Source organism: Schistocerca americana, chromosome 11 (genome assembly GCF_021461395.2).
Source record: "Schistocerca americana isolate TAMUIC-IGC-003095 chromosome 11, iqSchAmer2.1, whole genome shotgun sequence".
Classification (NCBI taxonomy): Eukaryota; Metazoa; Arthropoda; class Insecta; order Orthoptera; family Acrididae; genus Schistocerca; species Schistocerca americana.
This window is the reverse complement of record NC_060129.1, coordinates 138,684,810-138,756,898: the sequence shown is the minus strand read 5'-3', so window position 1 is coordinate 138,756,898 and position 72,089 is coordinate 138,684,810. Positions and strand designations below refer to the sequence as shown.

Below are 72,089 nucleotides of genomic sequence, written 5' to 3'. Positions count from 1 at the left end.
CAAGAACACTTTGTATACCTTAAAACCTTGTTAAAAGGAATGGGAAACCCCATGACAATTTTTTGACGATTTTTGAGCTACATGACAAAACAGCATCTGGTATCTTGAAAGAACTTTTAAAGTAGTTGGAATCCCTTTTTGAAAGACCATATAATCGATTTGACTTGCAATGAGCTTGTATCATGTTAGGAAAAAAGTCTGGCTTCGCAAAGCAGGTGTTGGAAATGTTTCCAAACTTATTCACCTGGCATTGTTTGAATCGTCGTATAGAACTCGCCGTGGACGACACGATAGAAGAAGTGGCGGGAATTAATCACTTTAAAATATTCATCGATAAAGTAAGAAATATGTTCAGCTGCTCTCCGAAAAACAGCAGGGAGCTGGCAGTTGTTGCTAAAGGTTTTGAGCAAGAAATTTTGAAAATCGATCGTGTGCTTGAGACTCGTTGGGTGGCCTCCCGCTTATTGCCATGGCTCTGTACAATCATTTTTTAGAAGCATCAGAGGACACGCGACGGGACTCAAAACAACGGCCTACTTACAAAGGGCTTTGTAACACATTGTCATCGACGTCTTTAGTCTCCAACCTAGCTGTAATGTATAATGTCTTTGAAGAGTTCGCCGATCTATCCCTACAGCTGCAAAGATCAAGTGCAAACCTTGATCAAGCTCACTACGACATTACACTTTTCATAAAAGTGTTTGAAAGTCGGGTTGATGCAATGGGATAACATGCAAATGTAGCTAACATTGTAATGGAAAATATGAACTTTCAGTGTGTCGAACTTCCTGAAAGAACAAATATTTCTAAGATTTCTGATAAACAGTTTTGTCGCAGCTTGGCAAATAATTTGTCATACAGGCTGTTATCAACAGTGAATGCATCTGAAAGCTACGATGTTGTTATGAATGACATGAAGGCCATTCATTCCAAATTATGGCCTCATAACATATCGATCACTTACGGAGAAAATGAGATTTAGCGAATGTGTGAAATATTTAAGATCAATAGCCCTCGTGAAATAATGAAGGACTTCAGGGAGTACAAACAGCGCATGAAACTAGTACTAAGCGGAGAAACGCCAACTATTCTTGTACAGCCACCAATGTTCAAAACATTCTTATCAGTAATGAACAGCATTGCAGTGTCGAGTGCGGAGTGTTAGCGTGGCTTTTCTGCAGTGAACTTAATTATGACACCACTGAGATCTTCACTCTACATCAGCACTGTTTGTAGTTCATCACGCATCAGACTTCTGCGACCACCTGCAGCTAGATACGAACGTGGGCGTCATGTAAAGTCTTGGCTGGCGAAGGGATATCATTCTGCACTGGCTACACAGTCAAAGGCACGAAGTGATGAAGTGTATAATGAACACAATATTGTACTGTGGAAATGTTTTCCTTAATCCATCTCAAACTGTTTATGATTGATTGCGTTTGAAATAATTTCGCAATACTTACTTTTTCTTCCTTTGTTTGAGCCACTGAGTATGAACTTAGTTAAAATTATGAGCTCAGTTAAAACTGAATACTTTCTAACAAGGTACTTTTTAACAATAAATATACAACGTATATTCTGCGTAAATTGACTGGTCATATGCCACTGACTTTTGTCAGAGTAACAGATGGTTGTCTTAAAGGGAAGTATTTAAAGAACGTTGGATACCCTTAGGTCAAAGATATATACCGCGTGTTGACAGGACTTGTTATTTTATGAGTGAAGGGAAACTAAAATCGTATTTCTGACTACAAAATCGTAATCTCAAAATTGTTCTACTCCACTACGGTTCAGCACTGAAATCCCAACTCCCGTACTTCCAACTGTCAACGGCTCTGCAACTCTTTCTGGTCAGCTGAAAAAGTTGCTGTAGTTATTTTAAGCAGGGGGGAGTACAGCAATACGTCACGACATTCAAGTGTGTGTGTCCTTGATGCTGTTATGTCGATAATTTGTTCCTTCGTGTTGTCAGTCTTGATTTAGAACTCGAGCGGGTCATCATTCAAATGTCTCTCGCGCTAAGAAGTGTTGTTTTGCATGCGAATGCTCAATACCATTAATTTTGGAATGAGCAGTTTATATTATAAGTTCGTTTCCATGGGTTTCTAAGGGTAAGAGTTCACGCAGTTACCTTTTAAGATGATGGAACACTGTTTCAAACAGCCTATATAATCCTCAAGAACAGAGACTGGCGGAGGAAAGTGTGAGCTCTCCACCAATCTTATCCACTTCCTGTCTTATTCCTGTGGTGCGGCTATCGAGGGACAGATGTCTGTCTGCACCCCTCGGCCTGACCTCTATAAAGGTATTTCAGTACTGGCGCCGTAAGGAGATGAGAATCTCTCCTTTGAACAGACTGATATTTGCGTCTTCTTTCTTAAGAAAAAGATGCAGCGTCCATCTCCGTGGTAAAGAATGCTGTATAATACAATAATGAATAATGTCACCGTCTTATCCGAAAGTTGAAGGTTGTGGTGTACCCAGGTATCATTTCCAGCCTGAGCAGTTTAGAAATCAACGACAGTGCGTCCCTTTCCAGAAGATGTATTGTGGAACTTCTGCACATACATCAGCCAAGAATCACAGATGGAAACAGAGAAAGTGTTGAAAAAGAGTGAAAAATTTATATCGGGTTTAGGGGAAATATTAGAATACGGATGCGCGGTCATATTTCTTTTCGTACATATCACCTTTCGGCGTGGGCGTGTTCATATTGTATCTTTGCTCCATAGAACGTTCCGATACTTATTAGATGACACGTACGTCATGGCTGAACCAAAGCAAGATCTGTCACACCTCCGACATCACTGTTTTGACTCTCCTGGTCGTATGAGGGGCAAACGACGGAGTCAGTGAAGTAGTTCCACACCCTACAGTGTAAACTGGTTTCCTAGATTCAGACAAGTGGGTTTCGCGAGCACGGCCTCCACTTTTTTCGAAACCTGCCGACTTAGCATCTCCATTCCGCCAGCGTAAGAGGTCTGCCGGACCGTTACACTGCCAGCAGAGCGCCTAAGAATTCGTCCCAAGGCTTCTGTCGCGGCAGCTCGACGTGGATGGAGACGCCGAGGCAGTGCTGAACAGAGCGTAGCGCCGGAGGTCAGCGCAGGGTCGCAGGCCAACATGTACACTGCAGGCTTCTGGAAGCCACCCGACGAACCCAAGTCTTCCTTCCCCATCCCTCGTTAGTTAATTGTACACTTGCTTCCATTTTATATCGCTTTGTGGTTTTTTCGCCTCCACATTCCAAGTATTCACTCAATGCTGTTGGCTTTAAACTTTGGAGACTGGCGTTCTAATCGCATAAGAAACGACTTTTTGCTGTTGTTTACAGGTATTGTTACCGTATTTGCCTACATCTAAGTGGTACTGCATGTCAGTAAACGAAGTGAAAAAAGCTCCATTGCTGTTCACACTTCGATATAGTCTTCTAGCAATGACACATTCCTCGTCTAGGAAACCGCTTTTTGTATCTTACAAATATTTTATGTACTGCCTTTTATAGATCAGGCTCGGAATGTGCCTGTTGTTTACATTGAGCTTTCGCGGTGTAACGTACTAGATCACTCAAACGTTTCTCGAGCTAGTGACAAATCTCCCAAGACACTGAACGTGATCGTCGACAGCGAGCTATGGTCTCGAATACCTTTAGCGCATTTGGGAGAGACAATCTTCCTACGCACCTGCGCCGTATAACCGAGTGAGAAACGTGTGTGACGTGCAGGTATTGGACCGCATATGAAGGGCGCAGCGGGAAGACACTCTGGACTCACATTCGGGAGGACAGTGGTTCGACTCCCTGTCGGGTTCCCATGTTCAGGCTTCCCTCGGTTTCTCGCAGATCGCGTCAAGTTGACGACTCCTGCTCGTATACTGCCACGAATTCTGACACGCCCATCCGGAAATATGGCACCAATTATCGTGAATGCCATTACAGCTCCTTTTAAAAGAGTACGTGCTATTTCCTTCCCCACACTCTTCTGACCGTAGCCCGTGTTCCGTCTCTGACGACCCTACCGTAGACGGCAGTTCCCCACGCCGTGCGAAGCGACCTTCACGCGCCTCAGAACGTGCACGACGACACGTCGCCGGACTGGCGTTCACAGGTGTCGGGAATTCCGATAAGGTGGCCTCGCATTTTAGCTTATCGCTTGTTGTCAGCTCACTCACATTTCTAGATAAACGCGTTTTAACGCGACAGTACAGACTGATATCAATCAGAGAAAATGGGTCACCCCTTTCCCTGAATAATTTAGAATTTTTTCACAGCAAATGCCGTGGTGTACGAGACTGGAGCAGTGACAAGTATCGCGGCTGAGAACCCGGCTGACATTCGCTCGAGTCTAGGGGACCACGCCTTCTGAGGCGACGCGTGACAACACCTGTCCTGACAGGGGTGCGGCGCGCACGCCTGCCTGCGCTCCTGAGGAGGGGGGGAGGGGCGGCCGCTGCCACACGCAGTGAACGCCGAGGTGACGACACGTCTCTGGACCACGTCGTACTGGGATGTGTTGGACGTGCTGCACACCGAAATAAACCGTGCTGCAACGTGGCGAACAATAATAGTAACAAGTCACAGCAGTCACGAAATTAACGGCGGGATAGCGCTAGGTGACGATCAGTTTGGCTTTAGGAAAAGTAAAGGGACGAGAGAGGCAATTCTGACGTTACGGCTAATAATGAAAGCAAGGCTAAAGAAAAATCAAGACACTTTCATAGGATTTGTCGACCTGGAAAAAGCGTTCGACAATATAAAATGGTGCAAGCTGTTCGAGATTCTGAAAAATGTAGGGGTAAGCTATAGGGAGAGACGGGTCATATACAATATGTACAACAACCAAGAGGGAATAATAAGAGTGGACGATCAAGAACGAAGTGCTCGTATTAAGAAGGGTGTAAGACAAGGCTGTAGCCTTTCGCCCCTACTCTTCAATCTGTACATCGAGGAAGCAATGATGGAAATAAAAGAAAGGTTCGGGAGTGGAATTAAAATACAAGGGGAAAGGATATCAATGATACGATTCGCTGATGACATTGCTATCCTCAGTGAAAGTGAAGAAGAATTAAACGATCTGCTGAAAGTAATGAACAGTCTAATGAGTACACAGTATGGTTCGAGAGTAAATCGGAGAAAGACGAAGGTAATGAGAAGTAGTAGAAATGAGAACAACGAGAAACTTAACATCAGGATTGATGGTCACGAAGTCAATGAAGTTAAGGAATTCTGCTACCTAGGCAGTAAAATAACCAATGACGGACGGAGCAAGGAGGACATCAAAAGCAGACTCGCTATGGCAAAAAAGGCATTTCTGGCCAAGAGAAGTCTACTAATATCAAGTACCGGCCTTAATTTGAGGAAGAAATTTCTGAGGATGTACGTCTGGAGTACAGCATTGTATGGTAGTGAAACATGGACTGTGGGAAAACCGGAACAGAAGAGAATAGAAGCATTTGAGATGTAGTGCTATAGACGAATGTTGAAAATTAGGTGGACTGATAAGGTAAGGAATGAGGAGCTTCTACGCAGAATCGGAGAGGAAAGGAATATGTGGAAAACACTGATAAGGAGAAGGGACAGGATGATAGGACATCTGCTAAGACATGAGGGAATGACTTCCATGGTATTAGAGAGAGCTGTAGAGGGCAAAAACTGTAGAGGAAGACAGAGATTGGAATACGTCAAGCAAATAATTGAGGACGTAGGTTGCAAGTGCTACTCTGAGATGAAGAGGTTAGCACAGGAGAGGAATTCGTGGCGGGCCGCATCAAACCAGTCAGTAGACTGGCACATCAGCTGAAACAAGCCCAAATGAATCTGTGACGCACCAAATACCGACGCTTGCAAATTTGTACATGCATAATATGGTTGGTTCAAATGGCTCTGACCACTATGAGACTTTTCAGGTCATCAGTCCCATAGAACTAACATAAAGACATCACACACATCCACGCCCGAGGCAGGAACCGTAGCGGTCGCGCGGTTCCGGACTGTTGCGCCTAGAACCGCTCGGCCACCCCGGCCGGCAAATGCATAATATAATTCTTTACTTTCGTGTAGCTGTACGTTTTTTTGGCCGTGAGACTTGCGGCTGGTTCGATGTGCGTCTCCACGAAATGCTCTCCTGTGGGAACTTCTTTATCTCGGAGTACCACTTGCGATCAACATCCTCAGTTATTCGTTGGGTATATTCCAATCTCGGTCTTCCTCTACAGTTTTTACCCTCTACAGCTCCTGCAAGTGTCACGGCCTTTATTCGTCGATGTGTTAAGAAATGTCCCCTCATCCTGTCCACTCATTTTGCCAATATTTGCGACCTGTTGCATTTCTCAGCATTCCTACTCAGAACCTCCATTTATCTTACAAGTCCACTCGATTTTCAGAACTTGTTTACGGCACCCCACCAGAAACGCGTACATTCTCTTTTTTCCCATTTATTCCACACTGCATGATTCACTTCCTCAGAAATCTCCTCTTCAAATGAAGGTCAGTGTTGGATAGCAGTAGACTTCTTTCTTCGTGTGAGTCTGCTTCCGCCGTCTGTCAGTTTGCTTCTAATGTAGCGAAACTGATTTACTTTGTCTACTTTGTTGCCTGTACCATCTCACTCCTCCCAGTTTTCATATTAACTTTATCGCCAATCTCACAACTGATACACCTTATTTCTTTCGTATTTTATCTGTTTTCCTTTCAACCCACACTGTGTGGTTAGCAGAGCGTTCATTCCATTTAACATGTCTTGCAACTGAAACTTCCTGGCAGATTAAAACTGTGTGCCCGACCGAGACTCGAACTCGGGACCTTTGCCTTTCGCGAGCAAGTACTCTACCATCTGAGCTACCGAAGCACGACCCACGCCCGGTCCTCACAGCTTTACTTCTGCCAGTATCTCGTCTCCTACCTTCCAAACTTTACAGAAGCTCTGCTGCGAACTTTGCAGAACTAGCACTCCTGAAAGAAAGGATACTGCGGAGACATGGCTTAGCCACAACCTGGGGGATGTTTCCAGAATGAGATGTCTTGCGATTCTTTCTATCGCTGAGGATAGCAATGTCACTTGCGACTCTTGTTATAGACATCATTTCATCCCGAATTTTAATCACAGTCCTGAATCTCGTTCATTGCTGTCATTAAGTGATGTGTACCCTGAACAATAAGACTACACAATACATCCCTGTCCTATCACCTTTGCCGGCCGCGGTGGCCGTGCGGTTCTGGCGCTGCAGTCCGGAACCGCGGGGCTGCTACGATCGCAGGTTCGAATCCTGCCTCGGGCATGGGTGTGTGTGATGTCCTTAGGGTAGTTAGGTTTAAGTAGTTGTATGTTCTAGGGGACTTATGACCTAAGATGTTGAGTCCCATAGTGCTCAGAGCCATTTTTCTTATCACCTTTATAATTGGAGCACTTGGTGTATGGTCTCATTCTCTCCCTCTTGGTCCTCACACATACTGTATACTACCCACCTCTTCTCATAGTTTAGACGCAGTATTCAGTAGTCCGGGCCCGCCTCCTGTTGCTGCTGTTTGCCTCTGCGCTTATTCCCTCTCACTGTGCTGCCATCGTCTCAGACACAACACTTACAAGTGTCTCGTCCACGAGTCGTTCCCCACGTACCGTTTTGAGGTGGTGCTGGCCTCAGGACAGGACTGCTGATTCTGTGCTGTGTGATCGGTGTAAACAGTGAAATTAGATTCTGTTATCCCACCCGGCAAATGTCAGACGTGACGCTGTGCTGTGGCAGTAGCCGACAGGCAGTCGTCACGTATGCAGAGCGACATCTTTTAACACCGCATTGCATCAGCTTTGAGCAGGTTGTTCTGGCTACTTTGGAACATTAGATCACTCGCAGCAAGGACAACAGATCGTGGTAGACCTCGCACAGGTCACGTGTCACATATAGTGGGGGAGGGGGTCGTGGGGGTGGTGAAGGTTGCGACGACCAGAAGATGGTCCTGCAAAAAGTGTGTGAATAACTGGAGTTGTTGAGGGAGCTATGCACGCACTTGGATGGTCAGTTCTGTGTAGAGAGTTACTTGATCCGTATCACTTACAGCATGTGCGAGCTCTCGACTCATGAGACCGGTGTGCTAGATTGGAGTTCTCCCACTCGATGCTAAGACCGTGCACTGAAGATCGAAAGTTCACAACTTGCATTTTATTTCTGCATGAGGAGAGGTTTACGTACAGGTGAGACAATAAATAACCACAATAGCCGAGTTTGGGCAGGTGTAAATCCTCGAGTGCCAGTGGGAGCAGAGCAGCAAGTGCACTCTATTACAAAGACGCCCCGGGCCAGACACGTCGCTGCACAAGTTAACAGGTGCTGCTTGTAAGCAGTTTCTGCGCCCCCGTTTTTCAAGCCTCGCACGGCAGAAGACAATACGGGCAGGTGGAGGGGGGAGAGGCCCAGCAGCGTCGCCTCCCTCTCCAGCAGAGCTCTGGCCGCGTGGGCGTTCCAGCTGTGGCTCTGCTGCACGCCGAACTGGAAGCTGAGTCCCCAGCACGTGAACAGACCTGACAGCAGCCTGGCTGTAGCCCGCCCACTTAGGCTTACTTAAGTTTCGCTGTGATTATGTACACATAATAATTCGGTGTGGCAACAGTTGCAAGTTATTTGGAACAAAACGATATCAGAAAGTACGCAACTAATGGCCAAAATGGTAATTTATTGTACTGTCTTTGTCGAGACTTAGGTAAAATAACTGTAACTACTGAGTTCAGCTTTGATTGGTTACCTGTGATAATGGTTCATAACTATTCATTAGCTGAAAGGAAGGTTCACTATTATTCTTATTCCAATGGAAAATCAAATAATAAATCAAAACAGTCGCCAAACCTAGTGCACATAATCTGTTTCCGAATTAATCAACTATAATTACAATTATGTACACAAAACAGTCTGCCCTACTCATTCTGAAGGTGTCAGTCCCTACACATATAGAGAAAATCTTTGTCCTTGTGAAATAGTAAAATTCAGTTAGGTGAAAACTTTGAAGCATTTACTTCAAAAATGGCTCTGAGCACTATGGGACTCAACTTCTGAGGCCATCAGTCCCCTAGAACTACTTAAACCTAACTAACCTAAGGACAACACACACATCCATGCCCGAGGCAGGATTCGAACCTGCGACCGCAGCGATCTCGTGGTTCCAGACTGTAGCGCCTAGAAAAATGGTTCAAATGGCTCTGAGCACTATGGGACTTAACATCTATGGTCATCAGTCCCCTAGAACTTAGAACTACTTAAACCTAACTAACCTAAAGACAGCACACAACACCCAGCCATCACGAGGCAGAGAAAATCCCTGACCCCGCCGGGAATCGAACCCGGGAACCCGGGCGTGGGAAGCGAGAACGCTACTGCACGACCACGAGATGCGGGCTGTAGCGCCTAGAACCGCGCGGCAACTCCGGCCGGCTGCATTTACTTCGTCTCGTTTTATGTAGAGATTGGTAGATCGATAATCGAATGAGTAACTGACGTATACAACATGATAATGAACTGTGTAACCTCGTTTCCACTGTAACTGCCAAATACTCTAATACAGTTTTCAGATACCTGAATATCATTAAGAACATTGTTTTAATGTAATAATATGGCGTATAAATAGACAATGAAACACTTTTTCGATGCTGCAGTGCAGTAGCCAAGAGGTATACATAAACAAGGCCAAAAATTCATTAATATTCTTAAATAAAAGAATAAATTAATGAATTTTGCCAGATTACGTTCTTTTAAACGGTTCTTGTTAACATTAAACTTAAATTTCAATTATTAGTCCTTTTCATGATCTTTGAAGAGAAACCTCTGATTACTTAGAAACAATCTCAACTTTAAATCATAGAAAGCTCTCAGACCTAGAACTACACTACTGGCCATTAAAATTGCTACACCAAGAAGAAATGCAGATGATAAACGGGTATTCATTGGACAAATATAATAGAACCCACATGTGATTGCCTTTTCACGCAACTTGGGTGCATAGATCCTGAGAAATCAGTACGCAGAACAACCACCTCTGGCCGTAATAACGGCCTTGATACGCCTGGGCATTGAGTCAAACAGAGCTTGGATGGCGTGTACAGGTACAGCTGCCCATGCAGCTTCAACACGATACCACAGTTCATTGAAAGTAGTGACTGGCGTATTGTGATGAGTCAGTTGCTCGGCCACCATTGACCAGACGTTTTCAATTGGTGAGAGATCTGGAGAATGTGCTGGCCAGGTTAGCAGTCGAACATTTTCTGTATCCAGAAAAGCCCGTACAGAACCTGCAACATTCGGTCGTGCATTATCCTGCTGAAATGTAGGGTGTCGCAGGGATCGAAAGAAGATTAGAGCCACGGGTCGTAACACATCTGAAATGTAACGTCCACTGTTCAAAGTGCCGTCAATGCCAACTAGAGGTGACCGAGACGTGTAACCAATGGCACTCCATACCATCACGCCGGGTGATACGTCAGTATGGCGATGACGAATACACGCTTCCAATGTGCGTTCACCGCGATGTCGCCAAACACGGATGCGACCATCGTGATGCTGAAAAGAGAACCTCGATTCATCTGAAAAAATAACGTTTTGACATTCGAGTACCCACGTTCGTCGTTTACACCATCGCAGACGCTCCTGTCTGTGATGCAGCGTCAAGGGTAACTGCAGCCGTGGTCTCCGAGCTGATAGTCCATGCTGCTGGAAACGTCGTCGAACTGTTCGTGTTTTTGCAAACGTCTCCATCAGTTGACTCAGGGATCGAGATGTGGCTGCACGATCCGTTACAGCCATGTGTGTAAGATGCCTGTCATCTCGACTGCTAGTGATACGAGGCCGTTGGGATCCAGCACGGCGTTCCGTATTACCCTCCTGAACCCACCGATTCCATATTCTGCTAACAGTCAATGGATCTCGACCAACGTGAGCAGCAATGTCGCGATATGATAAACCGCAATCGCGATAGGCTACAATCCAATCTTCATCAAAGTCGGAAACGTGATGGTATGCATTTCTCCTCCTTACACGAAGCATCGCAACAACGTTTCACCAGGCAACGCCGGTCAACTGCTGTTTGTGTATGAGAAATCGGTTGGAAACTTTCCTCATGTCAGCACCTTGTAGGTGTCGCCGCCGGTGCCAACCTTGTGTGAATGCTCTGAAAAGCCAATCATTTGCATATCACAGCATCTTCTTCCTGTCGGTTAAATTTCGCGTCTGTAGCACGTGATCTTCGTGGTGTAGCAATTTTAATGGTCAGTAGTGTATAAGGATGATATTAATAGCTCATCAACCACAAAAATCATCATTAGACTCGGAATGCAGAACGATATACTGAAAGGGTACAGTACCACCCGACACTGAAAATAGGTACGAAATTCTTGTCAGAACAACACATTTTTGTGTAAAAGTAACTCAATTTCAATTAATACAGCGAAGCCGGATACCAGTGTGGGAAAGAATGACAATTTATTTATTTAATTGATCACATGTGCACTCCCTCAAAATAAATCCCTACATCCAGTTTGGTGAGATCTGTGAAAGGAATGAATGTATGGTCGTCTGCTAACCACAGATAGTGAATCGGAATATATGATCATCTTTGAGTCGATCCTTTGGCTACCTTTGGTGAGACCAAAGAGATGGAAGTTACCAGAGCTTTGAGCGTCTGAAATGTGGCTGACCAATAAGGTAGCAAGGTGCTTCTCCCACTTCGAGAGAGGTGCGAGAGAATCAGAATACGGCCATGTTTCAGCACTCTGCCGCTGAACCTTCTGCTGTAAAGACCTGTTTTTTTGTTGTGCTCCGGAATGAAAGAGTGGAGGCATGGTATGGATGTGGAATGTTTAAGAGTAGTTAGAATTAATAATTTCTCTTTCACAGGACCTTTTGTGGGGAAAATTACAAAGTGAGGCAGGTAATTTTAAGGGGATTGTAGTAAACCAACGGTCACAAAGAGCCCACGTGTAGATATAAGTTGAGATACTTCCGTGAGCTTAAGCTGAAATATTTAAGAATTAATAGCGTGTGTACAATAAGCTGAAATATTTAAGAATTAATAGCGTGTGTACAATAAGCTGAAATATTTAAGAAATAGCGGGTGTATCATAAGTTGAAGTATTTAAGAAATATCATTCCGTGTGACGCTGAATTTAAACTCTGAGAGAGAATCAAGGTGAGTCGGCCGTTTTTCCAGCAACGCCACATGGCTTGCATTGCACAGGAAGACGTGCGTTTATCTCCAGAGTTCACAGTAGGAAAGTAGAATTACAAAGTGGGGCAGTGTCGTGTGAAACTGGGATAAATATTGATTGAAGTGGGAAAGCGGAAAGTGATGAAGTTGTAACCGTTCTTTGTGTAATATTTCATATTGTTGTGTTGTGTATGTCTTGTAATTTGGGTATGTGTGTTTTGCATGGGAGTAGCAAGGTAGATTCGAAAGATTTGTGGGTATGCCTGTTCCTTCTGTATCGCTCGATCTGGAGGAAAGTGAGGATTATTGTGAGAGGCGAAGTGTGAGGTATAATAAAAGATCCACCATCCGATCCAGGGAGTGCACTGTTGCGGTAAATAGATTACGAGACCATAGTATAGAGATTCACTAACGTAAAGCCATGCCCACTGGGCGGAATTTCTCATGTGATTTTGTTGTAGGTTGTAGAATTTGTGTGTTTAGGAATAAATCAAATAGTGAAAAGAAAGAGATTGGTGGCCTTTTTCATTAAATTGTATGTTATCGTAATGTCCCGAATTTATATAAAAGCCGTTAAATCAAAGACAAAAGGTAAATGTGGTATTGCCAGTGCGTAGTGTACAGTCAGAGTTCTATAAATCACTGATAGTCAGATGCGTGTTTCCGTTGCGTATTATTCATACAGGAGGATAATTTGTAACTAAATAGTAAGATACGAGAATTCATGTTGCTCGATAAATTAAGGAAGATTCCACTCGCTTGGCAAACCACACATCTTGCAGGCCTGACTGCTTGATGCCACAGTATGAGAAAGGCAAGTGGGTGCCTCTCATAATTTCGACCCTGCCAGGATTCCGTTTTTTGCCACGATAATTTTGTTACCTGGATATTTAATTTGTTGCCAGGATTCCATTTTTTGCCACGATAATTTTGTTACCAGGATATTTAATTTGTTGCCAGGATTCCGTTTTTTGCCACGATAATTTTGTTACCAGGATATTTAATTTGTTGCCAGGATTCCTTTGCCAGGATCGTTTTTGTTAGGATATTTTGTTGTTAGGGTTTGCTGTTAAGATTTTTTTTATGGAATGTATTGTGATAGCGCTAAGAAGTAAAATTTTTTCTGTTTGGAAATTCTTTCTGGATTGGTGAGGATCTTTTATTTTATTTTATGTAATTAATTGCTATATCGCACAAGGCTGGAAGATCGTTTCATAATTTTTTTTTTTGCGTAATGTCCGTAGTAACTAGGTCGCAGTCAAAAAGTGTAGCCACCATGGAGAATAGCGATTCTGGGGTGGACGTAGCAGTGCAGCAGGAAGTAACTGTTGACCATGGGTTAATGAGCGAGAAAGACAAACACTCCGAAGGGGCTGTATTGTTCAGTGGACCGCTGCAAGGGGATCCTATATGCGGCGGGCTTTGTCCACAAACGCGGGCTTTTCCCGACGACGCGGGCGAGCCGAGACTAGGCCAGGTGTGCGGTGAAAGTGCAGCTACCCTTAGCGAAGCTACGGTTTCTCAGGCGAACGAGGTGAGCGCGTCGAAAGTAGGAAATAACGATGTGATACTGCAGTTTTTACAAGCGATGAGTAGGGAGACTAACGAAAGATTAGAAGCAATCAATAGAGATAATAAGGAGAGAGATAGGGAGGCTAAGGAGAGAGATAGGGAGACTAAGGAGAGATTGGAAGCAAATAAGGAAAGATTGGAGGCAATTGATAAGGGAAATAAAGAGGCAATGAGGAAGCTACACACAGTTATCGATGAGCGTCTGTCCGCAGTTAATAATCGGTTAGATGAGGGGGAGAAGAATCTGGATGCGGTGCAGCAAGAATGTGATGCTGTGAAAGAAAAGGCCAATAATTTGGAGGTACGAATAAGTGCAATAGAAAGCGATATTACAGAACATAGGGGCGTGTGGCCGGATGAGCGAATCAAAGAGATAGTGGAGGACTTACTTGCAGATAAACAAGGGGCATTAGACAGCGTGGAAGCTCAAGTCACACGGCAGGAAATGGCGCTAAATAAACACAGGGATGAAGTTGCGGAGGTAGTGGTCAGAATGAATACGATTAGCGCAGATGTAGAAAAGATCAGTATAAGAGGCGAAACAGGCTCTGACAGTACGCAGCGAGAGGTTTATGCCGACCAGGAGGAGATACAATCACTATTACAGTTTAAAGAGGCACAATTAGAAACAAATAGGAAACATAGGGAAGAACTAGCACAGTTGCAATTAGCGTGCAGAAGCGAAGGTGAAACACCACCAGGTAGACTGCGGAGGGAGAGTGAGATAAATTCAAAAATCGAAAATAGGCAGAAAGAGGATGACGAACTCAGAGAGTTAGAAGAACGGTTGTGTCGGATAAAACAGGTAGCAAACCCAACTGGGTATAGCCCAAGGTCGGAAAACATAAATGCGGAAGAAGAATGTAGGAGACACTTCGTGTCGGTACAAACGTACACTTGTTTTCCGGATCCTGATAATTACCAACATCCATGCCTGTGGCTGTCTCAATTTCAAGATTCATTACCTTCATCGTGGGGACCGCTCCTAAAAATGAAGTTTGTGTGTAACCATTTGAGGGACGAGGCTAGAGCGAAAATGCAGGAAGTTATTAAAGACTGTAGTAGCTACAAGATGTTTTGTGACAAATTTTTAAATGAATTCTGGTCGAAAAGTAAGCAGGACCAGGTTAAGCAAAGCATATTGATGATGCCAAATTGTAACGAAGGTGGTATAAGAGATCCAGTGTCGTGTTATCAGGAAATGCTGAGACGAAACAGGTATTTGGATGTGCCATACGAAACTGGGGAGCTCATTAGGATCTGTATAACGAAGTTGCCAGTGAGATTGCGCAGAGATATAGTGATAGCAGGCAGAGGCTTGAACGATTCTGCGTCATTTCAGCACTTATTACAGGAACTGGGTAACGAGAGCAACATTGTGAACGGCGACATGACTCTTAGGTCAGGCAGAGTTGAGGATAGGAACGGTAGAAACTATCAGAATGACAGGAGAGCATGGAATCAGAGGAATGACGGAAATGGAAGATGGCGAGGAAATAGGGGGCAGAATTCATGGGGATATCGACCAGCAAACCGGGAAGATAGAAGATGGGACAGAGATGGAAGAAGGGAAAATGAAAATGATGGGCGAAGAGAGGATAGGCAATTATTGGGTTCACGACAGGACAATCATTGTCACAATGACGGAGGGACAAGAAGGTGACTACTTGATAGACGGGTACAAACCAGGACTATTAATGATGTAAATATTAGGTATATCGATTACGGAAAACTAAGGGAGAATCTGTTAGAGGAGGTAGGAGATGTGGGGAGTGAAGTCCACCCAATAATTAGCGTAGAAATAAATAATATAATCGTACCTTGTGTCATCGACACAGGCAGTGTAATGAGTGTTTTGAGGGAAGATGTGTTCAAGTGTTGTAGCCTTACGAAACCATGGCCAACGTTGCCATTGCAAAGGACAACAGTGAGAGGGGCAATTACAGGAAAGGGAATTGAGGTGAAGTTACAAGCGCAGGTAGACTTCGTGTGCCAGGCGAAGAGGTTTAGTACAGTGTTCATGATTGTGTCATCTCTAACTGTTGAAGGGATATTAGGGGTTAATTTTTTGAACCAATATAAAGCAGTCGTTAACATGAGAAATGGTTCGATGGAGTTGAAACGAGATTCGGAGGAAATTACATTAAGATTCGACGATTGCTTACATGGTAAAGATAACGCACACTTAGCATTATGTCTGGCGGTAAAGTCCGGTAAACAGGCACAGAATACGGGGTTCGAACAAGAGAAGAAGGAAATTCATAAATGTTTGGAGGAGGAGATCAGGGAGAAAATCTGGCATTTACGAGGGACCACGGTCTACGGGGAATTGCAGAAAATTTTATACGAGAATAGAAAGGTATTTAAACATGCTGCGGGCACAATAAGAAATTTTGTGTATAGATTCAAGGTCAAGCCACATAAACAGTTTAGGGCCCAAGTGTACCCGATACCTGTTGTGTACAAAGAAAGAGTGGAAGCTGAGATCGAAAGCATGCTACAACAAGGGATTATCGAACCAGCATCCAGTCCGTACAACAGTCCTTTAGTTTGTGTTGAAAAAAAGGATGGGTCAATTAGATTAGTTTTGGACGCAAGAAGGATTAATAAGATAATAGAGCCAGAGACAGATCGGCCGCTGACACTTGACGAATTGCTACAAAAGTTCCACGGGATCAGAGTTCTCAGCTCAGTTGATTTGAGAATGAGTTTCTGGCAGGTGGAGTTAGACAGGGGGTGTAGAAAATACACTGCTTTCTTGTGCTACGGGAAATCGTATCAGTTCCGGAAAATACCAGTTCGGGGCAAGATGCGGGAATTTTTAAGTGAGTGCCCAAATAACGCCCTTTCAGGGTCTGTTCCTGCACCGTCACCGCGATACGACGTTCCAGCGGGACAACGCTACGCTACTTGCTGGCGTCCAAACGAGTCCCACCCTCCCTCTTTCTCCTGTGATTTCTTCTCAACATCGAACAAACACAAATGAACGAAATTAGCGACTAGCACAAAGGACGTCAATTACGAATGGATAAGAAATAGGAAAATCGTATAAACAATTTATTTGAAATTTTCGATGTATGTGTATTCTTTCAGACAGTTATTAAGTGAACTGGCGAGTCAGATAGTCAGTCTCATGCGACTCTGAGCGAGCTGTGTTGGCGGCAAAGCCGACGTGTCGCCCGCCGGCAGTAACGACACTGACGCAGACGGCACCCCCCCCCCTCCCCCCGTTCGCCGACTGACCACTGTTCAGCACGCTGTCGTAAGTTTCATCTGTAGCCTGGAGTAACCGTCTAGGTAAACCTGAGATGGAGGGACGATATAAAACAACCTGCGGGGAAAACAGCTATCACGGTGAGTCGAAAAAATGGAAGCAAACTTAATTAACCCGTGAAAGAAATGGCTTACAAAAGATTCGTTAGGAAAAAAATTTCCGCGAACAGATCCAAAACGAGTTCGAAACTATGAAGAAAATCGTATAGACTCCTACAGTCTACACACGCCAGCTGCGAAGGTGGGTACAACGAGAAAACTGTCGGCCGTGTTTTTGGGAGACTGTGAGTGGGATGTACAACTAGGTGAGTTCGCAAGGTGGAATGTAGTCGGCTATTATCTGCAGGCCGGCCGGAGTGGTCGAGCGGTTCTAGCGCTACAGTCTGGAACCGCGTGACCGCTACGGTCGCAGGTTCGAATCCTGCCTCGGGTATGGATGTGTGTGATGTCCTTAGGTTAGTTAGGTTTAAGTAGTTCTAAGTTCTAGGGGACTTATGACCTCAGCAGTTGAGTCCCATAGTGCTCAGAGCCATATTATCTGCAACAAGAAATGGATTTCACAAGTCCCACTAAAGGAAGAATTGCATTGAGTTTTAACAGCGTAAAGCAAACTCCATACTTGTATGGCTTCATATTTTAATAGCGTAGTATGAATGACTCTGCTGGAAAGCCGTGTCTACGTCCAACCATCGGCAGAACTAATGGAAGAAAATTCACATAATCCGATATCTTGGAAGAAACGAAACCAGTCCAGTCTAGTGTCTTTTGTTTCATTTCAGAGAGACGGCATCGATTTTAATTTGTCTGCACGGATATTTACCACTGCAGTTCATCGCAAGCGAAAAGCTTTGAAAATCTTTCCACATTTCTATAGTATTTATGTTGTTGTTGTTGTTGTTGTTGTTGTTGTGGTCTTCAGTCCTGAGACTGGTTTGATGCAGCTCTCCATGCTATTCTATCCTGTGCAAGCTCCTTCATCTCCCAGTACCTACTGCAACCTACATCCTTCTGAATCTGCTTAGTGTATTCATCTCTTGGTCTCCCCCTACGATTTTTACCCTCCACGCTGCCCTCCAGTACTAAATTGGTAATCCCTTGATGCCTCAGAATATGTCCTACCAGCCGATCCCTTCTTCTGGTCAAGTTGTGCCACAAACTTCTCTTCTCCCCAATCCTATTCAATACCTCCTCTAGTGATGTAATCTACCCATCTAATCTTCAGCATTCTTCTGTAGCACCACATTTCGAAAGCTTCTATTCTCTTCTTGTCCAAACTATTTACCGTCCATGTTTCACTTCCATACATGGCTACACTCCATACAAATACTTTCTGAAACGACTTCCTGACACTTAAATCTATACTCGCTGTTAACAAATTTCTCTTCTTCAGAAACGCTTTCCTTGCCATTGCCAGTCTACATTTCATATCCTCTCTACTTCGACCATCATCAGTTATTTTGCTCCCCAAATAGCAAAACTCCTTTACTACTTTAAGTGTCCGATTTCCTAATCCAACTCCCTCAGCATCACCCGACTTAATTAGACTACATTCCATTATCCTCGTTTTGCTTTTGTTGATGTTCATCTTGTATCCTCCATTCAAGACACTGTCCATGCCGTTAACCTGCTCTTCCAGGTCCTTTGCTGTCTCTAATAGAATTACAATGTCATCGGGAAACCTCAAAGTTTTTATTTCTTCTCCATGGATTTTAATACCTACTCAGAATTTTTCTTTTGTTTCCTATACTGCTTGCTCAATATACAGATTGAATAACATCTGGGAGAGACTACAACCCTGTCTCACTCCCTTCCCAACCACTACTTCCCTTTCATGTCCCTCGACTCTTATAACTACCATCTGGTTTCTGTACAAATTGTAAATAGCCTTTCGCTCCCTGTATTTTACCCCTGCCACCTTCCGAATTTGAAAGAGAGTATTCCAGTCAACGTTGTCAAAAGCTTTTTCTAAGTCTACAAATGCTAGAAACATAGGTTTGCCTTTCCTTAATCTATTTTCTAAGATAAGTCATAGGGTCAGTATTGCCTCACGTGTTCCAATATTTCTACGGAATCCAAACTGATCTTCCCCGAGGTCGGCTTCTACCAGCTTTTCCATTCGTCTGTAAAGAATTCGTGTTAGTATTCTGCAGCTGTGGCATACTAAACTGATAATTCGGTAATTTTCACATCTCTCAACACCTGCTTTCTTTGGGATTAGAATTATTATATTCTTCTTGAAGTCTGAGGGTATTTCGCCTGTCACATACATCTTGCTCACCAGATGGTAGAGTTTTGTCAGGACTGGCTCTCCCAAGGCTATCAGTAGTTCTAATGGAATGTTGTCTTCTCCCGGGGCCTTGTTTCGAGTTAGGTCTTTCAGTGCTCTGTCAAACTCTTCACGCAGTATCATATTTCCTATTTCATCCTCATCTACATTCTCTTCCGTTTCTACAATATTGTCCTCAAGAACATCGCCCTTGTATACACCCTCTATATACTCCTTCCACCTTTCTGCTTTCCCTTCTTTGTTCAGAACTGGGTTTCCATCTGAGCTCTTGATATTCATGCAAGTGGTTCTCTTTTCTCCAAATGTCTTTATTTTTCCTGTAGGCAGTATCTATCTTACCTCTAGTGATATGTGCCTCTACATCGTTACATTTGTCCTCTAGCCATCCCTGCTTAGACATTTTTCACTTCCTGTCGATCTCATTTTTGAGACGTTTGTATTCCTCTTTGTCTGCTTCATTTACTGCATTTTTATATTTTCTACTTTCATCAGTTAAATTCAATATCTCTTCTGTTAACAAAGGATTTCTGTTAGCCCTCGTCTTTTTACCTACTTGATCCTCTGCTACCTTGACTATTTCGTCTCTCAAAGCTACCCATTCTTCTTCTACTGTATTTCTTTCCCCCATTCTTATCAATCGTTCCCTAATGCTCTCCCTGAAGCTCTCTACAGCCTCTGGTTCTTTCAGTTTATCCAGGTCCCATCTCCTCATATTCACACCTTTTTGCAATTTGCTGAGTTTTAATCTAAAGTTCATAACCAATAGATTGTGGTCAGATTCCACATCTGCCCCTGGAAATGTCTTACAATGTAAAACCTGTTTCCTGAGTCACTGTCTTACCATTATATAATCTATCTGATACCTTCTAGTATCTCCAGGCTTCTTCCATGTATACAACCTTCTTTCACGATTCTTGAACCAAGTGTTAGCTATGGTTAAGTTATGCTCTTACTTACATAATAACATACTTACATAGTAATATACTCACATAGTAATATACTTATATAATAATGCTTATATGCAAAGAATGTGTGGCTTATCGTGGAGAAAGTGAGGCCCCGTACTCGATGACAGATATCGCCGACGGCCGAAACCAGAATCACTGAAAATTTTTAAATTTTAAGTTCGTGGCGTCTGTTCCATCTGATATCTCCTACAGGACAACACCGTTTTGATCCATAAAAAAAAATGGTTCAAATGGCTCTGAGCACTATGGGACTCAACTGCTGTGGTCATCAGTCCCCTAGAACTTAGAACTACTTAAACCTAACTAACCTAAGGACATCACGCACACCCATGCCCGAGGCAGGATTCGAACCTGCGACCGTAGCAGCAGTGCGGCTCCCGACTGGAGCGCCTAGAACCGCACGGCCACTCTGGCCGGCTTTGAGCCATCAACCACTATGAATTAAGTCACAAATGAATTACAGACACTGGCTGCGAGTCGGCATTGATTTCAGTCAATGGAGAAAGTGGAAAATATGTGCCAGACTGGGGGTCGAACCCAGGTCTATTGCTTACCAGCCTGGCGCTCCGACCAGTACGCCATCCGGACACAGCGGACCGCCCTGGCCACGCCCCCCCGCACGCCCAAACACTCGACCCGTCCGCGCGCTGCCGGCGGACTGCACGCTGCCCGTTACGCTCATTACGGGCGCCATTCCGTCCTGTCACACATGTTAGTAAGACTTTCAATTTGTTTGTCGGAATTTTCCTTTGTTTCTTGGTATTTCGGCCGTTCTTTTCGTCGTATTAAACATTGACAAGATACTACTTGGCCCCGAGGAACACACTTCGTTATTATATGTAGTTTTAATAGTTTTTAATACGCACTGCGTGGCATAGGTACTAATGCACTGTTCATCCACACGCTATACAGGATGGACCATTGATCGTGACCGGGCCAAATATCTCACGAAATAAGGACCAAACAAAAAAACTACAAAGAACGAAACTCGTCTACCTTGAAGGGGGAAACCAGATGGCGCTATGGTTGGCCCCCTAAATGGCGCTGCCATAGGTCAAACGGATATCAACTGGTTTTTTTTTTAAATAGGAACCCCCATTTTTACTACATATTCGTGTACTACGTAAAGAAATATGAATGTTTTAGTTGGACCACTTTTTTCGCTTTGTGATAGATGGCGCTATAATAGTCACAAACATATGGCTCACAATTTTAGACGAACAGCTGGTAACAGGTAGGTTTTTTAAATTAAAATACAGAATGTAGGTACGTTTGAACATTTTATTTCCGTTGTTCCAATTTGATACATGTACCTTTGTGAACATATCATATCTGAGAACGCATGCTGCTACAGCGTGATTACCTGTAAATACCACATTAATGCAATAAATGCTCAAAATGATGTCCGTGAACCTCAATGCATTTGCCAATACGTGTAACGACATTCCTCTCAACAGCGATTAGTACGCCTTCCGTAATGTTCGCACACGCACTGACAATGCGCTGATGCATGTTGTCAGGCGTTGACGGTGAATCACTATAGCAAATACCCTTCAACTTTCCCCACAGAAAGAAATCCGGGGACGTCAGATCCGATGAAGGTGCTTCGATGACCAATCCACCTGTCATGAAATATCCTATTCAATACCGCTTCGACCGCACGCGAGCTACGTGCCGGACATCCATCATGTTGGAAGTACATCGCCATTCTGTCATGCAGTGAAACATCCTGTAGTAACATCGGTAGAACATTACGGAGCAAATCAGCATACATTACACCATTTAGATTGCCACAATGCCGCACCATACATTAACCAGCCAAGGTCGCTGATGTTCCACTTGTCGCAGCCATCGTGGATTTTCCGTTGCCCAATAGTGCATATTATGCCGGTTTACGTTACCGCTGTTAGCGAACGACGCTTCGTCGCTAAATAGAACGCGTGCAAAAAATTTGTCATCGTCCCGTAATTTCTCTTGTGCCCAGTGGCAGAACTGTACACGACGTTCAAAGTCGTCACCATGCAATTCCAGTAGCATAGAAATATGGTACGGGAGCAATCGATGTTGATGTAGCATTCTCAACACTGACGATTTTGAGATTCCAGATTCTCGCGCAGTTTGTCTGCTACTAATGTGCGGATTAGCCGCGACAGCAGCTAAAACATCTACTTGGGCATCGTGATTTGTTGCAGATCGTGGTTGACGTTTCACATGTGGCTGAACACTTCCTGTTTCCTTAAATAACGTAACTATCCGGCGAACGGTCCGGACACTTGGATGATGTCGTCCAGGATACCGAGCAGCATACATAGCACACGCCCGTTGGGCATTTTAATGACAACAGCCATACATCAACACGATATCGACCTTTTCCGCAATTGGTAAACGGTCCATTTTATCACGGGTAATGTATCACGAAGCAAATACCGTCCGCATTGGCGGAATGTTACTGATACCACGTACTCATACGTTTGTGACTATTACAGCGCCATCTATCACAAAGCAAAAAAAGTGGTCCAATTAAAACATTCATTTTTCTTTACGTACTACACTAATATGTAATAAAAATGGGGGTTCCTATTTAAAACACGCAGCTGGTATCCGTTTGACCTATGGCAGCGCCATCTAGCGGGCCAACCATAGCGCCATGTGGTTTACCTCTTCAAGCTAAACGAGTTTCGTTCTTTGTAGTTTTTTCGTTTGATGCTTATTTCGTGAGATATTTGGCCCGGTCACTATCAATGGACCACCGTGTATAACGGACTGAGTCGATTATTCAGGATGGCCTGCGTCAAGAGTCAGTTAAATAATTTTATGATTTTAAACTCTATAGTCTTTTCTGACGTGCAAGGCCCTGAAACATGATTTAACTATCAGAAAAAGTTCCGGTTAGCTCACGTAACATTTGGGCTGAGATTTTGTTATCTGCGTCGTATTGAACTTTAAAGTTAACATCCGACTGTCACCATTAATATCTTTGAGGTTCGTAGCAAACTGTTCACACTAAAAAATTCTGAATACAATCACTTTTTAAACTCCTACAGCCTATTTAGTTGAAAGTTAGTTGTTAATGAATTTTCCTTTAATAAACAGTTAATTAATATTTCTCCTCCATAGTTTGAACTTTGAGAAGTAATTATTTCCTAGGATGTAATTAACGCCGACTTATCGCGGGGAGGTCTTTTGTTAAAGGAAGTACACTGTTTAAAATAAACTCTTTTGTATTTGCAATACTTTCTTTATACAGCACAGATAAATAAAACTTTTACTGCATTCTCAATGAAAACGCCAGAAATCAAACCAGTAACCGTAAATTAGCAACAAGAGCGAGCAATAAGAGCAGCAAGCGAGAAACACAAGAGAGCTGACAACACCTTGTAGTGGCTTGCGTAGACCAAACAGTCTGCGACACCTCTTTGTATTGAAATAATACTGAACTTAAACATTTCATTTTGTTTATAAAGAAAATAGTAAAGGATGAGTAAAATACGTCGCCTATAACTGACAAAAATGGGAGAGTGCCTACACAGGCCCCCTGGACAAAGGTCGCGCACGTAAACGCTTAATCCACGACCAGAGTCCAAAGAGACAAACCACGCTTTCACTTAAGCAGTCAACAATTTCTCTCACCTATTTGAATCAAATTCTAAAGTGCCTCTAACGAGGTTGCTTTCTTAAGTATCTCGTGTCAGCGAGAGATGGATCCAGTTGCAGCTGTCGTAACTTCAACAATCCTAATTTCATCGAATAACCTTACGCACTTCAATAACTTTACGCGTTGTTGATGACTTGCTGCTGTATGCCAAACCATTCCTGTGTCTGAGATGTCACACAACTCTAAGATTATTGCTGATGATGGCAGTCAGGAGTTTTAGCTATCGCCTTGGCACACGCACGTGTATATGTTAGTTTCGCGTTGACTTCTTCAGTTTTCTCTTTGACACGTAGCTCGCGTTTCTGTACTCTAGAATTCAACTCCACGCCACGTCTAGCCACTGACTCAATGGTAATTTCCATTTCCATTAACTTAGCGCTGACTGCTTCCATTTTTCTGTCAGCATGTAGACGTATGTGCTTTTCACCCTCAAAACCAGTGTACAACACGCCCAGATTTGTCCATAGTCCGCAATATACTGATACAGTCACGTTTCGATACACTGTCTTTTGCGCGCACTCTCATGAATTTTCGTCTGTATCAGCTCTCACTGAATTTCCTGTTATTATCTACAACCCCAGCTGCCTACACATGTGGTGACGAATTCACTGAATGACAATTCGGCTCCTACGGCTGCTTGGTAAATACGGTTTATATTCATATTGTGTTGTTTGAAAGCGACAATAAGGTCTGCATTATTCCAGTCCATTTGCACCTGTATCCTTGAGTATTGTTTGGCTGAAATAAAATATGGCTGCCAAAGCAGAAATGTCCTTGGATATCATCCTGATTTTCCTCTGCCATGTCGTCAAACGCGGATTCACTAATTGGCTTTGCTTATTCAGACGGTGTAATATTACTGCTTTTCCTGAACGTCTGGTATATTATTCCTTCAGTGCAATACCAAAATTTCGTGCAAAAATATATGCATGCTCGAAGGAGACACCCTCAGGATGTGTTAACAGTATTAGAAGATTAGCGTTCCCGCAACTGAAGACCTGATAAATAAAGCACTATGTTACTGGGAAGTAATGGGCCGTTTGCGTTCTCCTTACGGCTTCCAGCATCACCACTGAAGGACCAGTCGCCTACTACAAGACCCTTTCGTTGAGTTTATGACGTCCTCTCGGTCATGGTGGTAACTGTTCGCCTACATTAGGGTGCAGGGGATTTTATAGAAGAATAAGATAACAAATGTGTGGCTCCAAACTTTTTATACTCTCACATATAGCTGGAGATACAAACATACATAAATAAGACCGTAGTTCCTACGCCCACATCTGGTATAGTTGAATTATACATCTCCACCTCCGTCGATGCACAGCAAGCGTCGTTGAGTTGAGCTATGGTTCCTTCCAAGAGGGGGAGAGTTTGTCGAAATACTCTAGCAGATTGCTCCGCAATGTCTCACAGAACAGGTAAACCTACGACTGCCTCCTTAGTCGACATTCTAACTCATGCTGTGTTGCGTAACTCGTATACATTAGACTCCCCAAAGTCTGCTCATGTAAATATGTGCTCTCTCTGTTGTTCCGTGGCTTGACTGTTCCAGGGAACTCCCCTATACAGAACGTACGACCACTCAGCACCACCGACAGTGAGTGGACGTAACTGTGGAACGAGGCCGAAATCTGCACTGACGTACCGCCGAGTCGGCGCCGTTCGTCCTCGTGTGACGTTGCTCTGATGTTACAATCGCGACGGACTTCAAATGCTACCACTGGGTAGAGCTCCCAGTGCGGTAGCATACCGGCACTGACATGCCTACACCTGTTAGTGTGAGGACAGGAGGTTTAGTTTAACAACTTTATGTCCACGTCAGGTGTTTGCTGCTGAAATCTACGAGGCAAGTTAGTTTTAAGCTAGCTTTTTGTTTCGTTTATGCTCCAAGCGTTAAGACTTACACCACCTTGCACCAGGGAGTGTTGATATGCGTGTTGATGTCCTCACACTTTGACGTTTCTGCCACAAGTAAGTTAACTGTTTACTGATCGCTGTAAATATTTACGACGTTCGCAATCTTTACTCTCATTAATATTATCTTTGCTACTGAATTTACAGTTACCTGTGTCGGTGGACGACTGGTTAACACATTTAAGATGGGATTCTAGCCGGCCTGCTGAAGTCTCGTCCGTAACGATGACGTAATCAACGTCGCATTGCGTGGCTGATGCGTGCCTCAGAGGCAGATTCTTTGAGCCGTGCGCGGCGCTCTACATTTAAAGTTTAACAACTGCAAGGGAGTAGGACGCATTTATTAACAATATTCGTCATGATTGTGCTGCGAAGATCGACACTAACGCTGCAATGGCACAAAAAACCCCATGTATAACGTCATAGAAACGTAGTTATATCGTGAAAGACTGATCGGTATGTGTGAAATGTTCCAGTTAAAACTCATGTCCACACATTTCCGCAAACTACCAAGAAAAGCATAAACTTGGAGACATCCAAATCAAACCTAGGAGAATTTCGACTGGATCAGATAGCGATATCTAAAAGGTTTATCACGGAAATTATGAATGTTAAAATAGTCAGAAATGGGGAATTCTACTCGGATCATTATCTCTCTAAGATTAAAATAAAATTTCTCCCATCTAATGCAAAAAAGCAACTAAAAAAGTGATCGGAAACAACACCACTACAGGCAATATTACAAAGGAAAATGTTGAAAAATTTAGAGAAGTAATTGATACAAGTGAAGAAGGTGATTAGAGTGAAATCCAGATGCAAATAACTCAAGCAGCAGAGGAAACGTTCAGATTGGCCAAGAATAAAAGGAAGGCATGGTGGAATGAGGAGTGTGAAGAAGCAGTGATACAAAGAACTCAAAAATGGAGAAGTACGAAAAAAGAGGAGGTCCCTGAACAATTCAGACAACAAAGAAAAGAAAGAACAAAAATAATCCGGAAACTCAAAAGAAGCTTTGAAAATTCTCAGCTTATTGAAATAGAAGAAACTTTCACCAAAAATAATACTAGAAATTTCTACCAAACATTTAAACACATACTTCAAGGATATCAGGCACCAACTATTTGTTTCAAAGATAAAAATGGCAAAATGGGATTAAATAATAAAGAAAATTGTGAAATTTAACAAAATTTTTTGGAAAGCTGTTAAACTATCCAGTTTCAACAGATAAATTTGAATTTCCAGTGACACCTCAAAATCTAGAGGATGATTTCCCACCAACAGAGTTAGAAATTCATGAAACCATCAAAACACTCAGTAACAATAAAGCAAGTGGTGAAGACTTCACTACAGCAGAATTAGGGTGAAGTGGTCAGAACCAAAACTCATAAAGGATCTGCAACTGCTTCTTGAGAACATATGGAAAACAGAAAAAATTCCAGTGGAATGGAAAACAGCATTAATCCAACCGTTACATAAACATGAAGACAAACAAACTATCAATAATTACAGAGCAGTGTAACTTCTGCCAGTGGCATACAAAATATTATTAAAAATACTCTTACACAGAGTGGTACATACTTTAGACAAACAACTGGCGGAATATCAGGGTGGTTTTCGAAAGGCAAGATCCTGTGCATAAGAAATGTTTAGGTTATAGTCAATAATTCGCCATAGAATGTTAACCAGGAAACCAATAACAGTGTCATTTATTGACTTCAAGAAAGCATTTGATTGTATACACAGAGAAACAATAGATAAGGTTATTAGAGAGTTTGGTGTTAAATCAAAATTAGCAAATATAATTCGTGAAACACTAACAGGTACAATCTCTAAAGTCAAATTTATGGGAGAAGTATCTCTGCCATTTGAAATAAAAACTGGTGTTAGGCAAGGTGATGGTTTATCACTTTTACTGTTTTATTGTGTTCTAGAAAAAATTGTAAGTATCTGGAATTCGGAGCTAAAAAATCACAAAATTGAACCAGTAAGTCTGGGAAGGAAAACAAATGGAACTAAGGTAAACTGCTTGGCTTTTGCGGATGATTTAGCAATAATTTCAGAAAACCTGACAGAAGCAGTTATTCAGATCAACCTTCTGAAAAAAATAGCAAACAGAACTGGTCTAAAAGTTTCAGCTGACAAAACAAAATACAAGACAAATATAAAAAATGCGCCAAATTCATAGAAACACAAATAGATAAAATAGTGTAAGTAAATAAATTTAAATATTTTGGAGAGACTATACAACAGAATGGACTAGAAAAATCAGCAATAGGTGTAAGAATTAACAAAACGGAAAGAGCATATGGTTTGACCAAAAATATTTACAACAATAAATGTATAGCTAGAAAAAACAGAACTAAGACACTACACCACTGTGGTGCGACCAGAATGTTTATTTGGATCTGAATGCTTAACGATGAACTGTAAGATGGAAAAAATGATGGGTGCAATAAAAATTCAGTAATGAGCAGATCTATAAAAATGCAGAGAAAATCTCTGCTGTAATGGCCAAACGCAGATTAACCTTTTTTGGACATCTCTACCTAATAGTTGGAAATAGACCAACAAAACAAATACTCCTATATTTCTGGAAGAAGAAGTCGATAATAGCATGGATTACAGAGGTAAGGAAAGACCTAAACAGAAAGAACATCGAGGAATCAGAATTAGCAGAAAGAAACCATTTTAAAAATAAAATACTAAATTTGGAAGGCTTTCAAAGGAGAAGAAATAAAAAATCGGGAACATCATGGACAGAAGAAAGGAAGATACTTCATTGGGAGATAATGAGGGAATACTGGAGAAACAGGAAACAACAACAAAGGAAGGAGAGGAACTGAAGTTGTTAACATGATCGTAGTTAGTCAATAAGACTGAAAAAAATGGAGGAATGATGTGACTATTTACCGTGATGGCCTACGTATCTTGTGTGGTGCAAGATGGTAAACAATTCCAACACACACAGCATATTGTTGAGGTGGACTCAATCGCGTGATGCACCTTCCAGCCATTCTGGCGCATAGCTAGGTCGTATGCTCCTCCGCTATCGTGCCCATCCAGTCTTCATGCAGAAAGCTATGAGTACGTTTCTCTGACAGATGTTTACGTCAAAGAGTCTTGTCAAATTCTTCTTTGCTCAACGAAGGTGTCTCGTCAATTGAACACGTGGGACCCAGACGTACATGCAGTGATGGAATGACGACATTATGCGTTTTACATGAGCATTTGTGGACTTTGACGTGGCACATGTGTGTGACGTAGTGTGATCGTTTAAACATTAATGCTTTCCTACTTACAATGTCCCGCAACAAGCCTCTTATATACAAAACTGTGCGTGACGTCACCAGATCACAGATTCTCTACTGCTTTGCATGCAGTTGGCTGCTGAGCAGGGGTGCGCTACGGAAATCGAATCCTGTCGCCACTTTGCCCCCCCCCCCCCACCCCACCCACGCTGCCCGACGGGGCCTGTCGCTTCTCAGAGAAGTACAGCTTTTACTTCTCCCAGTAGAGCATTTTCATTAATACTGCACAACGTTACATTGTTTTTACTAACATTAACAACAATCTCTAACAAAAATTTTGCCGTGTTACGTAACTGCCGGACTGCCGGCACCGGTGGCAGAGCGGTTCTAGGCGTTTCAAACCGGAACCGAGCGACTGCTACGGTCGCAGGTTCGAATCCTGCCTCGGGCATGGATGTGTGTGATCTCCTTAGGTTAGTTAGGTTTAAGTAGTTCTGTTCGAGGGGACTGGTGACCTCAGATGTTAAGTCCCATAGTGCTCAGAGCCATATTATCTGCAACAAGAAATGGATTTCACAAGTCCCACTAAAGAGTCCCACACTGTAGCATCACATACGGACCACATTTCGCTGAATCGTCCTAAAAGGATGAACTCATAATATACTTCAAAAAAATTATAGGTTTTCCATCAGGATACTACACATTGGAAAACAAAGTTTACCTTACACCAACACATAAAGGAAATACCTATTCTGCAACACATTTTCCGTTTTAATTCAAAATTTGGTACCCATATACACTCCTGGAAATTGAAATAAGAACACCATGAATTCATTGTCTCAGGAAGGGGAAACTTTATTGACACATTCCTGGGGTCAGATACATCACATGATCACACTGACAGAACCACAGGCACATAGACACAGGCAACAGAGCGTGCACAATGTCGGCACTAGTACAGTGTATATCCACCTTTCGCAGCAATGCAGGCTGCTATTCTCCCATGGAGACGATCGTAGAGATGCTGGATGTAGTCCTGTGGAACGGCTTGCCATGCCATTTCCACCTGGCGCCTCAGTTGGACCAGCGTTCGTGCTGGACGTGCAGACCGCGTGAGACGACGCTTCATCCAGTCCCAAACATGCTCAATGGGGGACAGATCCGGAGATCTTGCTGGCCAGGGTAGTTGACTTACACCTTCTAGAGCACGTTGGGTGGCACGGGATACATGCGGACGTGCATTGTCCTGTTCGAACAGCAAGTTCCCTTGCCGGTCTAGGAATGGTAGAACGATGGGTTCGATGACGGTTTGGATGTACCGTGCACTATTCAGTGTCCCCTCGACGATCACCAGTGGTGTACGGCCAGTGTAGGAGATCGCTCCCCACACCATGATGCCGGGTGTTGGCCCTGTGTGCCTCGGTCGTATGCAGTCCTGATTGTGGCGCTCACCTGCACGGCGCCAAACACGCATACGACCATCATTGGCACCAAGGCAGAAGCGACTCTCATCGCTGAAGACGACACGTCTCCATTCGTCCCTCCATTCACGCCTGTCGCGACACCACTGGAGGCAGGCTGCACGATGTTGGGGCGTGAGCGGAAGACGGCCTAACGGTGTGCGGGACCGTAGCCCAGCTTCATGGAGACGGTTGCGAATGGTCCTCGCCGATACCCCAGGAGCAACAGTGTCCCTAATTTGCTGGGAAGTGGCGGTGCGGTCCCCTACGGCACTGCGTAGGATCCTACGGTGTTGGCGTGCATCCGTGCGTCCCTGCGGTCCGGTCCCAGGTCGACGGGCACGTGCACCTTCCGCCGACCACTGGCGACAACATCGATGTACTGTGGAGACCTCACGCCCCACGTGTTGAGCAATTCGGCGGTACGTCCACCCGGCCTCCCGCATGCCCACTATACGCCCTCGCTCAAAGTCCGTCAACTGCACATACGGTTCACGTCCACGCTGTCGCGGCATGCTACCAGTGTTAAAGACTGCGATGGAGCTCCGTATGCCACGGCAAACTGGCTGACACTGACGGCGGCGGTGCACAAATGCTGCGCAGCTAGCGCCATTCGACGGCCAACACCGCGGTTCCTGGTGTGTCCGCTGTGCCGTGCATGTGATCATTGCTTGTACAGCCCTCTCGCAGTGTCCGGAGCAAGTATGGTGGGTCTGACACACCGGTGTCAGTGTGTTCTTTTTTCCATTTCCAGGAGTGTAGTACACATTTATCACAATATAAATTGTGTATCATTTGCTTTCAGAAACGACCCTTGCCAAGTACACCACTGACTCAACACTTATTTATAGATTACTATTTTGTACTTACTACTGAGCACTAATACGTCTACCAGCTACACCATACACGTGTAAAAGTTATTGAAAGAGAACAGTAAAGAGGGCAGTGCACCATAGACAGCAGTGTGCCGTGGAGCGTCTCTTGCGGACTGCATTTTCATTTCTTTCATTATGTTTATGGACAACTGAGTGAGTTCTTCTTCATTCCCCATGACTTCCACTTTATCAATTCATTGTGAGTCCTTTCTCACAACTTACAGCTTTCACTTAGATGTCCAATTGCGCAACCGTGGCGGCCGACGCAACACAACTTACACATAGTGGAGATCAGCGACACAGAGCAGCCACACCCATCCACCAGTAATAATCCAACAAACTAGATTCAGCCGAGATCCGCTCTCCGTCTTCGGCTGAGGTTTGGAGTGAGAGCAGCCCGACACAGAACAAAACATTGGAAATCTGTATCCTCAGATATAATGACGGGGTACAGATGGGACATGAATTAATAACTGAACCACTCCACGTGCATAAAGGAGCACAAAGACAAAGTACAAGCGATAATAGAGACTAAAATTAACGATATTGATGTGCAAGCAATCGTAGATACAGGTGCTACGGTCAGTGTCATGAGTATGGACTTATTCAGAGTACTGGGGAAAGAAAAGCGTATGCTGACTTTTCCTGTGAACAGTTGCAAAGTCACTGGAGCCATCAGTGCACAGCGACAAATAATTAAACTCCAAGTGCGGGTAGAGATGTATATAGGGGGAGAAGCCATAGCGTGCTCATTCCTGGTAGTAAAGAGTTTAAAGGTAGCCTGCATTTTGGGGGGTAGATTTTTTGAGAGAAAGGGACGCTGTAATCGACCTTTCTCGGGGAAAATTAAGTTTGATGAACACGGGTAGGATGATAGAATTGTCCATGCTCAGATCTGAAGAGGTACCTGTGCCTAATTGTAATGCTATTAACATAAAATGTAGGAATCAGTGGATGCTACATTTAGACCATCATTCTCTAGGACAAAACCTCTATTATCCAGACATACAAGGTGATCAATTAAAAGCAAATGTGGACGCACTTGTGAACAAAGTATCACAGTCCGAAAATTTGAACTCAGTGCAACAGCAGGATTTGGTACAGTTATTATCTGACTATGCAGATGAATTTTCAGAACGCCCAGGAATTGTTAAGGGATATCAATACAGCATCGAGGTGAACCCTCACAAAACCTACTGTCAAGCCTCATACTCCATTCCTTGGTCCAAGAAGGAAATAGTAGCTATCTCTTAGCAGATCCCCAGTCAAGGAGAGTACGGGGACTGTAACCGCCTAAGGATGTGAAAATATTCCTACAGTAAATGACTAATAGTCCTATGTGTTATGTGTAAAAAGGTACACCATTCTTTTGGAAATGAATGAACATTAATGATGTGTTATCTGTAGAGATAATGTACTAGTGTAGAAGTATTTAGTTATAAGAATATGATTGACTTTCTCTTTTGTTTATGACTATTTGTGTTATGTCTTCTTTTTGATTAGTGTTAGCTTAAACATGCTCTAAATGTCTGCACAGATAACCTGATTAGTGCAATTATTTGTAGTGTTAAATTGTGACAGAGATCAGTCAGGAGGAACATTTTAGTAGTGATTAGTTTGTGTACTGCGTAATATTCGATATGTGTGTCAAACTTGAAATGTTACTTGGTACAGTCTTTTCTACTATATATATATATATATATATATATATATATATATATATATATATATATACTCCTGGAAATGGAAAAAAGAACACATTGACACCGGTGTGTCAGACCCACCATACTTGCTCCGGACACTGCGAGAGGGCTGTACAAGCAATGATCACACGCACGGCACAGCGGACACACCAGGAACCGCGGTGTTGGCCGTCGAATGGCGCTAGCTGCGCAGCATTTGTGCACCGCCGCCGTCAGTGTCAGCCAGTTTGCCGTAGCATACGGAGCTCCATCGCAGTCTTTAACACTGGTAGCATGCCGCGACAGCGTGGACGTGAACCGTATGTGCAGTTGACGGACTTTGAGCGAGGGCGTATAGTGGGCATGCGGGAGGCCGGGTGGACGTACCGCCGAATTGCTCAACACGTGGGGCGTGAGGTCTCCACAGTACATCGATGTTGTCGCAAGTGGTCGGCGGAAGGTGCACGTGCCCGTCGACCTGGGACCGGACCGCAGCGACGCACGGATGCACGCCAAGACCGTAGGATCCTACGCAGTGCCGTAGGGGACCGCACCGCCACTTCCCAGCAAATTAGGGACACTGTTGCTCCTGGGGTATCGGCGAGGACCATTCGCAACCGTCTCCATCAAGCTGGGCTACGGTCCCGCACACCGTTAGGCCGTCTTCCGCTCACGCCCCAACATCGTGCAGCCCGCCTCCAGTGGTGTCGCGACAGGCGTGAATGGAGGGACGAATGGAGACGTGTCGTCTTCAGCGATGAGAGTCGCTTCTGCCTTGGTGCCAATGATGGTCATATGCGTGTTTGGCGCCGTGCAGGTGAGCGCCACAATCAGGACTGCATACGACCGAGGCACACAGGGCCAACACCCGGCATCATGGTGTGGGGAGCGATCTCCTACACTGGCCGTACACCACTGGTGATCGTCGAGGGGACACTGAATAATGCACGGTACATCCAAACCGTCATCGAACCCATCGTTCTACCATTCCTAGACCGGCAAGGGAACTTGCTGTTCGAACAGGACAATGCACGTCCGCATGTATCCCGTGCCACCCAACGTGCTCTAGAAGGAGTAAGTCAACTACCCTGGCCAGCAAGATCTCCGGATCTGACCCCCATTGAGCATGTTTGGGACTGGATGAAGCGTCGTCTCACGCGGTCTGCACGTCCAGCACGAACGCTGGTCCAACTGAGGCGCCAGGTGGAAATGGCATGGCAAGCCGTTCCACAGGACAACATCCAGCATCTCTACGATCGTCTCCATGGGAGAATAGCAGCCTGCATTGCTGCGAAAGGTGGATATACACTGTACTAGTGCCGACATTGTGCATGCTCTGTTGCCTGTGTCTATGTGCCTGTGGTTCTGTCAGTGTGATCATGTGATGTATCTGACCCCAGGAATGTGTCAATAAAGTTTCCCCTTCCTGGGACAATGAATTCACGGAGTTCTTATTTCAATTTCCAGTAGTATATATATATATATATATATATATATATATATATATATATATATATATATATATATATGTGTGTGTGTGTGTGTGTGTGTGTGTGTGTATGTGTAGCTGTCAGATTGACAGGTTCGAACCTGGAATAATATTAATAATATGAGACCCTGAGAACTTTATTTTCAAACCACTATTATCAAAGAGAATAATGCACCCAGTAGTGACCCGAGGGCACCATGGGAGGCAAACTTATTGCAAATTTAAGTAACGCAAAGTTAAGCACAAATTGAAGGATGTGGAGATCGAACCAGTAAAAAGAGCTAGCCTGATACAGTCCAAGTCAATTTTAGCCTACAGAGACTACACTGTAGTTAAGTAGGACCTTGCAAGTAAAGTGAGACATAATTTCGAAGGAGTTATTGAGCAATATGCCTGAATCCGGCTGGAATGTACAAATAAAATCTACTCGAACATAAATACAGATGATTTTTGGGCAAACTAATACGAAATTTCAATATTTGTTACCATGTACGCAATTATCACACACCTTGGTAAAGAGCGAACAAAGAAGCTACGAATGTGCTGTTACAAAAAATTGCACAACGGACATAGTAACTGAAATAACTTAAACAAAAGTGCAGTATTGTGTGGCAGAGAGAGAGTGACTGTTAAACCTGCAGCAATACGTCACGAGGTTGTTTCGAACAAGCAATAAGAAACTGTATCATCGCCGTGTGTGCAAGTGGACAAGGAACTAACACGACAAACAGTGAGCTGATAATAGACGGTAGACCAAGCTAGTGTCAAACTATAACTTGTACTATGCGAGTGTACCAAAAAAAAAATATTCTTTGTGTGTCAAGGGACGCCAGGAAAGCGCATTGACTACAGAGATACATTTTGTTCTAAGGTGAAAACTTCCGTGTGGCTAGTGACAAGTCATGACATGGTGAAAAAATATTGTGTGCCCATAAAACGCGTTACTGTGACAACGAAACATTGTGCAAACCAGACTAGTGAAGGCCTACTGAATAATAACTGGCAATAACTGTGTGCGTTCTTTCCCACAGCAGGAAAAATGCCCATAAGGATAGTACACTGTTTGTGAACTTGTTGCATGTTTGCTGGAGCACTGCAAGAAGATGTCACACGGGCGAGCTGATATACAACGCGCATCCGGCTACTTCAGCCATGCAGCGGCCGCAGCAACCCGTAGCAGACCAGACAGCCACACACCTCTCCGCGCCTTAGCTGTCAACACCGGGGGCGGTGACCTACACGGAGCAGACGCGCCGCGCCGAGCGCCGCTCAACAATCACTCCGCACCGCTCACCGACAACAGCATTATTGACATTTTCCAAAATATTTACATAAACTGCATAACATGTCAATGAACTCGAGTTTTGACAAACACTGAACACTTATTATGTATACCCGTAAATTGACGAGAGAAATGAACACTAACAAGTGTAGGAGATGGATTTGTAACACGTAGGTAGTGAGAACATTATGAAAGTGACGTTGTACTAGATGATTTCAAAAAACTAAGTTATATATCCTAGGACAAGTGGCCTTGCAGTATATCGCAAAAATGATAATTACGAGTTGTTAAACACTCACAACAAACTGTCGTTGAACTGTATGTGACTGTGATGTTATGTAACCGTTGATGACAAACTGCTAAATCATTTCAAAACAATGACTGTTAAAGAGACAAGATTAATCATGAACCAACTGGGATGGCTGGGCTTCGGCACAGTTTTGCCCAGGTTTCCAATCTGTCTTCGCCCAAATGGGGGAGCCATGAACACATATAACCCTGGGACTAATTAAAAGAGCCATTCCATAAAAAACACAGATTTGTAAAGAACGTTACTGGCACCACTGTGTCAGAGTATAGAAACTCTTTGCCAAATGCTGCCAGGGGGCAATGTAACGTTCCCTGGCGGCACACACACTATTAATAAAATGAAATGACACACAGAACTGCCGAACTCGAGCGCGCACATTTGCAAATGCTTAACAACAACTGTGGCACGCCTGTTAGGAACCTGTACGGTAATGAGAACACTACGTACAGTTCACACCAACAAAAAAGTAGTTCGTATGTACTGTAATTGCTTAACAAAAAATATTATTTAATTTTGTGTAAAGGACGTTGGTTATTATTGTAATATTTTCTGTAATAATATTCTCGATGTATTTATGATTGTAATATTTCTATACTCATAATGTAATTACGAAATAAGTTGATATCTGCGATGAAAAAATGTAAAATATAGCCACAGAGGAAAATAATGTTGTAAGATTACAAAGAGATATTCATTAACAGCAATACTGTAAAAAGCACTTCATAATGTGCAGTCTTTATCTTCTTCCTCGAGAGGTGAGAGAGAGAGGAACCTGTGACGTAGCATTATATGAATGAGTAGAGTTCTTTTGTCTGTATCTATCTTTAGCCGCCATTAGAGGAGAAATTATAAAGGTGTGTAATTTTAATTATTGTTATGTTGTAAATACATTGTAATTTATCAAAATTGTGTATTACTAATGTAAATTAGCTTGCCCATGTCATCTATAATACTTCTTAACGAATTTTCAGCATTTTTAGCGATTATCGTTGGTGTTGCTGGGCTGTGCCGCGACAGAACGATTTGCAGCGGCGGCACATTTAAAAAATTGTTCCGCTATAAAACTAACCAAACCCGTAAATCGGGAGCAGGTAAAATTAGGAGTGATTTACGAAATATTTTTCTTTTACAGTGATTCTGAGGCTGACTGAATTTATTACTGGTTTTACATTTGTGCATTCATAGGCGGATAATTAACGTTGAAGTTGTTAATCTGTTGGTTCTTTCAATTTCTAAAGCAAATAACTTAAACGTATAGTGAAGTGTGTTTTGTCAGTGATAATTAAACCTTCAGGTCGGCTTGGCAATATTTAACCATTTTATGCTAACAGAGACAGTCTTGTGTTCCATAGCTAACGCCGGGAAGAATTCAGTAAATATTTAAAAAACCCACTGCGTATAGAAAATATGTGTCAAGGCCGAAATACGTAAAAAAAATTTAATTTAAATAGTTTTCAAAGTCATAAATGTTATTAGTCAGTTGGTTTGAATTTATCAGCATGAGAGGGTTGCTAAAGTTCACGTAATTTTAAATGTGCTTAATTCTGTCTAAATGAATTTTTATTACCACACGTTAAAAAAATGGGTTCTACAACAAAGTTCGTACTGAAAGATTAAATAACAAAAATATTTAAAGCCATTTCTTCCCCATTTTCATCCATTCTTTTTACATAATATAATTTTTTTTCTCATTAAAACGAACACATACATATTCTACAACACATTTTCAGTTTTAATTCAAAATTTGGTACCCATATAGTAAACATTTATCACAATATAAATTGTGTATCATTTGCTTTCAGAAACGACCCTTGCCAAGTTCACCACTGACTCAACACTTATTTATAGGTTACTATTTTGTACTTACTACTGAGCACTAATACGTCTACCAGCTACACCATACATGTGTAAAAGTTATTGAAACAGAACAATAAAGAGGGCAGTGCACCATAGACAGCAGTGTGCCGTGGAGCGTCCCTTGCGGACTACATTTTAATTTCTTTCGTTATGTTTATGGACAACTAAGTGAGTTCTTCTTCATTCCCATGACTTCCACTTTATCAATTCATTGCGAGTCCTCTCTCACAACTTACAGCTTAGTGTTTTACTTTGTTTCCAAGGCTCCATCATAGAAGCTTAAAACATTTCTACAATATCTTTATATAACTTTTGGTCTCCCTGAATTTGTTCCAATGTGATACATTCATCTTGGACCACTTTTTACGCTTTGTGATAGATGACGCTGTAATAGTCACAAACACATGGTTCACAATTGTAGACGCTCAGTTACTAATAGGTAAGTTTTTTAAAATTAAAATACAGAACGTAGCTACGTTTCTACATTTTATTTCGGTTGTTCCATTGTGATACATTCATCTTTGTGAACTTACCATTTGTGAGAACGCATGCTGTTACAGCGTGTTTACCTGTAAATACCACATTAATGCAATAAATGCTCAAAATGATGTCTGTCAACCTCAATGCATTTGGCAATACGTGTAACGACATTTCTCTCAACAGCGAGTAGTTCGCCTTCCGTAATGTTCGCACATGCATTGACAATGCGCTGACGCATGTTGTCAGGCGTTTTCGGTGGACCACGATAGCAAATATCCTTCAATTTTCCCCACAGAAAGATATCCGGAGACGTCAGATCCGGTGAACCTGCGGGCCATTGTATGGCCCTTCGGCGACCGATTCACCTGTCGCGAAATACGCTATTCAATACCGCTTCAATCGCACGCGAGCTATGTGCCGGACATCCATATTCTGGGAAGTAGATCGCCGTTCTGTCATCCAGTGAAACATCTTGTAGTAACATCGGTAGAACATTATGTAGGAAATCAGCATACATTGCACCATTTTGATTCCTATCGATAAAATGTGGGCCAATTATCCTTCCTCCCACAATGCCGCACCATACATTAACCCGTCAAGGTCGCTGATGTTCCACTTGTCGCAGCCATCGTGGATTTTCCGTTGCCCAATAGTGCATATTATGCCGATTTACGTTACCCCTGTTGGTGAATGACGCTTCGTCGCTGAATAGAACGCGTGCAAAACATGTGTCATCGTGCCCAGTGGCAGAACTATACACGATGTTCAGAGTCGTCGGCATGCAATTCCTGGTGCATAGAAATATGGTACGGGTGCAGTCGATGTTGACGTAGCATTCTCAACACCGACGTTTTTGAGATTCCCGATTCTCGCGCAATTTGTCTGCTACTGACGTGCGCATTAGCCGCGACAGCACCTAAAACACCTACTTGGGCATCATCATTTGTTACAGGTCGTGGTTGACGTTTCACATGTGACTGAACACTTCCTGATTCCTTAAATAACGTAATTATCCGGAGAACTGTCCGGACACTTGGATGATGTCGTCCAGGATACCGAGCAGCATACATAGTACACGCCCGTTGGGCATTTTGATCACAATAGCCATACATCAACACGGTATCGACCTTTTCCGCAATTGGTAAACGACCCATTTTAAGACGGGTAATGTATCACGAAGCAAATACCGTCCTCACTGGCGGAATGTTACGTGATACCGCGTACTCATACGTTTGTGACTATTACAGCGCCGTCTGTCACAAAGCAAAAAAAGTGGTCCAACTAAAACATTCATATTTCTTTACGTACTTCACGAATATGTAATAAAAAAGGGGGTTGCCATTTAAAAAAACGCAGTTGATATAGGTTTGACTTATGGTAGCGCCATCTAGCGGGTCAACCATAGCGCCATCTGGTTTCCTCCTTCAATCTAGACAAGTTTCGTTCTTTGTAGTTTTTTTCGTTTGACGATTATATGGTGAGATATTTGGCCCGGTCACTGTCAATGGATCACCTTGTATATTGATTTTGTAGTATTTCTACTTCTTTATTTCAAGACGATATTTTACATCTGACCATTGTCATTTTGAACACTTGGTTCATACCTTTTCAAATCGCTCACATTCCAAATACCAAAACACTTTTTTGATATCATGTAATCTAAGTAATAAGCATTGATGTAAGGTATATTTGCTATCCTGTTTGATTCATTATACACAAACTTAAATTTTTTTATCTCATGGTTAATCTCACTAGATTTGTCGTAAGCTTTCATGAGAACCAAATTGCCTACTCTAAATTTTAGAAGCTTTAAGTTTTCGTCATGTCAACAAATCGTTTCCCAGATTACTTTGCCGTCTTGTTTCTCAGTAATTCTTTTTTCTTGTCCATTGTCAACTCTTCACAAGGGGGAAAATAATAATTTTCCCACCAATCACTTTTTCTCTTATTTCAAAATTTCCTCAGGAGTGAATCTCATACTTTCACAGTTTAATGTGTTCATTATCTCCTTCGATTAAATTACGTACTTTCCAAGTGCTCAGTGGTTTTTGTGCGAGTAAGTTCGACACAATCACCCATCACCCAATCTCTCGCATATACCTCTCAGCTGAATTACTTCACACATAGTATGTGGTTATATGCATAAACTATATTTCAGTTTACCTACATTCGGAAAATAGTAGAGAAACAGTATATTATATACAGCTCTTATTGTTACCTTTGTCAATGGATACAGTTTGATAAATTTTGAGAAAAGTTCCACCACCACCAAAATATTGCGACTATATTCAACACATCGTAGGGTTCAATAGTCGGCATAAGATCTCTGCTTGTGGCATTTGTCACTTTTGCTGTCTGTCATATATCACACAATTTTATTGTTTGTGACACTCTCCTTACGAGATTATTGAAAGCGATGCATTCTAACAATTTTTCTACACACTTTTTGGCTCCGCTATGACCATAAACCAAATGAATGTGATCTATAGTCTCTTCTATAAATTGCCCAGTCCACCGTACTCGCCATACTCCTGGGATGGCTGCCTGCTGTAAGTACAATACTCCTTTATATATTCCGTATCAAGCCCTAATATTAGTGGCACAAGCATCGTCAAATTTGATCTTCACCAATTTGAATGCTTGATCGACGTTTATTTTTGCAAACATCTCTTATTACATTTTTACGTTCCACGTCTCTGATGTAGCTAATCCTGAATGTAACATCACTCTCTTCCACTTTATTTAGTATCTCTGCATTTTCGGGTAACTGTGATAATGCACCAGGCATACACTTTTCAGCGCCTTTTACGTATTTGACCTCTACGTCGTATTGTTGCAGGTACAGTGCCCATCTCGTCTAACGCTGTCTGCCAATAGCCAGCAGTTAAATCAAGACTGCTCATATACTGATCTCTTCAAATTTTTAGAGAAGTTTGACCAGATCTTCAGGATGACCTGTCTGTCTTTTTACATTCCTATTTAATGCCCTAGCGTCGATAACTACATGCACACTACCGTCTTTCTTGAGCTACGTGAACCAAGGAGTTGTTATATGGACTATTGGTACGTTCTGTTGCTCATCACTCAAGCATTTTAACGATATCCTTCTGAACTTCCGCGTTTTTCGTTATTGGAATGGCATAAAGTGTTTTGAAAAAATGTTCATCTTCAATTACATTTAAATGGTGTTCATAACCTTTTACTCCACCTGGTGTATTAGAAAATACGATTCCATTCTCCATCAACAAACCAAATAACTGTCCGGAACCACAGACTCAGACTGGTCAAGCCGTCAGCGGGCCCTTGCTGAGGACACAGGGATACTGTCATCAGGTCAGGTGGGGTGTGCGGTACCTCATCTGCAGACCAGGTGGCGGTAATAATGGGCTTAAGAAACAACTTTCTGGGAAGGGCAACCTCAGTCCAGAGACGCTGTGCATGTATCGGTAGCGTCCACGGGCTGCTTACACCACATCGTCGTTTTATCAATACGCTTGATGTATGCATATACACTGGATTTAAACTATTAGTTACATTGGTTTTATAGAGCCTGTGTCTGCCAAAACCTCTAGTATATTCTACGGGACACTATCTGGCCTGGCTCATTCAGCTGTCATGCTTTCTATATTTTGACAAGCATCTTCTGGGGTACACTCAGTGAGGTTTGACTCTTAACGTGGATAACTTCCTGGAGGCTGGGACCCCATAACCGCCCATGCAAATTACGATAAGACAACCATTATAAAGCTGAAGTTGCATCCCTGCTAACGATAAACTGGTGCTTACGAATAAAGCACCTTCATAAAGCTATAAGGCTTTTGAAGATATTTCAGCATTCTTGACTTTTTAAATTTTTATAATTGTTATGATAATTAGTATGGTATTTTTAGAGTTAAGTGTTTTTCTTTGTTAACCATAATGTGCATAGTTGATTTGACCACCGTGGGGTCATATATTGGCTGAAAAGAGTCCAGACAATTATACCAGTGGTAATGACTGTGAGCGGAAATAGACATCCCAGAGCATGTCATGTTGGGGCGCCCAGGACACAAGTTGTCTTCGAGGAGAGGTAAATCATAACAGGGTAAAATATATAGGAAGGCTTGCGTGATGAAAAACAGATTAAGAGATTAAATGATTTTGTTGTTGTTGTGGTCTTCAGTCCTGAGACTGGTTTGATGCAGCTCTCCATGCTACTCTATCCTGTAAAAGCTTCTTCATCTCCCAATACGTACTGCAGCCTACGTCCTTCTGAATCTGCTTAGTGTATTCATCTCTTGGTCTCCCTCTACGATTTTTACCCTCCACGCTGCCCTCCAGTACTAAATTGGTGATCCCTTGATGCCTCAGAACATGTCCTACCAACCGATCCCTTCTTCTTGTCAAGTTGTGCCACTAACTCCTCTTCTCCCCAATCCTATTCAATACTTCCACATTAGTTACGCGATCTACCCATCTAATCTTCAGCATTCTTCTGTAGCACCACATTTCAAAAGCTTCTATTCTTTTCTTGTCCAAACTATTTATCGTCCATGTTTCACTTCCATACATGGCTACACTCCATACAAATACTTTCAGAAACGACTTCCAGACATTTAAATCTATACTCGATGTTAACAAATTTTTCTTCTTCAGAAACGCTTTCCTTGCCATTGCCAGTCTACATTTTATATCCTCTCTACTTCGACCATCATCAGTTACTTTGCTCCTCAAATAGCAAAACTCATTTACTACTTTAAGTGTCTCATTTCCTAATCTAAGTCCCTCAGCATCGCCCGACTTAATTCGACTACATTCCATTATTCTCGTTTTGCTTTTGTTGATGTTCATCTTGTATCCTCCATTCAAGACACTGCCCATTCCGTTCAACTGCTCTTCCAAGTCCTTTGCTGTCTCTGACAGAATTACAATGTCATCGGCGAACCTTAAAGTTTTTATTTCTTCTCCATGGATTTTAATACCAACTCCAAATTTTTCTTCTGTTTCCTTTACTGCTTGCTCAATATACAGATTGAGTAACATCGGGGAAAGGCTACAACCCTGTCTCACTCCCTTCCCAACCACTGCATCCCTTTCATGTCCCTCTACTCTTATAACTGCCATCTGGTTTCTGTACAATTTGTAAATAGCCTTTCGCTCCCTGTATTTTACCCCTGCCACCTTCAGAATTTGAAAGAGGTTATTCCAGGCAACATTCTCAAGAGCTTTCTCGAAGTCTACAAATGCTAGAAACGTAGGTTTGCCTTTTCTTAATCTAGCTTCTGAGATAAGTCGTAGAGCCAGTATTGCCTCACGTGTTCCCATATTTCTACGGAATCCAACCTGATCTTCCCCGAGGTCGGCTTCTACCAGTTTTTCCATTCGTCTGTACAGAATTCGCGTTAGTATTTTGCAGCCTGACTTATTAAACTGACAGTTCCGTAATTTTCACATCTGTCAGCGCCTGCTTTCTTTGGGATTGGAATTATTATATTCTTTTCGAAATCTGAGGGTATTTGGCCTGTCTCATACATTTTGCTCACCAGATGGTAGAGTTTTGTCAGGACTGGCTCTCCCAAGGCTGTCAATAGTTATGATGGAATGATTTAACAGAGAATATTTTAGGCGACGATCACCAGATGCACCAGAGGGAAGTGCTGCGGCATGGCGACAGATGGGAGAGAAAAGCCAGGTGTGTGTGTGAGAAGGAAGCGACGTTGTCCTGTGTTTTACGCCAGGGGCGACCTGGCCGGCCTCTGGTTCGAGTCGGTCATCCTTTGGTCTGGGTTTAGTAGTGTGTGTGACTAGGAAGGTTACAGAGGTAAGCAATGGTGGAGGGGGAAGTCTTGCTCATCTAGCGAAATCTAGGGATATGCCGAAGTCAGCATACAAGTAATGAAGTATGTTCATCCTTAGGTAGTTTTTAATGGTGAGTATTGTAAATAATGAATACCTGTAGTACCGTAATTGTTCTAGTCGAGTTAAAACATTTCGTAATTAGATAAGGGAAGGTGGTCTTTGAGGTTAGGCCGTAGAACCCCGCCCACTTGACACGTAGCCGTCTGTATGGATACTTGGCTTCCTGCTAATTAGCCTGTTTCCTAGCTCAGGCATGGTTGGTGACTTTGCTGTACCATTTTGCAGAAAAGAGTAAACTCCTCTCAGGCGCTAGACGTATGGGGCCATTACATCCTGCGTGGCGTTGACAATGGACCTCCTGAAGCCATCGATTCCGTATTAGCATCCCTGTTGTTAAATCCCGAGCAGATTTACTGCTGAATCTACTGGAGTCAGTAAATAAGAGCATGATGAGGGAAGGAAATGTGTATGTCGGGCGTTAATGCAAACAGCAGACATGACGTCTTTGCAAAACTCATCGGTCATAATCATACAGAAATAAATAACATTTTTATGTCTTCACCATCCTCTATTATTTCTTATTCTGCTTACACGTTTTGGTTAAGTGCTACCATCGGAGCCGTCATGAGGTAACAAGTAAAAATATGGGATATAGACTTGTTCTCACATATTACTAAATATTTTTCTCAGCAGCAGAAAATATCGATAGAATGCACAGTATTTCATTAAATCACAAAATGAAAAGTGCTAACATTAAATATATTACAATTACAGTAATGTACGTGTGTAATACGTGCCAAATACTTTAGAACATCAATACAAGTGCAGCGTGCGTTGTCAAGCAGCACGTGTCTGTTCCAGGTGTGGGTGTGTACCAGCAGCGGCACGGTCAGTGGCCAGGGGCTTAACGACTCGACCGCCGTCAGGTGGCGCTCCAGACACAGCAGTGGCACGCTCTCTTCGTGAGTGACTACTGGTGAGTGGAAACTTTCCATTTTTTTATTATATTAAACAATCGTTAAAATAACAAATCCATCGGGATTGATACAAGTGCAATGTATATGGCTCTCAAGAGATTTTAACAAAATTTACCTAAGACAGTATTTGTACTGCATATGACAGCTTATAGTAAAATATTGCAGCCCCAAATGCAACGCTGCAGACCAAATCGAAAGAAATTGTGAATAATAGGACAAGGGGCGAGTCGCCAGAAAGTAGGTCACCCCAAGGGCCGCCATCACCGTTATTCAAGATGGCGGCCGTGAAGCAAGTTCCTGACATCACGTGACGTCAGCTGATGACGCGACTGACGTCATTCAAGATGGCGGGAAGACAGTGCAGTTGGACTACCTCTACCAACCTAAGTCACATCGTCCTAGGAACTGGCCGGGAGTTAGAATTTCCGTGGGGGGATAGGTCAATTGGGCTACCTCTGCCAACGCAAGAAAACGCTGCCGAAGAAACGGCACTCGGGCTACCTACGCTAACCTAAGCCACCTCTTCCTAGCAACTGGACATAAGTCTTTATTTAAATAAATACAAGCAGTACCACCATCAACTGTGTTGACCATCCTCTTGGAAAATTTTGCTGAGCGGAGTTGGTACGGTGTCGCCCCTACTAGAGGCTCTTCATTTAATTCGAATATAAGTTCTGTAAATTAGTTTAAATTTGTAAAAATTTCTTTAAATTTATGTAAATTTGTTTAAATTTATTTAAATTTGTTTAAATTAGATATCAGTTTCTCAGTCCTTTAATATCTTTATTACATGCACTCATTCAGCTCTCGACATTAGTCTTTATTTAAACAACTGCAAACAGCCGGCAGCAGGGAAGCGTGGCCAGGAGGCAGCACAGCAGGGAGCGACTGTGGGGAGTCCTGCAGGGGAGGCCGACACTCGGACAACGGCCCGGCGGTCCTACAGGCTGGGCTGCAAACTGCCGGCGGCTCGATAAAGAAGCGTTCTGTCAACAGATACCTGACGCCGATGTACTGTCGCTATCTGGAGCCTCCAGCGATAAGATTACCTGCTGTCTGGAGAGTCCTTGAAAAGCGACGAGATAGTTAGGATTCCACACCGCTGTACGTCTTGCCTGAACGGTTACAGGTGAGAAGACTTAACTGGAAAACAATACACTATTAAATAATTTAATGCGTCTTCAAATACTTTCGTTCGTGTGTTCTGCTATATGTGAAAAATGTGCTTTACAGAAGTCTTTTTAACTTTTCACAATGGTTAGCACACTGGACTCACATTTTGGAGGATGACAGTTCGAACCTGTGGCTGGCCATACTAATTTAGCATTCCCCTGATTTCCCTATTGACAAACGCCGGGATGTTTCCTTTGAAAGGATATGGCTGATTTTCTTCGCCGTCTTTCCCTATTCCACACGTGTGCCCCGTCTCTAGTGACCTAGCTATCTACGGGTCGATAAACACTGATGTCCCCCTCCTGTGTGGGGGAGTAGCCCCTGCCACAGACGGCGGTCCCAGCAACGACCCGCCGCTCACTGCCCTGGGTCAGCTGAAAGCACGAACTGTGGAAATTAAAACGGCTGCGAGAATACAGTGCACCGTGTTGCCATTGCTAGCTTGTTTCTCAGCCTCTGTCAGTGACAGATGCACGAAACTTACGTGCAATGCGTACTGGATGTTCAGTGGGGATAGTAAGTGTTTTAGTAGGTGTTACTAGCGACTGTTGCGAATAAAACATTCCATCTAACGCGTCTGCAAGTCTTACTGTTTCAGAGCCACAGCTATTGGAATGAAAGCCAACCCAATACTCACTGAAGGTCTTAAGCAAAGCCAACTGTTTAAGCTCAATGTTGCCATTCGCAAATTCCACCTCTGACTTCAAAGCAATTTAGAATTCTCCCAGCACAGCGTGTGCATAGCTGTTTTGAGACCCTGGTAGGGTTCTTTGCTAGCGCTTCTGATAAAGCAAACGATCAGCTCGTGTTATGTCTTCATTCTAAATCTCTAGACTCCGCCTTTCAACACCCCCTATTGGCAATAAACATAAAGGGATGCGCTCTCCGAACCTTGGTGACTGAGGAAAGTGAAAATTTGTACCAATCCATTGTTCAGGAAATGCCAGGTTTAGCTGATGTCTCAGCAGACAGGGGTGCCGACATGCTGGCACAACACACCCGTCCTGACAGGCGGAGCAACCTCTCAGAACGCTCCTGCAAGCCGATTTTCCTTTAAGACGGTGTGGCAACACGACAGGGCCAGTCAGCTGGTTGTCTACCACAGCACACCACACTTTTGCAGACAACCGTACTAGAAAATATTTCTCCACAAAGGCGTTATGGTTTTCGTCTCACCACCGATGTGAGACATTCAAACTGTTGAGAGTCAAGGTGGCTTCACCAGAAGACAAAGTTAATGCGATTGCTCGGTGATTTGCAATTAGCCAGCGACAAAAGTCCAATCCTTCACCATCAGTGAAAGTGTTGAATCCGCTCTAAATGGTACGGATACAGTCTTGATTTTACACAGAGTACACGAAGGAACTTACCCCCTTCTTGCAACGGTGTACCGTAGGTCTCTAGAATAGCGTAGTGTTCCAAAAGATTGGAAAAGGGCACAGGTCATTCCCGTTTTCAAGAAGGGACGTCGAACAGATGTGCAGAACTATAGACCTATATCTCTAACGTCGATCAGTTGTAAAATTTTGGAACACATTGTAAGACGTCGTGGTCTCCTGAGCTTCATTGCTTACATATTCTGCTCTCACAATCATATTCCGCACATCAAGACGCTTCATTCGGACCCAAACTGGATAAGATAAAGTCAGTGTTGTATGAATTCATGTAAACGATACGCAGTTAACAAGTAAGCGCACCGTGGTTCAAATACTCGAGGCTGGCGTGCACACATGCATTCCAGACACAACGGTCACAGAAGCTTTTAGTTCGGGAGAGAAACCGCACAACTGGATGCCAATCCCTTCAGAGAACAACCCAGCCTATGTCGGACAGTGACCGCCCATGTAGCGGACAGCGTGGGCCAGAGTGAAAGGGGGGAACGATTCTGTGTTTGGCTTAAAAGCAAATTCCGCTACATTATGTGGGAGCGGCCAGCCTACGTATTCTTTACACATAGCACGCAGTTTCAGAGATTTTCACAGGGAGACAGCAAACGCTAAACGCCGATACTACAGATTTCCAGATTGGTCGCCTTAAACGAAACGTCATTCTCCCGTTTTAGAAGAGCAGTGCTGATTGGCAGACGATATTTCTGATGCCTTGAGCTGCAGGAGCAATGGAAGAGACCGAAAGATATACCCCCTTCACATCTGGCATGGAGAGGCGCCGTTCCATTGTCGCTCTTGGAGAAACAAGTCTCTCCTCAGTACTTCACTGGGAGAGCACCTCTGTCGAGAACGAATTGAAGTGCGACTCTATATTGAGTCCTTGCAATCAAGCGTTGTTCACTGTGTTGGCCGATACACTTATTGTGCAGTGTGAACGGACAGAGTTATAGTTAAATGCCTGCGAGCGAATTTTGAATGGCATCACGGTGGACTGGTTATCTGACCGGTGTACCACGCCAATAGTTAGACTAGGGACGAATAGGAATCCTAGCCTTCATCAAGGCATAGGGAGAGTTTGATTGGCGAAGGTCAATCCAGATAGAACGAGAGTTATCTTATTTGTCAGCAGCGAGCGGCGCAGACAGCAGTCATCGCAGCTTACAGTATTGAGCGCTACAGCTATTGCGAGCCCCATATTTCCTCCACAACAGTACACTTCACTGCATTTCACACGCGACAGCCGAGACCGTACCTAGCAACATTCTAAAGGATAATTATTCAAGTTGAGTAGGCGCGCCTCTCAGCCATTCTGCCAAGTCAACAACCATATTAAACTCTGTATAGAAATTTCATTAGCGAATCCTATCCTTGAGAGGTAACTTCACATTCCGAAAAGAACCAGGATGTTCAAGTCATAACTAAAAGTGCCATTGTGATTTCTCAGAATTTTTGCAAAATAAATAATAACTTTCGTTAGTTTCATGTTTTTTTACACTAACTAGCACTACTCCAGTGCCCAAGAATCCCACTAGTTATGTAAGAAATGTTGTGAATTTTTGTGTCATTTCCTTACAGCAGACGACTCCAGAAGATATTTATTGCTGAAAGTTTTTCAGGCATTTCTCTTTAGAACGTTAGGAGCGTCTGTCTGACTTCTGTAGTGGTGTTGGGATGGAAATTGCATCTTGCAGGAGCCACAGGGTAAAGGGTGCATCTCAGATTAATCCGTTGTGCAGAATAACAGACCAACCCCACACCTCAGAACGTATTATGTTCGAGTACAATGACTTTCTTGGAGACTAGACATCTACTCTTTAGGAATCAGCATGGGTTTCGAAAAAGACGATCGTGTGAAACCCAGCTCGCGCTATTCGTCCACGGGACTCAGAGAGCTGTAGACACGGGTTCCCAGGTAGATGCCGTGTTTCTTAACTTCTGCAAGGCGTTTGATACAGTTCCAAACAGTTGTTTAATGAATAAAGTAAGAGCATATGGACTATCAGACAGATTGTGTGATTGGGTTGAAGAGTTACTAGATAACAGAACGCAGCATGTCATTGTCAATGGAGAGAAGTCTTCTGAAGTAAGAGTGATTTCAGGTGTGCCGCAGGGGAGTGTCGTAGGACCGTTGCTATTCGCAATATACAGGGTGGTCCATTGATCGTGACTGGGGCACATACCTCACGAAATAAGCATCAAACGAAAAAACTACAAAGAGCGAAACTCGCCTAGTTTGGAAATGGAAGCCAGATGGCGCTATGGTTGGCCCGCTACATGGCGGTGCCATAGGTCAAACGGATATCAACTGCGTTTTTCTAAATAGGAACACCCATTTTTTTTTCATATTCGTGTAGTACGTAAAGAAATATGAATGTTTTAGTTGGACCACTTTTTTCGCTTTGTGATAGATGGCGCTGTAATAGTCACAAACGTGTGGCTCACAATTTTAGACGAACAGTTGGTAACAGGTAAGTTTTTTAAATTAAAATACAGAACGTAGGTACATTTGAACATTTTATTTCGGTTGTTACAATGTGATACATGTACCTTTGTAAACTTATCATTTCTGAGAACGCATGCTGCTACAGCGTGATTATCTGTAAATACCACATTAATGCAATAAATGCTCAAAATGATGTCCGTCAACCTCAATGCATTTGGCAATACGTGTAACGACATTCCTCTCAACAGCGAGTAGTTCGCCTTCCGTAATGTTCGCACATGCATTGGCAATGCGCTGACTGATATTGTAAGGCGTTGTCGGTGGATCATGATAGCAAATATCCTTCAACTTTCCCCACAGAAAGAAATCCGGGGACGTCAGATCCGGTGAACGTACGGGCCACGGTATGGTGTTTCGACGACCAACCCACCTGTCATGAAATATCCTATTCAATACCGCTTCAACCGCACGCGAGCTATGTCCTGGACATCCATCATGTTAGAAGTACATCGCCATTCTGTCATCGAGTGAAACATCTTGTAGCAACATCGGTAGAACATTATGTAGGAAATCAGCATACATTGCACCATTTTGATTCCTATCGATAAAATGGGGGCCAATTATCCTTCCTCCCATATTGTCGCACCATACATTAACCCGCCAAGGTCGCTGATGTTCCACTTGTCGCAGCCATCGTGAATTTTCCGTTGCCCTATAGTGCATATTATGCCGGTTTCCGTTACCGCTGTTGGTGAATGACACTTTGTCGGTAAATAGAACGCGTGCAAAAAATCTGTCATCGTCCCGTAATTTCTCTTGTGCCCAGTGGTAGAACTGTACACGACGTTCAAAGTCGTCGCCATGCAATTCGTCATGCTTAGAAATATGGTACGGGTGCAATAGATGTTGATGCAGCATTCTCAACACCGACGTTATTGAGATTCCCGATTCTCGCGCAATTTGTCAGCTACTGACGTGCGGATTAGCCGCGACAGCAGCTAAAACACCTACTTGGGCATCATGATTTGTTGCAGGTCGTGGTTGACGTTTCACATGTGGCTGAACGCTTCCTGTTTCCTTAAATACCGTAACTATCCCACGAACGGTCCGGACACTTGGATTTCGTCCAGGATACCGAGCAGCATACATAGCACACGCCGGTTGGGCATTTTGATCATAATAGCCATACATCAACACGATATCGCCTTTTCCACAGTTGGTAAACGGTCCATTGTAACACGGGTAATGTATCACGAAGCAAATACCGTCCGCACTGGCAGAATGTTACGCGATACCACGTACGTATACATTTGTGACTATTACAGCGCCATCTATGTCAAAGCGAAAAAAGTGGTCCAACTAAAACATTCATTTTTCTGTACGTACTACACGAATATGTAATAAAAATGGGGGTTCCTATTTAAAAAAAACGCAATTGATATCCGTTTGACCTATGGCAGCGCCATCTAGCGGGCCAACCATAGCGCCATCTGGTTTTCTCCTTAAAGCTACACGAGTTTCGTTCTTTGTAGTTCTTTCGTTTGATGCTTATTTCGTGAGATATTTGGCGCGGTCACTCTCAATGGACCACCCTGAATATAAATAACCTTGTGGATAACACCGGAAGTTCACTGACGCTTTTTGCAGATGCTGCTGTAGTATGTCGAGAGGTTGTAATAATGGAAAATTGTACTGAAATGCAGAAGGATTTGCAACGAATTGACGCATGGTGCAGGGAATGGCAATTGAATCTCGATGTAGACAAGTGTAATGTGCTGCGAATACATAGAAAGAAAGATCCTTTATCATTTAGCTACAATATAGCTGGTCAGCGACTGGAAGTAGTTAACTTCATAAATTATCTGGGAGTACGCATTAGGAGTGATTTAAAATGGAATGATCATATAAAGTTGATCGTCGTTAAAGCAGATGCCAGAGTGAGATTCATTGGAAGAATCCTAAGGAAATGCAGTCCGAAAACAAGGGAAGTAGGTTACAGTACGCTTGTTCACCCACTGCTCGAATACTGCTCAAATACTGCTCACCGGTGTGGGATCCGTACCAGATAGGGTTGATAGAAGAGATAAAGAAGATCCAACGAAGAGCAAAATGGTTCAAATGGCTCTGAGTACTATGGGACTTAACATATTAGGTCATCAGTCCCCTAGGACTTAGAACTACTTAAACCTAACTAACCAAAGAACATCACAGCATCCATGACTGAAGCAGGATTCGAACCTGCGACCGTAGCAGTCCCGCGGTTCCGGACTGCAGCGCCTAGAACCGCTCGGCCACCACGGCCGGCCTACGAAGAGCAGCGGGCTTCGTTACAGGATCATTTAGTAATCGCGAAAGCATTATGGGGATGATAGATAAACTCCAGTGGAAGACTCTGCAAGAGAGACGCTCAGTAGCTCGGTACGGACTTTTGTTGAAGTTTCGAGAACTAACCTTTATCTACATCTACATCTACATTTATACTCCGCAAGCCACCCAACGGTGTGTGGCGGAGGGCACTTTACGTGCCACTGTCATTACCTCCCTTTCCTGTTCCAGTCGCGTATGGTTCGCGGGAAGAACGGCTGTCTGAAAGCTTCCGTGCGCGCTCGAATCTCTCTAATTTTACATTCGTGATCTCCTCGGTAGGTATAAGTAGGGGGAAGCAATATATTCGATACCTCATCCAGAAACGCACCCATTCGAAACCTGGACAGCAAGTTACACCGCGATGTAGAGCGCCTCTCTTGCAGAATCCGCCACTGGAGTTTGCTAAACGCTATCACGCTTACCAAATAACCCTGTGACGAAATGCGCCGCTCTTCTTTGGATCTTCTCTATCTCCTCCTTCAACACGATCTGGCACGGATCCCACACTGGTGAGCAATACTCAAGTACAGGTCGAACGAGTGTTTTGTAAGCCACCTCCTTTGCTGATGGACTACATTTTCCAAGGACTCTCCCAATGAATCTCAATCTGGTACCCGCCTTACCAACAATTAATCTTATATGATCATTCCACTCCAAATCGTTCCGCACGCATACTCCCAGATATTTTACAGAAGTAACTGCTACCAGTGTTCATTCCGCTATCATACACTCATACAATAAAAGATCCTGCTTTCTATGTATTTGCAATGCATTACATTGGTCTATGTTACGGGTGCCTATCCGCTGCAGATCTTCCTGCATTTCGCTACAATTTTCTAATGCTGCAGCTTCTCTGTATACTACAGCTTCATCCGCGAAAGCCACATGGAACTTCCGACACTGTATACTAGGTTGTTTATATATATTGTGAAAAGCAATGGTCCCATAACACTCCCCTGTGGCACGTCAGAGGTTACTTTAACGTCTGTAGACGTCTCTCCATTGAGAACAACATGCTGCGTTCTGTTTGCTAAAAACTCTTCAATCCAGCCACACAGCTGGTCTGATATTCCGTAGGCTCTTACTTTGTTTATCAGGCGACAGTGCGGAACTGTATCGAACGCCTTCCAGAAGTCAAGGAAAATAGCATCTACCTGGGAGCCTGTGTCTAATATTTTCTGGGTCTCATGAACAAATAAAGCGAGTTGGGTCTCACACGATCGCTGTTTCCGGAATCCATTTTGATTCCTACATAGTAGATTCTGGGTTTCCAGAAATAACATGATTCTCGAGCAAAAAACATGTTCTAAAATTCTACAACAGATCGACGTCAGAGATATAGGTCTATAGTTTTGCGCATCTGCTCGACGACCCTTCTTGAAGACTGGGACTACCTGTACTCTTTTCCAATCATTTGGAACCTTCCGTTCCTCTAGAGACTTGCGGTAGGCGGCTGTTAGAAGGGGGGCAAGTTCTTTTCCGTACTCTGTGTAGAATCGAATTGGTATCCCGTCAGGTCCAGTGGACTTTCCTCTGTTGAGTGATTCCAGTTGCTTTTCTATTCCTGGGACACTTATTTCTATGTCAGCCATTTTTTCGTTTGTGCGAGGATTTAAAAAAGGAACTGCAGTGCGGTCTTCCTCTGTGAAACAGCTTTGGAAAAAGGTGTTTAGTACTTCAGCTTTACGCGTGTCATCCTCTGTTTCAATGCCATCGTCAACCCGGAGTGTCTGGATATGCTGTTTCGAGCCACTTACTGATTTAACGTAAGACCAGAACTTCCTAGGGTTTTCTGTCAAGTCGGTACATAGAACTTTACTTTCTAATTCACTGAACGCTTCACACATAGCCCTTCTTACGCTAACTTTGACATCGCTTAGCTTCTGTTTGTCTGAGAGGTTCTGGCTGCGTTTAAACTAGCAGTGAAGCTCTCTTTGCTTGCGCAGTAGTTTCCTAACTTTGTTGTTGTACCACGGTGGGTTTTTCCCGTCCCTCACAGTTTTACTCGGCACGTACCTGTCTAAAACACATTTTACGATTGCCTTGAACTTTTTCCATAAGCCGGCCAGACTGGCCGTGCGGTTCTAGTCGCTACAGTCTGGAGCCGAACGATCGCTACGGTCGCAGGTTTGAATCCTGCCTCGGGCATGGATGTGTGTGATGTCCTTAGGTTAGTTAGCTTTAATTAGTTCTAAGTTCTAGGCGACTGATGACCTCAGAAGTTAAGTCGCATAGTGCTCAGAGCCATTTGAACAATTTTTTTCCATAAACACTCAACATTGTCAGTGTCGGAACAGAAATTTTCGTTTTGATCTGTTAGGTAGTCTGAAATCTGCCTTCTATTACTCTTGCTAAACAGATAAACCTTCCTCCCTTTTATTTATATTCCTATTAACTTCCATATTCAGGGATGCTGCAACGGCCTTATGATCACTGATTCCCTGTTCTGCACATACAGAGTCGAAAAGTTCGGGTCTGTTTGTTATCAGTAGGTCCCAGATGTTATCTCCACGAGTCGGTTCTCTGTTTAATTGATCGAGGTAATTTTCGGATAGTGCACTGAGTATAATGTCACTCGATTCTCTGTCCCTACCACCCGTCCTAAACATCTGAGTGCCCCAGTCTATGTCTGGTAAATTGAAATCTCCACCTAAGACTATAACAATCTGAGAAAATGTATGTGAAATGTATTCCAGATTTTCTCTCAGTTGTTCTGCAACTAATGCTGCTGAGTCGGGAGGTCGGTAAAAGTAGCCAATTATTAACCTAGCTCAGTTGTTGAGTGTAACCTCCACCCATAGTAATTCACAGGAACTATCCAGTTCTACTTCACTACAGGATAAACTACCACTAACAGCGACGAACACTCCACGACCGGTTGCATGCAATCTATCCTTTCTAAACACCGTCTGTGCCTTTGTAAAAATTTCGGCAGAATTTATCTCTGGCTTCAGCCAGCTTTCCGTACCTATAACGATATCAACTTCGGTGCTTTCTATCAGCGCTTGAAGTTCTGGTACTTTACGAATGCAGCTTCGACAGTTTACAATTACAATACCGATTGCTGCTTGGTCCCCGCATGTCCTGACTTTGCCCTGCACCCGTTGAGGCTGTTGCCCTTTCTGTACTAACCTAAAAAACCGCCCAGTTCGCGCCACACAACCCCTGCTACCCGTGTAGCCGCCTGCTGCGTGTAGTGGACTCCTGACCTATCCAGCGGAAACCGAAACCCCACCACCCTATGGCGCAAGTCGAGGAGTCATGCAGTATATTGCTCCCTCCTACGGATATCTCGTGAAGAGACCATGAGGATAAAATCAGAGAGATCAGAACCCACACAGAGGCATACCGACAATCTTTCTTTCCACGAGACTGGAATAGAGGGGAGAATCGATAGAGGTACTCAAGGTACCCTCCGCCACACACCGTCAGGTGGCTTACGGAGTATGGATGTAGATGTAGATGAGCATAGGTAACATCCGCTATGCTCTTGTATGTTGAACACAAATACATGTAAAATTTTCGTGTGTGCCAATTCGAGGATCAACTACATAATGCCTCCCCCTTCATACACACTCTGTTCAGGTGAGGTGTTACTGCCGGGTACTCCGCCAGTCTCACACAATTCAGAGAAAACTGGATTGAACCACCTTGAATCTGGCAGTCTAGGGTTAGGAAATCCTCTAGCATGTTACCTACAAGCAGCGTTTGCATTACAAGACCCATACACAAACACCATATCGGCTTACTCAGCATTTGTGAATATGGGGTGCACGTTAAAACAATATTGGTCAACAAGTCAGAAGCGCAGTCGAAAAGTTCATTTATGCAAAACCAAGCGAAACTTCACAAACTGGCCCCCAAAACAAACCCACAGCAAATTCAATATGAGCACTTGAAATGAAATCTTATCTCAATAACCATCTATCTTTCTGTAGCCAATACAAACTGGACACGTATTATATGAAATGTTTTATTCACATTAGTTTATACTACCACCACTTAAACTATCTACTATTCCTCTTGAGATGCCCTGCCACAGCTGTACGCTGGAAGACAATAAGTCATGTTGCGCTGAGTGTACTCAAAAGTGTTGCAAGCTTTCAAAAGACGCTGACTGTCAGTAGCTGTAGCTGAGTGGTCAGCTCGACAGAATCTCAATCCTAAGGGACGGAGTTCGATTGCCGGCTGGGTCGGCCTGGGTGTTGTGTGGTCCCAATCATCAACGTTTCATCCCCATCGACGCGCAAGTCACCGAAGTGGCGTCAGATCGAAAGACTTGCACCCGGCGAACGGTCTACCCGACAGGAGGCCCTCGTCACACGCCATTCTTCATTGATCTATTAAGAGTAGAGGAGTTACGACACATACCTAAAGCAACATTTAACCAAGTTTTGCGGTGAATGACAATTTAGTAAGCATATATATATATATATATATTAAAGGCCATCCTGTTCATTCCACCAACGATGTAACATGCCTTCAACGTAATGTGCGACATACCGTGCCTTTATTGTATCATACTAAGGAACCTGTAGTGGCCTACATTCTGAAGGAAGTTATTGTTCCCAGCGCGAGAAAAGTCATATCCAGGGAGCTCCAGACGCAGTGTTACACCCTCTGGCTGCCCCACGGCTTGCTGGAAGTCGACTGGATTCCAGCTGTGGCGTCGCGTGTCCACAGTGGACACCGCCTTGTCATCATCTCCTGCAGGACTTGATGCAGCCGTGGTCTGCACTTCTGGATGCACTGTACGTACAGCGCATACTGCACGTTTCTCCAAATGTACTGAAACAGTGAAATGCATTTGATTCCGAAAGATAACAAAAAAGCAATGGCTTATATCAGTCTGCTTCTAATCACTGTACATATTCTTGGTTTAAAATTGTAGAAATAAAATTAATAGTGGGTTCAAAGGTTGTTTTCGCCGTGTTTTCTGTTTATTTTGGTGGAATATCCCCGTAAATCTTTAGACATGTAGGAGAGTTGTACGTCACGGCCTTCTTTAATGAACACCTAGTGTCCGTTGATAGTATGTCCTCCATTACAACTTTGTTACACAAACACGAAACAGGAATACTTGTAGTGCATTATTAACTGAGAGGAAAGTTATTATGTCACTGTTAACATAATATTAAACAGATAATAGAATTCCATGTTCGATGCGGCAAACCGATATGGAATAAAATGTACGCTATTCTTTAGGTTTGATTTTGTTTGATACCATGGAAGTTCACACGATGTACTTTTGAGCAATTGTCAACCATAAGACATTAGCTTCATTGTCACAAATTTCATTACTGTAATGTATCAGGGCTACGGTGGAGTTAGGGGCCTACATGTTGCTTGGGGGCTTAATTAAATAAAATGCAAATATTTTTAGTTTTTAGTAGCTGTATGTCCGATTACACTGTGTCTCGTAATCGGTTGGCCCTGACTAGTTTTTGTACGCAATCTGACTGCATAGAATAACAGCAAACAATGAAAGAAAATTTTCGTTAACACAATTAATTAATTAAGTCCCCAGCAACTATAAAACCTACTAAACCAAAGCACAAGTGTAATTGTTCTGTGTGTGGCAGTGTGACTCAACGTACACATCTGGCGCGGTTCTTCTCCAACAAGACAAGAATTTTTAAATACCAATTCTACTGACGTGATAAAAGAAAATTAGAAATACTATAATTGCGCAAGAAAACCAGAATTACACTCTAATACAAGAACACACGCCAGATGCTTTGTTGACTGAACCTGTAATGACGCATTATTTAGGACACTGAAATAATGAGAAAAAAAGAAACAGAGTTTGTTACCTCATTTATATTCATGAAAATCACTCTAATCCTTACAATATATCTCCACACCGACTCTCTACTACCACATCTCAACAAGACTCTTCAGTATCACATCTCAGCAAGCACTGCCTACTAGCACATCTCAACAAACACTCTCTGCTACGAGTTCTTAACAAGTACTGACTGCTACGAGTTCTTAACAGGCACTGACTACTACGAGCTCTCCCCAAGCACTGTGGAGGCGGCAGAATAATACTCTTTGGCGCAATCTCTGGCACAGTGGCTCAGTGTAGCCAACTTTCATATGCCCCTCCTCCACAAGCCAGAATTTGATGGTATTTTTGCCAGCATTGGTGGTGAAAATACCACCAAATTCGTTCACCAAAAATACAGACAAAAATAAAAGATAATATTAATACCTAAATATCACATAATTAGTTAAAATTTTGGCTTTGCACTGACCTTTCAATAACCTAATATGTGAAATACAGTAAGCAATACAACTTCTTTTCATGCATGTGACTTTACATAAGAGTTCACACAATACACAAAAAATCAGTTTATACAAATGTTTGCATAAAATGCTTTCAATGTTTAGTTTATACAAAAAAAGACACCAACAGGTGACATCTTTTCAGTAGAAGCAGTTTCATCTGTGGCACCCAGCAATGTTGAAGAGATACACACAGCAACAAGTCACATTAGTTCAGTAGAAGCAATCCCTCAGTGGCACCCAGCAATGTTGAGCAGGTGCAGACACCGGCAAGTGACATCATTTCCATAGAAGTAGCTTCATCTGTGCACCCAGTAATGTTGAGCAGGTGCAGACACCAACAAGTGACTTCATTTCAGTAGAAGAAGTTCCATTAGTGGCATCCAGCAATGTTGAGTAGGTGCAGACAGCAACAAGTGACATTATTTCAGTAGAAGCAGTTCCATCTGTGGCACCCAGCAATGTTGAAGAGGTACACACAGCAACAAGTCACATTAGTTCAGTAGAAGCAATCCATCAGTGGCACCCAGCAATGTTGAGTAGGTGCAGACAGCAAGAAGTAACATCATTTCAGTAGAAACAGTTCTAACAGTGGCACCCAGCAATGTTGAGTAGGTGTAGACACCGACAAGTGACATCATTTCCATAGAAGTAGCTCCATCTGTGCACCCAGTAACGTTGAGCAGGTGCAGACACCAACAAGTGACATCATTTCAGCAGAAGCAGTCCATCAGTTGCACCTAGCAATGATGAGCAGGTCCAGAGAGCAGTCCATAACATTCACTATCACTGATCACACTGTTTATCAGAGTTTATTAGCAGAAATTAAACATGTCCTAGTGGCACCAATCATGTAGAAAAAGTACAAGTAACAGTCCATATTATTCACTATCCTAATCACACAGTTCATCAGCAGAAATTAAACGTTTCTAAATGGCACCCATTATGTTGAAGAGGTGCAGGTAACAGTTCATAATATTCACCATCACTAATGAGACAGTTCAGGCATGAACAATAGTTTGAATACACATACAAATGCTTTTACACACTAGACATATAAATTCTAATAAACACACAAATGATATCAGATAATTGTCATATTAACTATTACAAATACTCAAATATCAGTAAACCTATAATATTTATGGGTGTCAGTGCAAGCCACAACAAACAATAAAATAATATTTAGGAGATAGGTGGGTAGGATTAGGAAAGGAAAACACACAAAACACACTCACTCATCTTTCATCCACATTAAGTACTACTGTGTAATTGAATAGTGTTAACTGTGTAAATGCAATTCTGTCAAAATTGATGTTCATCTTGTGTATCAAGTAGTAGTGGCAGCAATGTATAACAGTCAATAATAGTTAAGTCAACGTCATAGTCATCATGTCAAGACCAGTGTTTGCCAAGCCAGATCAAATGTACTGTTGTTGAACAACTGTCAGTGAGCCAAGATATGCAAATACTTCCTCTCTCAAAAAAAAGTATATACTGCTTAGTGATTTAACAAAGTGTGTGTATAGACTATCTTCCTTCTACTTTAGTGTTCTAGTCTGCTATCTTCATCCTCCTTGTTCCATAAGACCAACAACAAAAAATATGCACCGACCAACAACAAAAAATATGCACCTCACTTACTTTACCTCTTATACACCAAAACTCCAATAATCATCAGCATCACATAATCTCAATACTTCAATAATACCTCTTACGTTGATACATATAAATCTTATCATCAATAGCATTTACCTTACCTCTTGTCCACAAAAACTCCAATAATCATCAACTTCACATAATCTCAATAATGCCTCAATAATACCTCTTCAATACATCGATACATGTAAACCTTATTACCAATATCATTTCACTTCCATAACAACTCTTTCCTCTAGTCAGTCTCCTCGAACAAGTACAGATAAAATCCTAATGCAAATCTCATCATCCCATACAATCCGAAGACACATTGTCAACACACAACCTCTGTGTAATCCGTCTGACCCAAATCTTCTACTCATTATGAATTATAAACAACAGAAATGCATACACGACCTCTAACAGACTTAGTTCGAATAACTCTCAGTAATTAAGTACGATTACGGAGTGTGAATGATCATAATATTTCACAGTGTGTACACCACTTCAAGAATTATGGCAAACAGAAGCAAACATGTGGAGTATTTTTGTGTCAAGTGTCATTTGCTATTTCAATTGCTCGCGAAAAATGCAGTGTAATAATTGTTAATGGTCTAAACCTAGTAATGGTATGTCATGTCGTTAGCTTCCTTCCTATTAGCATAAAGTTATACAGCTTCCATAAAACCTCCAGCTCATGTGACTTCAACGAAGTTCTTTGTACCAATGTCGTTCGTCGAATTATAGCAGTTCATTTTCTTATCTTAAAAATATAAGGCACTGAGCGTAAGCAAAACAAGCACTAGCGAGTAAATATACCAGTAGAGAACAGAATGTCAACAAGTGGATGCAGCACAATCCTTACAACGAGGCTCTGCCAAGCGAACAATCTATAATTAACACCATACTGTGGCCTAAACTCCATGTTCGCACACCTTACATCAGCATTTCTATATACCAAATTAAAGAGTAGTTATGACAACAAAACAGAAATGTGTAAATATGCAATCCATACGCATAGCAGCAAACAGGTCATTAGCATCATATCAGCATAAGCAAATAAGTGTTCATATGTAATCTTAATAAGTAAACATGAAGGCGCAAGCAGATAAATCACAATGTATAACTTACATACCTAACCACATCAGCACAATTAATCAGGTGACAATTATAATTTGAATAAAGAAGCACAGCAGGCACATCATTAATAAATATGACATCAGTGAAAAAGCAGTGCAGCCAAGCGATGCATAATATACACAAGTTACAACCCAGTTCATTAATAATCATTGTCAAAATCAGTTAACGTACGCAAGCACGTCGCTTCACAAGTAATTTCATAGAACATAAAATTTAGCACAAAGTATGAATCACGTGATTGCGAGCAGCACATTACGTCTAAAGTACGTACCGAAGTGGAAATATGTTACCTGAAAAATAAACTCAAATTTTAGTTTATTAGTTTCTTCTTCGAAATTACATTCTTCCTGAAAATTTCTCAATAGCAAGTCGTCTTAACGTCGGACACGCACAGAATTTACCTGAAGTTCTTAAATATTTTATAGAACCGTATCCTGAAAAATACTGAATGTTAATAACATAATTCATCAACTCACTATAGCTTTATACTGAATTTAATCGGAGAAATTAAACTGTGTATTTGTTTACGGCTGTCAGTGCATTCGCACTGAGCGCTCGGTCAGCTGTAGGCGTGTGACGTAGGAAGCAATTGTTCGCGGTCAACGACTGCCTTGTGCGGCGCGCAGACTTGACTGTTGCTTTGAGTATGTGCCGCCGCCAAAACACAGCGCGGTATCCTTGTACTCTCCGCATGTTTACATGTAGCTGTGAGTTTCTCTAAAGTATGTCATTCCACAAAATTTTTTACGTTAGATATATGATGTATTCCTTTAGAGCGTCGAGATTTAAGAGTTTCTACTTCGACAGTGTAACATGAATAATTTTACGAATTCTATATGGACCGTTATAAACCAGAAAAAATTTGCGACACAAGCCTTTTCCTTTGTGAGACAAACGATGAGACTTAATTAACACTTTTTGACCAACTGACAAGATTTTTAAACGACCAGGACGTTTAGCTGATCTCTCTCTTCTAGCAGCCGCAGATGCAATATTTCGTAGAGCCAGGTTGACAACTTCAGAATGCCGCAGTTTCCGTGAAGGCGGAAAAGGAACTATTTCAGAAATGCGATTTGTCGGTGCTTTATTTTTTAATATCAGTATTGGCGGTAAAGAAGTTGAGTCATTAGGAAGTTCATTCAGAATGTTTTGAAAAATATGAAGATACTGATCCCACGTTCTGTGATTCTAATGACAATAAAGACGACACAATTTATTGATTTCCTTCATCCACCTCTCTGAAGCGTTAGATTGAGGGTGAAAAAGTGAAATGAAGATTAGTTTAATTTTACGACGCTGTAGAGTACGAATCCAAATTTTAGAACGAAACTGTGATCCATTATCTGATATAACCTTATTAACATGACCAACTTCTTTAAGAAAATGTTTGATGAAAGCGTTAGATACTGAACGAGCTGTTGCTTTGCGTAAAGGTGTAAAACACACATATTTTGACGTCAACTCCACTGCTACGAAAATGTACGCAAAACCATTAGTAGATCGAACCACTGGACCGAACAAATCGACTGCAGCCATCTCCTTTAATTTCGCTGGAATGATAGGAAACAACGGTGCTCTGTGAGAAATTGTTGGCGGCTTAGGTTTTTGACATAATTTGCATTTGGCAAGAACAGATCGAATACGTTTTTCCATATTACTGAAGTAGCAATTTTCTCGTAATTTGTGAAAGCATTTTCTGGGACCAAAGTGTGCATAACTGAATTGCGTATACCAAATCAGCTTATTAACCCACTCATCAGGAATACAAACTAACCAAACAGAGTTGTCGACCGATTTTCGTTTAAAAAGAATGTCATTGCGGTCTAAATAATGCTGTCTAATCGCTACGCTTTCCTTTTTCCTCCACTTCTCCTTAATGTCCTTTCAGATTGGATCCTTATTTTGCACCTTAGCGATGTCCTGGAGCGAAGACGAATTAAAGTTCTCAAACGCAACACCTTGAATATACATCAAACAATAATTGTTTTCTTTGCAGTCCTCTTCAGCACTTTGTTTCAAACCCATAGGAGCACGTGATAAAGCATCAGCAACAATATTTGAAGAACCCTGTATGTAAACAATACTAAAATCAAATTCCTGTAGGTACAACGCCCATCGTGACAATCTGCCATGAGTTAATTTTGTCGACATAAGAAATTCCAGAGCTCGATGATCGGTGTAAACCTTAGAATGTCTGCCAAACAAAAATGTGCGAAATTTTGTGAAAGCCCAAACAACCGCCAAAGCTTCAAGTTCCGTTATCGAATAATTCTTTTCTGATTTAGAGAGAACACGACTTCCAAATGCAATAGTTTTTTGTACTACAACGCCGTCTTCTTCTTTCTCTTGAAATAAATGTGCACCTAGGCCTTTGTTTGATGAGTCCGTCGCCAAACAAAAATCTTTAGATAAATCTGGGTGTGAAAGAAGTGGAGCAGCAACTAAAGCATCACGAAGTTGTTCAAATTCTGATTGAGCTTCCTCATCCCAACATCAATTAGATTTCTTTCCAGATAGTTCACATAAACGAGGTGTGGCCAAATCGTCCAATTTAACAAAGCGTCTAAGAAAATTACAGACACCAAGAAAACTACGAACATCACGTTTTGTGGTAGGAACAGCATAATTACGAATAGCGTCAAGTTTTTCTGGATCAGGAAGAATACCTTCTGTAGAAATAACCGAGAAATTTCACCTGTGAACGACCAAATTCAGATTTTTCCAAGTTCACTGTAATGCCAACTCTTGCAAAAATACTTAATAATGAATCCAAAATTTTGTTATGCTCACTCCAAGAATGTTTAGCAATAAGAATATCATCAACATATGAAGTAATATTGTCACGAAGATAAACAGGTAAAATTTCATTTAAACTACGAATGAATGCTGCTGAAGATACAGTAAGTCCAAACGGTAATTTCCGAAACTGGTAACAGTTACCAAAGGCTAAAAAGGCAGTATATTTTCTACAATCAGGGTGGAGTTCTATTTGCCAAAAACATGCGCGCATATCAATCGTGGATAAAACTTTAATTCCATGGAAATGTTGAAGAAGTTCATCTAAATTTTGTGGACGGTCAGTTTCAGGAATGATGATATTATTTATCTGTCTGGAATCCAGAACCAAACGAATTGACCCATCCTTTTTAAGAACAACGTGTAATGGGCTAGTATAAGGACTGACTGCAGGCTCAATAATGCCTTGATCTAACATGTACTGAAGTTCATTCTTAACCTTGTCTCTGTAAGCCAAAGGAATAGCGTACGTTTTCCCGCGAAATGGTGTGTGTTCTTTTACTTTAAATAAATATTGTAAGCCTTGTATAGTTCCTGTGTGATGACTAAACACTGTAGCATGTGAAGTCAAAATTTGGTGCAGCTCTTCTCTTGCAACGTCATCTGGTACTTCAGCTTTCTTAACCTTTTCATTAATTAATTCTTCGCTATTAATTATATCATCCATCATGTCTCTGTATCTATTGTCATTGTCATGAATGAACACATTGTCGTCATAATGCTCAACGAAAACATCAGAAGTAAGAAACCTTAAACATTTTGTATCTGACTCAGATCTTGTTAAACACTCGAAAAATTTCAAACATTTCGGCATTCCGACAACAGTCAAATTTACACTTCCTTCTTTAAAGTTCAAAATTGCCTTATGTGCGTTAAGAAACTCCATACCTAATATAATATGTGTACTGAGTAATGGAACAATAATAAAATTAGCAGAAAATTCGTATCCTTGACAAATGAAATTTAAGTTGGTCTGTTGTTTAACTTCCACACTTTTTCCAGAAATAGCGCCTCGAATTGTAGTTTTAGGAACAGGTAACACAGGACAAGCAATAGTTCTTACACATACACGAAAAACTGATTCACTAATGACGTTCAATGGGCTCCCAGAATCTAAAACTGCAGTGAACTTATTCTTACCCACACATACTTCAACAACAGGATGTAAAAACGCGTCTACATTATTTTCCTTTTCGTCTAACAAAATGTCTCTCATGTCTTCCAGGCGTACGTAGTGTAAAGTCGTAGTGTCATTACTTTCTGAACCGTCTATATTGCTACCAGAAGCCGAAGCTGCAAGTCATTGTCGATTGTTTGCGTCACGTCTTTGATTATTCCCGTCATTTCGCGGATAAATTTCTACTATTTGCACTTGTCTCTCTGAAATTCTGTCACGTGGAGGATGCCAATTAGGTCCTTCCTGTCTGTTGGATGCAAATTCTTGGTTGTGTCTGTTATTAAAATTTCTGTTTTCCTGTCTGTCTGCATGACCACTCCTTGTATAATTTCTACTGTCATTTCTGAAATTATTGTTGTATCTACTACCCTGGATATTTCTGTAGTAAGAATTTCTATTACTGTATGAATAATTTCTGTCCTGATGATACCGATTACTGTTTCCGTATGATTGATCATTCCGGTACGAATTACCGCTATTATAATTGTCTGTGTAATTTCTGCTAGAACGTCTGTTATTGTCATAGGGCTGGTATCTATTGTCCTGTCTGTTACGTCTGTCATTCTCAAAATTACTCATATAACGCCCGTTCCGATCACTATCTCTTTTCTCTGAAAATCTATTGTAATTACTGTTACTGAAAAAGTTACAAGAAGTCCCGTCGTCGTTGTCATACTCAAGTTCTCGCAACAAAGTCTTAAAAGTCTCGATGTCGTCTTTACATCTTCCAGGTAAAGCAATTTGTCTTATGGATTGTGGCAGCTTAGTTAAACAAATGCGAATTAATTCAGTCGGGCTATAAGGGTTGGAAAGGAACTGATCCTTTCGAATCATGTCTTCAAAATATTCCGCTGGCGTGCGGAACTCAGACTGTTTGAAATTACGCTGCATAATAAAACTGTGTTTGACTCTGTCTTGCGTGTTTTCGGACCAATATGCCGATAGAAATGCATGATAAAAATCATTTAGATTATTACAATCTCTAATGAGTGCGCGCATCCGCGTCGCCGGTTCGTTTTCTAAATATCCACACATAAATTCCAGTTTGTGACTTAGTGGCCAATTTGGTGGAAGTGCGTACATAAATTGATCTAACCATGAACATGGATGTATGTCATTCTTAGAATTGCGGAAGATCTTAAATTTCCGAACAGTCAAAAAGTGTTTATAGTCAAAGTTCTCGCCTCGTGGCGACAAAGACCTACCCCGTCTGTCCCAGACCGAATGTCGATTATTGTCAAGTTCACGCGCCTGGCGCTCTCTTGTTGCTTCTCGTAAATGAAATAAATTATTTTCTTCAAAGCCCTCTGCTATCCGTGATTCTAAATTTCTTCTGCTGTCTTTTCCTACGATTTCGCCTTCAATTTGTTTGACTTGCTTTCGTAATGCCTCAACTTCCCTTTTAACGCTTTCATTAAATTTTCCCTGATTTTCAACATGTTTATTTATGTTCTGATACTCTTCGGTTTCTGCAAATGACAATGGCGCTGTATCATCCGAATCTCTGTCCCCATGTAAACTAAGATTTGTCAGTTTATCTGAAATTTCCTCAACTCTTTCCGATATGTCACCTAATTGTTCTTTCTGTTTTTTTACGTCTTCCGTAAGTGTCGCGACTCTGGTTTCAGTATTGACACATTTGGTAGTTAACTGTTCATACTGTTGTGTTAGGTTATTTAATCTGTCATTTGGTACGGATTCCTCGATTCTCTCAAGTATTTCTTCCTTATCTTTTGCACGTTGTTAATTTAACTCTGAAAATTTTTGTACTATCACGCGATCTTTTTCTTCCTGTTCTCTATCCTGTTCCCTTTGTCTAATCTCTACTGCAACTAATCTATTATTATGAGAATTCAAAATCGGTTGTACTTCTTCTCTGATTTCTTTCTTTAACTCATCTTTCATATTTTTGAAACATGTCCCTATTCGTGAGTCTAACCGTGTTTCCATTGTTTCCATCTCTGTTTCTAAACGTGTTGCCACTGTTTTTAATTCAGATCCTAACCGTGTTTCCATTGTTCCCATATCAGTTTTTAATTCAGATCGTAAAGTTGCCATCTCAGTTTTAATTGTTCCTATTTGTGATCCCTGTGAGTCTAACCGTGTTTCCATACGTGCTCCCAAATTTAATATAGCACTCATCAACTGCTCCATATTAAATGGTTTAGAATTCTTTTCGCCGCTAACATTTCCCGCAAAACTAACTTCCTTCTGCATAGCCATAAGGCTATCTGTGTTCGATACTATTCCAGAATCTTCTGTCGTTAATCTCGGATTCTGTGAATTTTCTGATTGAGAAAAATTTTGAAATGGTTCCGGACTATTTTCCCGACTTATTACATTGTTTTCCACTTCATTATCCATCATACTGTTTTCCTCTGTTGGCGAGTTCGCCATGTTAACAATTTCGTCATTCTCACTATCCATCATTTTTGCCTTTTTCATCGATCGCGTAATCATTTACAAAATATACAAAACTCGTCACTGTACGAAAATTATACACAATGACTCTTTATCTCCAACAATACCATTCACACGAGATGTTTCCCTCAAACACGATTAACGAACAATTGAAATAATTGCACTAAATTGTCAAACGCGTAGACAAGACAACAAATTTAAATTTTGAAAAATACCATTAGGAGAATGCCAATTACCAAATCTACACATGCAATATAGACTACAATCACTAAACTACAAATTACTACAATACCACTGTCCACTATTTTTACGATCAGAAGAATTCCAAGGGACGATCCGAAGCAGCGGTCGCCACGTCCATGGGGGCTTAATTAAATAAAATGCAAATATTTTTAGTTTTTAGTAGCTGTATGTCCGATTACACTGTGTCTCGTAATCGGTTGGCCCTGACTAGTTTTTGTACGCAATCTGACTGCATAGAATAACAACAAACAATGAAAGAAAATTTTCGTTAACACAATTAATTAATTAAGTCCCCAGCAACTATAAAACCTACTAAACCAAAGCACAAGTGTAATTGTTCTGTGTGTGGCAGTGTGACTCAACGTACACATCTGGCGCGGTTCTTCTCCAACAAGACAAGAATTTTTAAATACCAATTCTACTGACGTGATAAAAGAAAATTAGAAATACTATAATTGCGCAAGAAAACCAGAATTACACTCTAATACAAGAACACACGCCAGATGCTTTGTTGACTGAACCTGTAATGACGCATTATTTAGGACACTGAAATAATGAGAAAAAAAGAAACGGAGTTTGTTACCTCATTTATATTGATGAAAATCACTCTAATCCTTACAATATATCTCCACACCGACTCTCTACTACCACATCTCAACAAGACTCTTCAGTATCACATCTCAGCAAGCACTGCCTACTAGCACATCTCAACAAACACTCTCTGCTACGAGTTCTTAACAAGTACTGACTGCTACGAGTTCTTAACAGGCACTGACTACTACGAGCTCTCCCCAAGCACTGTGGAGGCGGCAGAATAATACTCTTTGGCGCAATCTCTGGCGCAGTGGCTCAGTGTAGCCACCTTTCATATGTGTAGCCTGTATCCTACACAGGCCACACAATACCAGTGTCTTGCATTACTAACATCGCTCACGTAGGGAGCAGCGTCTCAATGCTCGTAGACACTGTTGTTCTCCGACCTTTGCTAGAGGGTGTTTCCCTTTATCTGATGTGAGGTTCTAAATAGCAACACGGAGTTTCGAACATCGTGTCTTGCTTACTGAGATCCGACGCCGCCCATATTTGCTGTGTCCAGCGTTGTCCTATCTCCCTATGATCGTACTATGGAGGTGGGGGTGGAGGAGGGAGAAAGGAAAGGAAAGTGAGCAGCTGTGTTTACCCCAGCGCCACGCGGTCACGGTGCTCTTCTCGAGTACACAGTGTCCCTAGGCTGGTTCCCAGGGCAACCCACATCCCCATGCAGCGCCATCTGTCCTCAGAGCCCTTGCTCGCTAATTTAAGATTCCCGCTGGAGGTCGAACGTAAACGTGCATCCACTCTGAAGGTCGTGCATTCACCGCCCTTCGAGGCGAATCAGTTATATGAAAGCAAAATCTCTGTTGTTTCCAACATGTCCAACAGAACTCCTGTCCCATTTCACCAAAACTTCAGTAAGAAGTGTCATAGCATATACAGGGTGTCCAAGCTATCTTGTCCACCCTAAACATCTCTGGAATAATAACAGCTATTGGAAAACGACTTTCACCGGTATCAATGTAGGGTTGGGGCCCATGAATGTACATATTTGGAAACATTCTAAAACGAAAGCATATGTGTTTTTTAACACAATCTTATGTTTTTTTAAATGGACCTCCTACTTTTTTTCTTCAGCAATCCATAGCATGACAAAGCACATACACAATGGCGTTGATTGCATCGCAATATTCCCATTACATCCCGAGATATTGAGACGCGAAGTTGACGCTTGAAACACCCGACATGCGCTGCTAGCGCACGTCCTGAGGCTCAGGCGTGAATCCCATGCTGCCCGTAATCGCGATGTGATTGACATGCGTAATCACACTTCCATACTTATCAAGAGGTCCGAAACGAATAATACGGTCTGCTTCTATCCTGCATTAACGTCGTACATTCCAGCAGGTATTTATCCCATAGGCTAGGGGTGATGCGGTTCTGTAACATATCTGTGTACCGCAACGTTAGTCACAAAGTTAACTTCGCTTATCGTTAATCCGTTACTAAAAAGGTAATGCCGTTCAACGTTAAAACTTTACTTTACTGTAGATCTAGCGCAAGTGACAGTTAATCATTCACTCGTAATAGTAAAATTCATGTTGATGCTTTTAGTGAAACGAGCAAGTGGACTAAAAGTTTTACCGTTGTTTAGGTAAAAATGTTTTGATTTGGGAAGTTCAGGTAGGACATAGAAGATGAATGTAAACATGTTTAACCAATCAGTTTTATTATCACATAATTATCAATGTTATGTTTACCTAATGCGTTAAATGACAAATTGTTGCAAACAAATGTTTCTTAACATCACTGGGTAAAATGGCCCTTTGTAGAAACTTCCACTGTGATACCAGCACTAGATACTAAACATAGCGTTCACATCTCATGCTCAAAGTGATGCCCATTGGCTTGCATACATAGGGTCACTCTGCGGATGAAGGACACCCTACTTCGTGCTACTGTTTCCTCTTTGATGGCTGTACAAGCATCAATAATGCGTTGCTTCATGTCCTCTGGTGTTGTTGGTTCATGTTGGTAAACAGCATCCTTCACTGCTCCCCAAAGAAAATAATCCAGCGGCGTAAGATCCGGAGATCGGGCAGGCCACCTAACTGGGCCACCTCGTCCAATCCATCTACCAGGGAACGTACGGTTCAGAAGCCGTCGTGTTCGTAAGGCGTTATGTGCAGGGCATCCGTCATGCTGATACCGCATGACCATTCTCCGGTTCGGAGGTACGGTGTCCAAGAGAACAGGAAGATTGTGTCGTATAAATCTGGAGTACTGTCTGCCATTTTGGATGCCATTTATAAAGAAAGGTCCGATAATGGTATCTCCAATAATCCCACACCAAACATTAACTTTCCACGGACGTTGATGCTCTACCTGACGGAGCCATTTTGGATTGTCTGCGGACCAATAATGCATATTCCACATATTGACAATTCCTTCGTTGGAGAATGATGCCTCGTCGGTAAAGAGAACATCTGCAAAAAAATTTGGATTAGTCAGAAGTTTTTGCTGAGCCCACCGACAAAATGTTACCCTATTGCGGAAGTCATTTCCATGAAGATCCTGGTGTAAATGAACATGGTAAGGATAAAATTTATGACGTTTAAGAATACGCTGTGCACTTGATTTCGACACACCAACTTCACGTTCAATTTGACGTGTGCTGATTTGAGGATTCACAGCTATGGTAGCGAGCACAGCAACTTCAGCACGTTCATCTGTGCGTGTTCTAGGACGATGTCGAGGTCTTGGATTTAAGCTTTCCGTTTCACGTAGACGAGATGTGAGACGACCAAACATCCAGCGCGAAGGCGATGGCTTGTCAGGGAATCGTCGTCTGTACAGTCGTTCTGCGTGAACAGCATTTCGTCCACCTACAACAGGGTACAGTATAGGTATGTAGAGTAGGGTAGAAAACAGACATATTAACTTAATAATCATAATGTTCGCTAACAGTAATATCAACAAACAAGCAATCTCATAACGTATTTCCCGTCAACGTACATTCTCCATAGTCCAGCAGCATTTCTACCATATCTTCATGTGTGTACATTACACTGTACAGTATAAGTTCCACAACACAACGCTTTTCAGAATCTGTACTACCTCCGTGCCGTCACCA

At 42.4% G+C, this 72,089-nt stretch overlaps 1 long non-coding RNA gene across 1 annotated transcript; it reads left to right on the top strand.

Annotated features, from left to right (window-relative positions):
• The first annotated feature begins 45,242 nt into the window (after positions 1-45,242).
• LOC124553670 lies at positions 45,243-57,595 on the top strand. Its single transcript, XR_006968104.1, has 3 exons — positions 45,243-45,347; positions 46,191-46,477; positions 57,292-57,595. It is a non-coding gene; the product is annotated as an uncharacterized LOC124553670 (long non-coding RNA).
• The last annotated feature ends 14,494 nt before the right edge of the window (positions 57,596-72,089 follow it).